This window comes from Lactuca sativa, chromosome 8 (assembly GCF_002870075.4).
Source record: "Lactuca sativa cultivar Salinas chromosome 8, Lsat_Salinas_v11, whole genome shotgun sequence".
In the NCBI taxonomy this organism is placed as follows: Eukaryota; Viridiplantae; Streptophyta; class Magnoliopsida; order Asterales; family Asteraceae; genus Lactuca; species Lactuca sativa.
This window is the reverse complement of record NC_056630.2, coordinates 176,399,260-176,471,348: the sequence shown is the minus strand read 5'-3', so window position 1 is coordinate 176,471,348 and position 72,089 is coordinate 176,399,260. Positions and strand designations below refer to the sequence as shown.

The 72,089-nt window shown below is 36.6% G+C and overlaps 2 protein-coding genes across 4 annotated transcripts; one reads left to right on the top strand and one right to left on the bottom strand.

The window, feature by feature from the left end:
• Positions 1-20,520: 20,520 nt before the first annotated feature.
• LOC111881057 (uncharacterized) lies at positions 20,521-22,386 on the bottom strand. The gene is made up of 5 exons (XM_023877448.3): positions 21,565-22,386; positions 21,296-21,432; positions 20,999-21,150; positions 20,842-20,908; positions 20,521-20,765 (listed from the first exon to the last, which is right to left on the bottom strand). Exons 1-5 carry the CDS (start codon positions 22,295-22,297, stop codon positions 20,727-20,729), a joined length of 1,128 nt encoding a protein of 375 aa, XP_023733216.1. The 5' UTR covers positions 22,298-22,386; the 3' UTR covers positions 20,521-20,726.
• Positions 22,387-34,886: 12,500 nt separating this feature from the next.
• Positions 34,887-38,734, top strand: LOC111881050 (UDP-xylose transporter 2). 3 transcript variants are annotated; one of them, XM_023877441.3, is made up of 9 exons: positions 34,887-35,091; positions 35,363-35,391; positions 35,500-35,699; positions 36,182-36,366; positions 36,837-36,904; positions 37,034-37,166; positions 37,711-37,872; positions 38,000-38,272; positions 38,351-38,734. In XM_023877441.3, the coding sequence occupies exons 3-9, from the start codon at positions 35,579-35,581 to the stop codon at positions 38,459-38,461; spliced, it is 1,053 nt and encodes a 350-aa protein (XP_023733209.1). In that variant the 5' UTR covers positions 34,887-35,091; positions 35,363-35,391; positions 35,500-35,578; the 3' UTR covers positions 38,462-38,734. The 3 variants fall into 3 exon arrangements, with proteins under 3 accessions (XP_023733209.1, XP_023733208.1, XP_023733210.1); XM_023877440.3 differs by having other exon boundaries at positions 34,888-35,183; XM_023877442.3 differs by lacking the exons at positions 34,887-35,091; positions 35,363-35,391 and having other exon boundaries at positions 35,579-35,699; positions 38,000-38,734.
• Positions 38,735-72,089: the final 33,355 nt, after the last annotated feature.

The window sequence follows — 72,089 nt, the reverse complement described above, 5'->3', positions numbered from 1 at the left end:
GAGGGTTTGTCCTGATGAGCTTGATCATGCGATAACTCGGCGAGTTGGGGGTTAACTCGACGAGTTGAGATGGACTTTCTTGAGACTTCTAAGGAAACGAGGGGACTCAACGAGTCACAAGAGTGCACTCGATGAGTCGGGTCAAACATGGATTGTTGACTCGAGTTTGACTTATGTTGACTTTAGGGTTTGGTCAACATGAGTAATGGAGACCATGGAGGGATAAAATGGTCTTTTACCCAATTCAAGAGTCAGAGAGAGAAGAATAACATTTGGTTACTTAGATTCGAAAATCGAGTATTAATTAGAGATATTTACCCTATGTGTTAGGCGGTGGCTAGTTCGAGATTCGAGTTCGAGGATAATTGCTTGCTGGCTTGCAAGGTGAGTCTTCTCAGTATACTTCCCATGAGTTGTATCTTTGTGTGACTGAGATGTCTTAAGTGCTTATATTGAGTACTATGATATCCTGCATTATGTCTATGTGATTTATGCCGAGTATTATTCTATGCTTATTGAGTTAGGACCGGAGGGTCCACCCGAGTTATGGGACCAGAGGGTCCCACTGAGACACATTAACCGGAGGATCTTATTGTGTTATAGCCTCGAGTGGCTAAGGAGACATGTGTGGTATTTTGGGGAATTCACTAAGCTCCGTGCTTATTGTGTTATGTGTTATGTGTTTCAGGTTTTCTCAAGATTGCGGGAAGGCACCGGCTTGATTGTACACACCAGTAAAAGAGTTATGTTTTGAAGATCCTGGATTTTAAATCAAGCAATTATGGAGTTGCGATTTGTAAATTAAATAAATGAGATTTTTGCGAAATATGTTACGAGAATTATGCAATTTTAAATGAAAATTTTATTTGAAAATTTACAGTGTTACAAGTTGGTATCGGAGCCTTGGTTTGAGGGATTCGGATACACCTTCAGGTATGTCTAGACTCAAACTGGGGATTTGAGAAAAAAATTCGAGAGAAATGATTTTTATCTAAAACAAGCAAGAGTTTCCAAGAGAAAACGAGAAGGAGCAGTGTGTACAATCAGCCAGAGCCCGAACGGTGATTTCCCAAAATACCCTTACTTATTTGTGTTATAAATTATTATTGAGATATTAGTGATGCATGCTAGGAGATAGACTAGGTATTTCATATTTTAGGGATAGAGTTGCCTAATTTGTGATGCCTTAGCCTAGGAATTTTGCTATCTGTGATGTGCTTTGAGTATGTGCGATGTAAGAGTATCCAGTAGGAATATTTCAAAGATATAGTTTTGAGTAGAGGAGTAATCTAGGAGAAATACCTAGATGAGTATTAGAGGAGCCTATTGAGAAAGTAGTTAGATACTCGTGCGGGGTAGAGTTGCTTGAGTTCGTTGGCACCTTTTGAGTGTGAGTAGATCAAATAGAGTTGTAACCTAGAGTGGTTTTACGTGTTGGTGGAGATTATTCGATGCTCAAATGTAGCTTGCTTCGTGCTTTGTGGAACTCTCGATGATGGGAGTCGGCTACTAAGTGAATATGATGATATTCAGGAGGTAGATGGTTGGCATCATAAGGAGTTCTTCAGCAGCTGATGGTAGAGAAGTGTGAGAACCTAGGGAGAGCCTAGGGAGTGACCTTAGTCCGATGAGTACGCTGATAGATTAGAGTATTCGCTGGGGAGCAACCAGGTTTAATGGGATTGGTGATCGAGAAGGTTGAGCAGCTACCTAGGAAATCGGGGACGATCCGTGTGGAAAGTATGGGTAGATGTGGCAGGTAGTATGGGCATGTACTACTGAAAGTAGAGGACCCGTACTCGAAACAGGGAGAGTTCCAGAGGTTCTAAGTAGCAGATCGAGAGGAGATAACATGGTTTGGGTACCATGATTTATAGTAGATTGAGAGGAGATAACATGGTTCTAGTTTTACAAATTATCCCATTGTGATTGATTAGACTGAGATCAGATGTGATAGAGTGTGGGGCAAGAGGGCCATGTTGAACGAGTTTCAATGGAGAATACCTTGAGAGGAAAATCGAGTTAGTTTCTGAGAGATTTTTGGTGAGATCCCCGTTGGAGTTGCAAGACTCAGGGATGAATAAAGATGGTGCTTTATGGAGGATTACGGCCTGAGGTGAGTAATTGGCCGATAGTGAATATGTCACTTTCTGTGACCAAAGTTGTGCTATTTCCGTTTCCTGTGAGAAGCAGAATGGATATTGAGCTCCGGTTTCTAAGCTTGGAGGTAAACCCTGTGGGGTAGCATTGATTGCGATCTTTCACCAGAATATTTGGGCATTATGTCTGCCGCAAGGTAATATTATAGCATGAGAGGGTCAACAGTGGGAACTCAGATGGTCAAGGACAAGGATATACCCTATTTGAGTATAGTAGGGCATATGTTAGCAGCACTGTCGGGTGATCAAGAGGAGTATATTAGGGAGGTGGCTCTCATTTTCTATGATGGATATCGAGTGTGGGGGAGGTCTCTGCTCTCATGATAATTCTCATGATGGGACGTTGGTTGGGGAGTCGAAGATGAGGAGTGTGATAGTTCATTATTTTCAGACGGAGAGTCATGGCTACTACGGGACAGTTGAGATGTCTGTTAGTGTGTCAGTGAGAGATTTTGGATGACACGTTGGGAAGTTTTTCGAGGATTTTATCTGAGATTTGGGATGTTTGGAGTTGCTTGGTCTCTGTCGGGAAGGTCATCGAGTGTTATATGGTACTTTCCAAGAGTAAGTGTGATATACCTGGTGGAACAGTCTGTGGAATAGATTGTTGGTATGCCAAATGGTGATGGTTCGAGCCCTGAGTGGGGGAGAACCGAGTATTTTATTAAGAGTATCATAGATTTGTTTAAAAGCGGTTAGAGGACTGGATATACTGACCTACAATACAGATACATGAGACCAAGGTTATTGGTGGTCGAGGCGAGGTGCAGAGCGAGATAATGCATTTTGTACGTGTTTAGGAAAGGATGAGTGTCTCCACGGCCGGTGGCCATTGGTCGGAGACCTTGTGGTGGTTAGGAATTCTTCGAGGTTGTAATGGTAAATTCTAGGTGGTGTGCTCGTAAGTATAGTTTCGGCGGTTGAGAATTCCTGGTTCAGTGTATGGGTTGTTATATGCACTTGAGGAAGGGTAGAAGTTGATTGGGCAACCAACTTCAGGGCGGTATGTGTATTCTTGCATGGGTTTTGAGCATTAGAGGAGGGAGTTTCGGATTGTCGTCAACATGTTCTGAGTCATTGATGATTCCTCCGTGTTTCAATTAAGAGTTGGAATATTCTGAAGTTACGAGTTGTGTGAGAGGAAGATTAGTTGTGAGATTCTGAAAGGATGCATTATTGTATCTGAGTATGATGTCGTAAGTAGGAGATCAGTGGTTGAGGAAAGACATCGTGAGGTTTTGTGATGGTGTACCAAGGTATCCGAGTAGAATGCCCTGAATTTCAGATTATTTTGAGACTTGAGTTATGAGATGGCAACTGGAGTATCAAGTGACTATGGTTCCAGCGGGAGCCCTTCAGCTAATTGTCATCAAACGGGAGTATCCAAGAATGTGAATTGCAACGAGAAAAAAAATATTGGTCATGACGGTTGTCGTCAGGAGTGGTGATGCTTAACCTGGGTGGGTGTGTGTACCTATCTATGTTGAGTCATGGAGTATTCAATAGTGAACTCAGTGGGGTGATGAATCGAGGAGGAGAATATGGGGGAAAAGAGGGTGAGTGGATCCGAGTGAGAGTAATCACTACGGATTATCAGGGGAAAACCATGGAGTGAGCCCATGTTGAGTCAGTGAGAGAGAGTGTTGTGATACTACGGGGAGCCGTAGTGTTAACCAGTCTGCAAGAGAGTGTTGTGATACTACGGGGAGCCGTAGTGTTCTCCAGTCTACAAGAGAGTGTTGTGATACTGCGGGGAGCCGTAGTGTTCACCGGTCTGCGAGAAAGTGTCGTGATACTTGCGGGGAGCCGTAGTGTTCACCAGTCAGTGAGAGAGTGTTATGATACTGCGAGGAGTTGTAGTATTCATGAGTCAATGAGAGAGTGTCGTAAGCCTACAGAGAGCCATATTATTCGCTAGTCATAGCATGACGCAGAAGAGTTTTTAGGCTTGGGTAGCCTTATTCTTTGAGTTTCGTGAACCTGGTGGTCGGACCGGGGTCTCCATATTTGTTGGGAATCGTTATATTCTGAGTTAAGTTTTGGTTATCGCAATCGAAAGGAATTGGAGAAGTCATGTATGCGTGGGTTACGGGTCATGGGTCATGAATTGAGTGCTTTATTGGGACGAGTGGTTCCAATTATGCGTCGGACCCGACTCTCGAGTTTGAGTTTGGCTTTGGTGGTGTATTGAGTAGGCGAATGAGAATCCGGATTCATAGATGGTTTTCATTTTGAGGGATATTGTGTGTCATCTGATGTCTTAGAGCTGAGGGGGTCAGTTCGTTTGTATGGGAAGGACCGTGAGATGCATGGAACTAATGAGAAGTATACGACAGAGGTCGAGGGTGAGACGATTTCACTTGGATTATAGTATTCTCTTGGGGTAAAGCGAACTTCGTGACTTGTGTGTCACAATGGGTTGAGATAGTTGTTGTGAGAAGGAAGTCAGTGAGACGTTTTGGGGCATGCAATGGGTATCCTTTGGAGGTTCAACTATGGGGTCGGGAGTTGACATGGTGCTCAGTGTTGAAAGGGATATCTGAGAGGGAGCTGGGGCTTATGATTGTTAGATGTCAGAGGATACTTCTGAGCAAGCATGATCATTTTCTTGTGTCTGAGGAAAGGTTGTTGAGAGTTCTTTGTTCAGATGGGTTTCGATTACAGTACAGTGGATGGGTCTCTGGTGTAATGTGACCCTTTCGTTCCTTGGAGTATGATATGGATCATTTAGTATGTTTGGTATGAGTGATTGGTAGCCAATTTTTGGGCTTTCACTTGTTTCTATCAGTCACAATGAGAGAATCAGAGGGACAATGAGTTATCAGGGTCTGTTATTCGAGGAGCGAATAACATGGTGATAGCTTGAGAGGGCGATATGGCAGTGAGACGGGCCAATAGAGTTTCCAGATTCTGGAGAGTCAAAAGGGGTATCATAGCGGCAGAAGGGTATGTCCTCTTCCGGTTTTGGGAGTTGTTGTTTGGTTTCAGGTATCCATGGAGGAAGTTAGCTGTGTGGTATGAGATCCTTTCGGTGGTACTTTTCAGGTTTTTGAGTTCAATCTATGTGACATTGAGAAGCGATGTCGAGCGTGCAATCTAATTCAAGTGGGGAAGAATTGTAACATCTGGACTTTCGGGTATATTATTGTGTGTTTAATTTTTGAAATTTATGGAGTGACTCGACGAGTTGTGAGTCCAACTCGTCAAGTAGAGTCGAGTTGTCCACGTAGGATTAATGAATGGACTCGACGAGTCAGAGAGCCGACTCGACGAGTAGGTGATGGGCAGAGAAACCCTAATTTCCCAGGGTTGGGCCTATATTAGGGAACTTATGCGCCCATTTCAGCCTCACCAGCTGCCTAACCCTCCTATGTGAAACCCTAAACGAATGTAATGAGCTAAGAGAGTCTCCAAGCTAGCCTTGAGGGATTTTAGTGCATCTTTGAGGAGGAAGAGGAGTTTATGCAGCAAGGAACAAGAAGGAGCGGTTGGGGTTCAGGCCATTTTGTCCAGAGCTTCAAGAGGAAGGTAAAAAGCCTGAACCTTTCCCCTTTATCTGGTTATATCTCATTAGTTGAGAAGTTAGGTTTTTCATCACGTATTATTTGGGACTTCGAGAATACTAAGTTATCTTGAGGTTTAAACCTCAAATCTGGACCTTGTGAGGTCCCTAGATCCCAAAAGTCCCAACTTTATTCATCCATATGAGGAGTATGGTGTTTAACACCTTATGAGAACATGTATTGGTAGTTTGGAGCAAAACCACCATGCATGAGTGTAAAGATCGAAGCTTTACATGACAATCGAGCCTTAGGATGGTAGATCTAGTGTTTGGAGTGATATAACTTCCTTAAATCGTCTTAATGAGAAATCATATCGAAGGTACTCGTCGAGTCCATGGCCTGGCTCGACGAGTCAGTGAGGGTTTGTCCCGATGAACTTGATCATGCGATAACTCGTCGAGTTGGGGGTCAACTCTACGAGTTGAGCTACACTTATGGAGTTGCGATTTGTAAATTAAATAAATGAGATTTTGTGAAATGTGTTACGAGAATTATGCGATTTTAAATGAAAATTTTATTTGAAATTTACGGTGTTACAAGTCGGGCTGAAGGCTCGATTATGCATGTTGTGGTTTGATATGGTGTATGTGATGGTACTTGGGGGAACTCACTAAGCTTTGGCTTACTTTTTAGTTTGTTGTTTTAGGTACTTCTGATGATTGCGGGAAGGCGAGGGCATGACCATACACATCCTGGATTTTTATGTTGCTGATCTTGTGAGACTCTGATTTTAAATAATATTTTTGGAAACAATGGTTTTGTGAACACTTTATTAGAAAAAGGGTCATTTTAAAAAGTTCAAAATTTTTTGTGATTTTTGGGGATGTTACAAGTTGGTATCAGAGCCTTTGTTTGAGCGAATTGGAGGAACATCTGTGTGAATCCAGTGTCAAACTAAGGAACTACAAAGGCTTTAAAAATGATTTTCAAATTGTTTTCAAAAATAATCAAGAAAGGATGTGATATGTACGATCAGTCGGAGCCAGTAAGTAGACCCCAAGTTACCATACTATTATTTGATGTTATGTTATGTTAGAACAGCATGCTGGTTGTACGATATGGATCTTCAGGAATTGCATGATAAAATTTCCTGATATATGATGCCTTATTTCCTATGAGTTTTCTTACTGATTGTTGTATGACTCTTTCGGGTGTGAACTAACTGCTAATTGAATACGTTAAGTCACATGCTGCATGGGTTAAATAATTTTAGGGTAAAGGATTTGGTCCTATTGCGCAACTCTTGTCTGAATCCAACCGTGGTAGGGTTGAATATTTTAATCTAAGATTATTTAAGTTATGTTGCATTTGATTGTATTCATGTAGTAGTTAACTGGAACCAATGGGGGTCATTTGGCAATTGATGGAAGGTGAGGTATGGAACCTAAGATAGCCTAGAGGGTACGTAGTACTCATGATGTGCTTTTAGAAAGTGTTGGGAGTATCATTATGGATGAGCATGTGTGTGAGCGGTCGACCTGAGGTAGAATGCTTTAGCCACCCTCGAGAGAGTAAGGATATGATGTAGGTGTATTTCCGTTGTTGTATTAGTTTTTGGTGATTGTAAAGATCCTTCAGACAAATAGGGTAGGTTTGGAAGGTAGTATGGACCCATACTACTGAAAGCATATGACCCGTAGGCGTAGCAAGGAAGTTACAACCCCGAGGGATAATCTCGTCATGTGGTTGTGGAAATATGTATCGGGGAATTTCTAATGTTTTTGGTTCGTTTTCAGTATGGAGTTCACCAGGAGAACTAGTTCGGGATATGGAGCTGATGGCCAGGACAGGCTGGGGTGGACTGCCGATTAGATGCGAGAGATGATTTCCATTAAGATTTCACAGATATTACAGGAAGAATTGTCGGTTATCATGGATCGGATCACTAGTAGGTTGATTGCCAAGCTCGAGGAGTGAACTGCAGCCTTGCATCCTAAAATAGAGACTGCTGAGATGACTACTGGAGGAAATCTTGTCGTGAGGAAACGACTTGGAAAGAGAATGAGGGCGCTTTCAGCGATGGATGTAGAGTTCAAGGCTGCTAACTTGGGTACTAGTAGTCAAGGGGGTTATGATATCTGCAAGAAGTGTGGGGGAACCTGTGACAACCCGGAAATTTTTATCTTATAAACCTAGCCATTCACTTCAATCAAGGTCGGACTCGTTTCTGCTATCTTTTAGCATTGTTTACGACCTGTTTGAGGGTTCTAAGCATAGTGCATTCAAGATTTGAGTTTAGGGATGATTAAACTTGAGTACATTGTGTTGCATTCAAGCCAAACACACCATCAAAAGGTGTGTACGACCGCACACATGGGTGTACGGCCGTACACTCAAGGTGGCCGGAAACCATCTTCTATATATATAAGATCACCTCATTTTCTTCATTTAATTCTTCTTTGGGCCGCACACAACTCCATTCTCTCTCAACTAGCTTCGTCCAAGAACACTCCAAAGCCTCAAAAACGTAAGTGTTTCATCCTTAAAATTGTCTTACTTGAAAGACCACTTGATCCAAGCCCTAATTCTTCATGTTTCAATATGAACTTCATGATCTTGAAGGGTGTACGGCCGTGAACCTTCATAGGATCATTGGCCGTACACACCCTAAAGGACCTCCAATGTGAGAGTTATTCCCCTATCATCTAGTTAGACATGTTAAAGCCTTGATTCTATCCTTGAAACACCATAAGACTCATGATCATCAAGAGTGTACAGCCGTACACCCATGTTAGGGTGATAACCTTGAGCCTCAAACTCTTCTAGATGCTTATTACCCTTGAATCCTTGAATCCCCATGCATCAAACCCCAGATTTAACCATTCATGGAGTGTGTGGCCGTACACACTTGATATGGCCGTAAACACATTCTCTTGGCCATACACTCCCCCTTGATCAATCACATGTGATTCTACATTTCATTTCAAGTGTTCCTTATCCCCTTAGGTTGTTTCCTTGCATGTTAGTTGTTTAAAACACTAATTCCATACCTATATATGCCATTATATGTCATTTAGGACTCGTTTGTGTCTCGGGAATTCATTCATGGAACTTCTCATCCTTACACGAAACTATAGTTGAATCACCCACATAAGGTGAGTTCATACCCCCATAATCAATCTTTTAATTGTTTTAAATGCTTTTAAGGGGGGGAATACAAGTTGAACACAATAATAATTGTGTAAACGTTATTTGTGATAGCCATAATATTAAAAGATTTCTTATGCTTTTATAAGTTATCAAATCATTCTAAAAACTCTTTTAAAGTTATGTTATCTTGTTGTTTATAAAACTCTATTTTTGAAATACAATCATAAATCAGTAGATAATTGAGTCTTTTCTTTAAATCAGTAACAGTTCAAGTAAACATACTACTAAACTATAATAGATATAGTTTAGGAGTTCAGTTCATACTATAACTAGTATAGAGATGAGCATACTATAACTAGTACAGGGAGGAGTATACTATAACTAGTTCAAGGAAGAACATAATATAACAATAACAGAAGAACAAATCATGAATTACACACTTATACTATATATATTCCTAGTATTCTAGGAAGACATCGTAACCTCAACTCATTGTTTATAACAAATTAAGGTAATAACATATCATACCGGGTTTGCGTTGACTAAGGTACAAATACCACGTACTAAGGTTAGCAAACACGAGGTAATAACACATCATATCGGGTTTGCACTAACTAAGGTACGAATGCCACATACCAAGGTTAGCAAACATGAGGTAATAACACATCATATTGGGTTTCTAACTAAGGTACGAATACCACATACCAAGGTTAGCAAACACGAGGTAATAACACATCATACTGGGTTTGCACTAACAAAGGTACAAATACGACATACCAGGGTTAGCAAACATGAACTGATAACACATCATACCGGGTTTGAACTAACAAAGGTGCAAATACAACGTACCAGGGTTAGCAAACACAAAATAATAACATATCTTACTGGGTTTGCACTAAAAAAGGTACAAATACAACGTGCCAGGGCTAGCAAACACGAGGTGATATCATATCTTACCGGGTTTGCACTAACACGGGTACAAATACAACATGCCAGGGTTAGCAAACACGAGGTGATAACAATAAATCAAACCGGAGTTATTTATAAAGGGTACATCTACAAAGTACCGGACAATAATAAATAAAATACACAATTATATACAAGAACTCACGACAGTATCGACTGAGGCGTTAAGAGTACAGGATTTCATTGCTTCTAGTAGTCGTTCAAACAATAGAACATTCAGTAAACTAAACTAGAAACTTATCAGTAAATGGTTTAATCCATTTTATTAAACTAGTATAACTTAAAGGACCTTAAGTGGTTAATTCTATAATACCTTAGTTTATACGTGAGGGTTATATATAATAAATACCCGATAGGTAGTTGGATGTGTGATTTGCACCTTACTTCCTGTTCTTTGTTTGGTTGTGGGCTTAGGGAAGATTCACACAATTAATTATCCGTTCGATATTAGATTATATATAGCTAGCATAAACTAAGTGATTATAAGAGGAACTATTGTGGTTACCATTTTTACTAAAAGAAATAAGGGTTATTCTTAAAGAATGTTTTCTTCAAATATAAAGGAACTATTACAGTTAACTTCGTGAGTACCAAATGAACACGCCAGGGTTATATAAAACGAAGATCTAACAAACAATGGGATGTGTGACTTCTGCCTCATTTCCTGTTCCTTGTTTGGTTGTGGGCTTGAGGCAGATTCACACAACTGATTGTCTGTTTACTCTGGTTTTTATATAACTTGTATCCATTTAGTACTCATAGAAAGGGTTGTAGAGTTATTTTTACTTAACTTTCATCATATCAGAAGATATAGGATCTTTTATAGGAATAGGCGAACTTTTCGAAAAGAACTTTCAACTTACTTTACATCACTAAAATCTTATGAGCTCACCAGCTTAAGTGTTGATCTACTCTTTCAAAATAACTTGTATTCTCAGGAAACTAGTAGACAGGTACGCGCGCTGGGATTCAGAAGATGAAGTATAGTAGCTTCATGTCTTGTTTTGTTATTTACTTTTAGATTCAATCTTTTGTGAATCACTACTTTGTAAACACGTTAATATTAATACCATGGTTGTTTGTTACTATGATTGTTATGATACATGTTTTGTGATACTAAACATGACGTCCTCTGCCCCCAAACGTTTCCGCCGTTCCGGTTTGGGGGTGTGACAGAACCCATGGGTTTGCTTGTCACAAGTTCAAATGCTATAAGTGTGGAGAGAGAGGGCATGTCTTTTGCAACTGCAAGAAGGATCGATTGTGTTTCCACTATCACCAGAAGGGTCATCTCAAACTCAATTGTCCTATATGGGTAGCAGAGGGAGTGCAAACCCAGATGTCTACCATCCAGCAGGAGGTCAAGTTTGAATCGCAAGAAGTCGCATGTATGAAATTTTGATCCTCAGTTTAATTTTGGTTAGATAGTTATTTGTGTACTAGCTTGTTATAACTATTATGCTAGCATCTTTAGGCTGTAATGGGTCCGGGATTCAGCTTTCGAGGTGCTTTTTGAATCATAAGGTATGAGGACCATTCGTAAAGATTTTAAAATTGTAATGATGGAAAGGCTTCTGTAATACCCATATAGGGTTCGATATTTCCTCGCGATTTTGGTTATTATTCAGGAATTGCCATATTCCATTTTGTATGCCAAGAGTTGAAATGTCTGTTGCAGGTGCCTATCGTCAATGATCATGGGATTTATGCATCCTGAGTGTTTAAAGGTTGTGTATTGTAGATCTTTAGGGTGCCTTATTCGATTGATTTGATTCCCATCCCCATTGGGGATGTATGTGTGATAGTAGGGATGCATTGGTTGAGCAGGTTGGTGCTACGATGATGGACTGTGAGGGTCGGCGGGTAATAGTTTGGACCCTAAGTGGGGGAGAACTAGGTATTCTACTTGGAGGATCATCGACTTGTTCGAGTTGGTGGCGTGGAAGAATGGTTCATAGGGATCTACGGTGCGGGTATGCGGGATTTTGGTTTAAGACTTGGTAAAATTAGGGGTGTAGAGTAATTGGATATCGGATGCATGTGTCCTGGAATTGCACAAGATGTATCGTAGCAAGACGCAGTTGGTCAAGGAGCTCGTTGTAGCAATTGGTTCGTTTTTTGGGATGCCAATGAATAAATGAGAAGCCTCTAGGATGACTCAGGTTGAGTATCGGATCCTGAGAGAATTGCCAGCTCATCGTATGGATTGCTATTTATAGTCTAGCTTGAGCAGATTTCGATTAGGGGATCAATCTCAGAGTTGGGTATCTTCAGTTCCGGGTGGATTTTTGTTCTTTGGATTTAGTGGCAATGCGTCCTCGATCATTAGTCATTTCGTTCATCATTAAGCGAAGGTTCTCCTAAAAGTTTCAATTTGTGACAATTGAAGTCTAATGGATGTGTCAAGCTATCGTCAATATCTGTATCTTTTATGTTTCTTTGCTCTCTGGGTATGTTTACCCTCAATTATGGTGTAGAATTTTGGTTCACAGTAGGCTCAAGTCAGGCAATCGACCTTGGTTACTGGAAGTTTCGATGTTCGGGCAGTGTTGTTTATTTTTCCCAGGGGTAAGGATCATGAGGAAGAAGGAATGTAGTAGGTCAGGAAAAGTTATTTAGAATAGTATACTATGTTGTCCACCGGAAGTCACTTAATGAATGGAAGATATGGTGGACCCCGTCTTCTTGTGGGTTGTATGTTAGGAGTCTAGTTTCCAGTATGAGGAATTGGTCCAAAAATCTGGAGTGATTGTTGAGTAGAGGTACACCTGAGCTAATAAGGGTTGGATACAGCATGAAAATTTTTGGATTAACCATCCTAGTTTGTAGGAGTAGTGGGTTGGAATGACGTATCAGAGAATCAAGGGTGTATTTAAGGTTTTCGGTACAACTTCCGGTTTTGGGATTTGGTGAAATTCGCGATCAACGTGTCTTGAGTACTTTACTCCTTGTGTTTGGTGGTGTTCTTATTCAAAGATAAGGGGTAGGTCTAGCGAATGGATGAATATCAATCCTGGAGTTTGGGTTCAGAAGTTTAGGACCGATGGGTTCCCGGTCCCGGGAAGCAGACTAATGGATTTGTTTCGGTGGTTGTAGCTTTGAAAGTCCCCAACTCTGGGGTTCTCACTAGAAGTTCGGCTCTATAGCTGGGAAGTTGTGGAATATGTTGGCGTTGTATGTATTTGTTTTCAATGGTTATCTAATTGAGGCATTTATTAGAAGTCGCCTTGTTCTTGGATGAAGGGTGCAACAGCAGTGAATGGTCAAGAGTCATGAGTCCCAGTGGTATCGGCAAGGTAAGTCGGGGTCGAAAGGGTTCCTTTTGGTTCGGATTGTAAAGAGAAGTTGTAATAACTGCGTTTTGAGATAGTTTGGCTTGCTTAAGAGTCAGTCAAGGTATTAGATTTCCAAACTCTGGAAGAATTATGATGGTTTGTTCAAATGGTAAGAGTTAGCGGGCCAAGGATTCTTTATTGGTCAGGGTGCGTGATTCGTTAAGCTTGGATTAAGGATAGTATGGGAAGGCAGTCGCCTGAATGAGCTGACTTTTAGTTCGGATCGGGTTCCGGGGAGGACCGTCTGAGTGGCCCGAGATAGAGATGTGAGATCACTACCATGGGTAGTTGCAACAACGGACTTCGAGGATGAAGTCTGATTTAAATGGGTTAGAATTGTAACATCCCAATGGCAAGGTAATTTCAAATCTTGACCCTATTTTTGAATAATGTTGTATTTTAGCCCTTAGAATTGGAAAAGATTGCATGACTGGCCCTTAGTGGCATTATGGTAATTTGGGCTTTGGGTTAGTATGTTAAGCGTACGAAGCGTACGTTGAGCATACTAGGGTGGACCCCAGTATGTTGGGCGTACACCTCGTATGCACGGCATACGCGCAGGATGTCCAAACCCTAATTTTTAGGGTTTTAGCCCTATATAAATGTCATTATAACCTTCTTTCCCCTTCCTTCTTCAGCTCCCTCTGTGAGATCGACCCCAAGCAAACCCTAAATGAAAGAGTGCCTTTTAGAGCTCATTGGAGTGTTTAGAGTTCTTGAAGGTGAAGAGTGAAGTGTGAAGATTTTGGAGTTCGGAAGCACCTCGGATCTATGATTTCTACCTTGTTTGCAACCTCCAGGAGGTATAAAGCTTGCAACTTTACCACTCCATCTTGTAGATCTATACTTTATTCTTTTAAGACACTTTTTAGTCCTAAAATGGTGATTCTTGAGCATGGAATGCTCTTGGCCCATTAAGTCATCCTTTCAGACCTTAGGAAGGGTCTTGAGTCATAAAAATGGGCTCTTGATGGTTGGTTTTGCTCCATGCATTCTTTAGAAGGTCGTAATGTATTAAGATGTTGAGTTAACCACTTAATGGATAGAAAAGTCATAAAGTTGGAAACTTTATGACTCTTGAGGATGATTTAGCCTTGGATCTAAAAGTTAGACGTAAAAGCTTAAGGCATTAAGCTCTTAATGAAGTTTTGGGAAGTCTGGGTGTACGCCCTGCGTAACTTGAGTACGCAGCGCATACGAGGTCAACTGTCCCGTCTGCGGTCAAGGTTTAGGTACGCCCCGCATACCTTTGGAGTACACCCCGCATACACGTTCTGTGTCGACTCAGCTGGGTTGACTTGGTTGGGTTAAGTCAGTTGACTTATTGATTTTGACCAATTTTGACTTAAGGATATTTTGGGTAATTTAGATTTGGTTAAGAATTGGTCATTTGGATGAATAGGTAATGGTTAGAGCTGAGATTCATAGTCGAGACCTCATTAGCTATTTTTCAGAATGAGAGGTGAGTTTTGATCACTGTACTTACGGTTCGAATGCACCAAGGACGACCCTTTGGATTGATATCCTAGTTTACCGTATGTTGCTATGTTGTAGTGATATGTTACATATGTATCCTGGTATATAGGATGTTGTTATGTTATAGTGATATGTTAGATATGTATCCTGGTATATAGGATGTTGTTATGTTGTAGTGATATGTTAGATCGGTATCCTAGTATATGGGATGTTAGCATGTGATAGTGATTTGTAGATTTGTCTGTTTGTGTGTGTTGACTAGTTATATGTTTATCTGTTATGTATATGTCGACATGTTATGTATGGTTGGGTTGAGACGGTCCTGCTTTGTGCTAAAGGCCAAGATACCCAGGGCAGTCTGGATAGACTGTAGACCCTACAAGGTGGGCTAGTCAGGCCGAAGGCCCAACAAGCGGCCCAAATAGGTTGTAGGCGTTGTGAGGTAGTCTAGTCGTGCCGAAGGCTCGGGAGCGGTCCAGATAGGGTGTAGGCCCTATGAGGCAGTCCAGTCAAGCTGAAGGCTCGATTATGTATGATGTTGTTTGATATGATGTATGTGATGGTGTTTTGGGAGAACTCAGTAAGATTTGGCTTACGGTTTACAGGTACTTCTGATGATCGTGGGAAGGTGAGGGTGTGGCCGTACACATCCTGGATTTTTATGTTGTTGATCTTGGGAGACTCTTATTTTAAATAATATTTTTAGAAACAATGGTTTTGTAAACACTTTTATTAGCAAAAGGCTCATTTTAAAAAGTTATAAATTTTTTGTGATTTTGGGATGTTACAATTGAGCATGTCATAGTCCATAGTTTCAAGAACAATCATGGCTTTTGTCTTCCACATAGCAAAGTTATTTTCATCGAATAATGGAATTTTATTTGCTGCTAAGGATTTAGGATAGTCTTAAGATGAAGAAGACATGATATGTTGAATGTATCAGAAAACATGCTCTGATACCACTTGTACTTTCGCTTGATCGAATTAAAACAAGAAAGAAATAAGAACAAAGTTACCACAAAGGTGTTTTCGCTAAGGAGTGATCCTCATAAAGAGAATCGAGATAAAGCAGCTATTAGGGTTACAATTAGCACAATCTGATTACACAAATATATAGCAACACTAGTAATAATCAATCTTGACATTTATGGGATTGATTCTAATCTAAGTAAACAGACTGATCCTAATCACTGAGATTAAGGAATAGTTAAACGACAGCTACTATTACTATAATTACATAACACAAAGTAAATACACTACTACTAGAGATCACACATTAACGCTGGTGAGGTTCATAAGTTGACACAGGCGCTGGAGCTAATGGTCAGCGTGTATTTGTGTAACACCCAATTCTAAGTAAACATCATTATGGAATTTTTGCTTTAAATTCTTAAGTTTAGATCCAGATCACGACGCGAGCATTAAGGTGTCACGACGTGACCCCATTTGGAAGAATGTGCATTTCCTTGAGGCTCATGACATGAGCCCTTATGGGTCACGATGTGAGAACTGTCTTCGATGCAAACCCTAATTTTTGGGGTTTACACATATTTAAAGGAAGTGAAGGCTAGGGTTATCTCACCCTTAGCCTTCATCACCTCCTAATACCCCCCCCCCCCCCCGGTAAAACCTTAGCACCCTGTTGTTGATTTGAGCTCATTTATGGTGATTTATAGCAAAAAGAAGAAGAAGTAGAAGAAGAAGAAGAAGAAGAAGAAGAAGAAGGAAAAGAAGAAGAACAAGAAGAACAAGAGCATCTAGTTCATCATTTCTACATTCAAGCCTCGCCATCATTCATCTTCACACGTTCTAGACCCTAGTGAGTTTCCAAGTTCCGTGCTTTTGATTCTATAAGCTTAGATATGGGTTTTTTATGCATTATCTTTCATGTGTAGAATGATACAGTGTTTGAAATCCATAAAGTTGCCAATTTTATGGATCATATCTCAAATGTCCCTTTGATGAAAATTGTAGGATCTGAAGTATGTTTGGTCTTTGAGACTCTTTCATGAGTTTCTAATGCCATTTCTTCCTTTTGTGCCCTAGTTCGTGTTTGGGACATGCATTTGACATGCATGTCCAAAAAACCATGATCTTTATGATGTTCTGGAGTAGATAAGACATTCTAGAAGTTTTGGTTTCATGTCTAAAAGGATTAAGAGCTTATTGTATCAAGTTGTTCTGAGCGTATCTCGCGACGTGAGGCCTTGTGGCTCGTGACTTAAGAATGGAATATCTCGACTATGTGTCTTACTAGCTCACGATGTGACCACTAGTTGTTCACGGCGTAACGGATGGTTATGTGGCTTCTGAATGTGGATTTTGACCATTGAGCAAGTTTGACTTTAGGTTAAATAGAGTATTTTAAGTAGTAGATTGAGGTTGGGTCCCTGTTTATTGTATAGGTGACCAGTAGAGTCAGTATTCAGAGCAGTGATCAGTTCAACTATCTTTCAAACTATGAGGTGAGTTTTCCTCACTGTACTTGTGGGTCGAAGGCACCAATGTCAGCCCACTAGGTTATGTATTCTGGTATATAGGACTTTGTTATGTTGTAGTGATATGTCAGATCTGCATGATTATTTTTTTGTTGGTTATATGTTTATCTGGTGCATATGTCGACATAGTGTGGTTGGGTTGAGGCAATACTGCGTTATGCGAAAACCAACAAACCTATGAGCAATTCAGACACAAGTTGTGTCGGGAGGGCAATCCATACATATGATGTGGGCTTAGGAGCAATCCAGACATAAGCTGTGGGCTCGGGATTTTCAGTATTATTGTTTCTATAACATTTTGAATATGTAATGTGGGATTTTGACTTCCACAATATGTTTTTGAAATATCTTTTATGTAAATCTAATATTATGTCTTGGAAAGTTTAAATGGGATGATATCACGATTACTTTATTTTACAAATGGTTTTTATTTAATGTTGGAAGTTATAGTTTTTCTATATTAATTGCTTTAAAAAAAAAAAGAACGTTACATGAGGGTATTGTTGACTAAGAGTGGCACCACTAAGAACCTTATAGGATTCTTGCAAATCAAGGCCTTTAAAATGTAAATGAGTAATGAAACGAACATAGACCATTATGGGCATTTTCGGTATCCAAAATTCGAAATCGACCATGTCAAGAACCTAGTCATTAACTTCAGGTCATAAAACAAAGTAATTACAAGCAAAGTACTAACCGATTTTCATTATTTTCAAAAAATTTCAAATCATACTTTTGGAAACGAAACATAGTGTACTTTGTTCACATCTTCTTATTTTTACAACCAAGAATTACCACTTGACTAACTAAATCATAATAGAAACAATACACATGCACACTACACCATGATAAATAGTTGTTATACAAAAGAACTAGCAAGTAAAGATCTCTTAGACTTCCAAAAGACGATCTTGTTTCTTATCATAACATCTTACTTCCTAACGATACATGAATCACATGGTAAACATACTTCATGAGATATTATTATCTCGTAAGTGAATTGATGAACATATATGGTAATTTTCATGTAGAGTAAATTACATGAATGATCTCTATGGTTTGGGGTAATTTGCACGTTTGGTCCCTAACTTATTTTTTTAACTCTGAAGGTCCCTACCGTTTGTTTTTTGTTGCATACTTGGTCCCTATTTTACTTAAAAAGACTATTTCGCTCTTGATTTTTTAATTTATTTAAATAACGTGGGTAGGTAAGGTAAGGTAAGGTGATGTGGAAATGAGGTTGAGGGTGTGTTTATTTTAATAAATTAAAAAATCAAGAGCAAAATTGTATTTTTAGGTAAAACAGGGACCAAGCACGCAACAAAAACAAACAGTATGGACCTTCCGAGTTAAAAAAAATAAGTTAGGGACCAAACGTGCAAATTACTCCAAACCATAGGGACCATTTATGTAATTTACTCTTCCATGTATAATAAAGTGTAAAAAATGTATAGTTCACAATATTCAAAACATTAGGTTTCTAATATAAATCATTACTTAATCATACACAAATTCATTATCTCCATGATTAACACTTTTACATGTATGTAATCATTTAGGTTATCTCCCAACAAGTGTGAATCCAATACATATGACTATACAATTCATCTCCTAATGAGTGGGGATCCGATTTATATGACTATACAAGTCATCTCCTAATGAGTGGAACCCAATTTATATGGCTATACAAGTCATTTTCCAGTGAGTGGGAATCCAATTTATATAACTATAAAATTCATCTCCTATTGAGTGGGAATCTAATTTATATGACTACAAGCCACATCCAAATAAGCGGGAATCCAATGCATATGCTTACTAATACATATTCATATTACAAGTAATACTCTTGAGTTGTTAGAAACTAAATTTTAAGTCAAACACTTACCTTTCAAGGACTGAGATCCCAAGTCGAGTTGTGGTTTCTCTTGAGGCTTCTTACCTCTTAAACCAATGGATTATCATCTACATATACATAGGGATGAGCAACGGGCCGGACCCGGACCGGACCGGCCCGAAGACCGAAAACCCGAAGACAGAAGATCATGAATTAACTAACCCAAAAACCGGACCGATTTAGAGTGTATAGGGTCCGGGTTCGGTCCGGTCCGGTTCCGGGTACCAAACCGGGTTTCGGGTTTTGGACCGAATTAGACTTTGACAGTGTTGTTTACAGTTTCGGTCCGATCAAGTTCTGGGTTACAAAATGGGTTTCCTATCTTTGTTGTTTACATCAAAACACGTGAAATCATTCAACTTTTCTATTGAACATCAATACTTGTATTTTTTACGCATGTCCGGAGATCATGTGACAAAAGATGCATTTTTGTTGAACACGTTTGTAGATGTTGATCAACATCTATAATTTTCCATAAAACAGTTTGTACCAACGGTTTTCACAAAACCGGCAAAACCTACGTTTTTGTTTAGAACTTTTCAAAGAATATTAAAACCTCTTCTATCACTGCAAAATCATACGTTGCAGGACTCTTCTTAAATTTCATCACTGCAAAATCATACATTGCAGGACTCTACTTAAATCACGTGCAAATGAGGTGTCTACATAAAAAATTACAAACGTTATTTAAAAAAACTACATTACTAATAAAAAAAAAACTGCATTATTTATTAAAAATCTTTATTTAACAGCTTTTACTTATAAAAAAACAGTCTCTTTTATAAAAACTGCACTATTTATTGAAAAAACTGCACAAGTTATTAAAAAAACTGCATTTAGCAGCTTTATTTATAAAAAACAGTAAAAAAACAGCTCATTTTATAAAAAAACTGCACTATTTTTTGAAAAAAAAAAAACTGCATTATTTGTTAAAAAACTGCATTTTTAACAAGAAAAAAACATTTTTAATAAAAAAAAACTGCAGCTTTTTTTTATAAAAAACAATACTTTAAAAAGAAAAAATAATTTGAGCTATATGACCAGTATACTGGGTATAACCGGTCACAAGGACTGCATTTTTACAAAAAATAAAGTATAAGGGTTTATTTTACAAGAAAAAAGAATAAAGACTAAATATATACATTTCAAAAAATATCTTACCCTATCAAATCATTATCCTATTAAATAACAAGTTGTTGGTGGGCTTTTGAAGAAGCCTTTTCTTTGTAACCAAATTTAGTGTCCAATCCATTAATTGTTTCCTTGACTAATTTAAGTCTTTTAATTAAACAAGCTCTTTTATTTACTTTATAATAAATAAACCCATTTATTTATTTAGCTCGATATTGATTAACTATTAATTATTTATTTTAGTTGGTAAATAAAAATTTTGCCTTGTATAAATATATTATTTATTTCATTCTCTTGTGATGATCTTTAATCGGTGACCTATAATTAGCAGTAAAACATATGCCTTATTTGTTGCACATTTACAAGAGGTATTTAACTACTTAGTAATATCATGATGCTACAAGAAACTTTAACTTTAAAAGAATTGATTCTTAACTTTGTATCAACCATGAAAATTGTTAAAAAAAATGTAATCCTTAAGCATGAGAATAATATACAATCATAACCAACTTTTACCTAACAATCATAGCCAAAAATATACAATCATAAAACACTTCTTCACTAAACAAAATCTCCAAAACTTGGAAAGGAATCTAATGGATTGTTTTGACTTGTCAACGTGTCAAATTTCTCCATTTGTCCTTCAAATCAACCTGAAACCATTCGCCTACAAATTGTAAGTTTTGTCCTTGTTAACAAATGCAACTTATAAAAATAATGATGCATTACCTCTGTTCTATCTACAAATATGTCACGATATATATTTAACATCAGCTTCCAATTTCCTTTACCATACCTTCAAAAAAGAATACAAATTATATGAGCTATAAAACTGCAAATAAAAAAAAAAAGTGAAATAAAGAAAGATTTTATAAGTTTGTCTTACTTTAGCACTCCTGTTCGCAGAGTGTCCTCCTCTGTGATACTCCATCTCATTTTCTTTCTTGTTTGTGGGAGTTTCTTGTTTTTGTACTTGAGAGGTGTAATGGGTTGCTTTTTTGGTGAATCTTTGTTGGAATTATCAATGGAGTCACTCCACTACAAAGAGATTTTAATTAATTATACTTAATGCATCTATAACAATTTATCATATGATAAAAAAGATATCTGTTTGTAGTTGGGAAATATCAAAAACATTAAAAGTTCAAATTAAGATACATGCACAAAAGCCAAAAGGCATTACCTCAAAGACATGGGCAGTGCTATTTTGTTCCATTAGGCTAACATTAGGCTCCTTTTGATCATCTCCATTAGCATTTAGGGCTTCACCATGATCACACGAGGGACTGGGATCATCTACAACAACCTTATTATGGGCACCTACAAATACAATACAGTCACAATGAAGTAACTAACATTCTGATACATTCTCACATGCATTATGATCATTAACACTGATACAAAACCAAAGACAAAATGTCTTTCTATTAACAAGTTTCAGATTGAAATTACCTTTATCCTCTCTATTGAGATTGGCATTAACACATTGAACATCATTTGAAGCACCATCTGCAGCTACTTCTTTAATCTGATCATGATGTTCTTCCTCTTTACCCAAATCCAAAACCTTCCTTGGCATATCATCACCCAGTGTCCCAGCCACTGATTCAAGAAACGTAGGACCCATCTTTTCTTTAGCCTCCTTGACATAACAACAAACGGCATCCACTGCATCCAATCCCTTATACTTCACCAAGACTTTTTCAAAATAATTTGGAACCCAAACGCCAGCCTCAAGATCATTCATCCAACCCAACAAATCATCAGAAACCAAGCTCACTCCGTTTGCCACATCAAATTTCTCCATTTTTTCAATCCTACCCCTCCATATCCTACTCACAGCACAAAAATACTTGTATGTATCATCATCCCCACTCTCTTCAATCAACTTTACTGTACAATGCACCGCAACAGCGCAATACGCTGCTTTCATGGCTTCAGAAACCTTAGTATTTCCTTCTCTATGATCCAATTCTTCAATTTGTTCTAAGAATTCGAGAGTACGTTCGGAGATTGTACCTTTTTTGATATCAGACTCCAGTTTTCGCAAGAGCAGACTCTTTGTAATGCTTGGGTCGTTGTTTGGCAAAGGAAGAACGCGAATTAGAACGTTTAATAAGCGATCGTCGAGTGAGTGTTGTCGTATGAGGAACTCGAGAATCCACCTACCTATATCAACGTCCATTTAATGAAATTACGCATATACAATGATGAAATCTTACACTTTTCCTCAGGTTAGTCGACTGGGTTTTTGAATTAGGGTTTTCAATGAATAGATGGTGGGAAATGGGAATGATCCTGTTTAAAATTGGGGTATTCTTATTTTTATTCAAACCCCCTGAAGTTTTCAAATGTTTCAAAACCTACCTCGTAAAATGCATATTTTCTAAAATGTCACTTAACTTAAGCAATTTCGGTATTGCGCTTTTTGACAATGACATTTGTTTTCTACTTTTTTCCTAAGAATTTAGGCAGATGTTTGATAAAAGTGTCAAACTTCTAGTACCAAGTTATTAGTTTAGTAATGTACTAGTTGTGAAACCCGTATGTTACATGGGTTTGGTAAAATAAAAAATATATATAAATGTTTAAACAAAAATTTATTTAAATTTAAAATTTTAGATTTGAAATTTAAAATTTGAATTTAAAAGGAAACATATTAAATACAATATATAAGTACTAATATTGTAATTTATTGACTATTTTTAATTAAGGCAATTAGTAATTGGTGTGTAAATTTGATTGTTAATTAAGAAAAGATAAAAAATGAGAAAATGACAAATGGAAAAAAAATTTATTCAAAAATACCAAAAAATGACATGTATCCAAATTAATGTAAGAGTGACAAGTGGCAAAAAAAAACCTTCATTTATTAGAGAAGATTATACTCCATTATTGTTACTAAATTTTATTAGCATCTCCACTTATAAGAAAAGTGCCTCCAACAAAATTTTGGAACATACTTGCAAATACTAATCTAAAAGTCGATAGGCACAAATTCGACGAACTTCGGCAGAAAGATAATGACTATTAGGCTAAGAGGTGTGGTGTGTTTTTTACTAATAGTGAAAAGGTGTCACGTAGACGTCACGTCAATTTTTACAGTGTTTACAATTTTCACTTATGGATTAGGGTGTGGTTTTTCCTAGGTATGAGCATATGATCCGTGGGACCGGGCCGGACCGGAAAAAAAAACGGGACCGAACCGGATTATCATATTAATGGGCCGGTTTCGGGTTTGGTTTTTATCAATAATCGGGTTTCGGGTTTGGACCGGACCGTACCCGAATTAAAGGATTTAACCCGAACCGGACCGGACCGGAAAACCAAAAATTATTTTCTTTTTTTGATCGACAAACAGTAAGCGAGAATTACCAAAATAAAAAAAATGTTGTCCGATTGAATTAATTCGGCCTCTCCTGTGGATCACATTATAATGTCATTTTTTTTTTGTTTCGGCTTCTTCTCTTGATCGTATTATGGTGTCGATTTTTTTTTCTCGAAAAACCAAAAGTTATTTCCTACTACATTTTTTTTAATAAAAATAGTGCAGTTTTTTTTTAAAATAATGCAGTATTTTGTAATAAAAATAACTAGATTATGACTCGCGTTAAACGCGGGGAACATAAATTAAATACATATCACATTAATAGGTGGCATTGTCTTAGGTGAAATTTTAATAAAAAAATGTTAGTTAGATTCATTTTTAGAGTTTTGAACCAAACTTGTTAAATAAAAATATTAAATATTTATATTAGAACAATTTGGTTTTTTAATACAGTAATTTTTAACATAAATGATCCACATGATCCTTTGTTTTATCACGACATGATGTGACTCCTTGATTAAAATATGTTGTGTAGTAGCTTTATAAATTGACTATGTTCGGTGTACCAATCCCCATGGAGGCTCGCATGGCTCTTTTCATATTGGTCATGTAAAACCAAAAGCAACAATAAGTTGTTATATGTACCAGCAACCTGCAAACAAATTCGATAAACATTACAATTAAAGTGCATTGTCATAACCATAAACATCAAATTCAGACATGTAATTTGGTCAATTTCTAAAGTATTTTTTCCTTATAAGACCGGAGGGTGTGGGCGGGATGTTTCCCTCACTTTTTGTGGGCCACACCACTCTTTCCCTCACTTTTCTTTCCCTCACCTAAAACCCAAGGAATGGGTGGGAAGCTTCCCTCGCTATTTTTTTATATTTTTTTTAAAATATATTTCATACATATATTATACTCATTTTTGTAGGGAATTAAAAACCATGAATTTTAATATATTTTTTATATTTTTTTGATAGGTATATAATTTTATAAATATTAAAAATGATTAAAAAAAAAAAAAAACAAAAAAAAAAAACAAAAAAAAACCATGTCTAATAGCATGAAGAGAGAGAGAGAGTGCAGCACTCCCTCCCCCCACCTCTTTCCCACGGGATGTTTCCCTCACCCAAGGAGTGGTATTCAAGAGTGAGGGAAGCTTCCCTCACCTCCTTTCCCGCTCCCACTCCGTCCAACCTAAGAATTAAAATATGATTTTTCAGTCAACGCCTAATCACGTATGCATATCTTTCGCTTAAAGAAATTATTACAAAAAATAGCATGCTATGAACAAAAAATAATATTAGTTTCATAATTTGCCAAAGGTTAACATTAATAAATTATAATGAACTTTCACAAATCTTGCATTCTGATCACCACATTCAACTAACAAATAAAATTCAGTTTAGTGGATTGATTCAAGAAATACATTCATGACTTCTTGTAGTTGAATTTGGGAAAATGCTAAGACCTACTGAGATATGAGGGAGCGGTCTGTGAGGCTACGGTTGGTTTCTAGAGTGCATTATAAATTCAAAATTGTTGGCACGTATCTTTCATACATGCTTCAATTATGAAATTTAGAGCTAACTTGTCAAAATCAAATTACAAAAAAAAAAAAAAAACAAAAAAAAACAAAAAAAAACAAACAGATATGTAACCTAGAAATCAAACAACATATTTTTCATAGAAATAAATATCACAAATCTACATTTTACACTTTATATAATATTCTCCAATTATATATTATATTTTCATCTTTAATGGTCACTAACACCTCTTTCAACCATATTATTGTGTCATGAAAGAACTATAGAGTACACACATGCGTAATCGTACTGACAACAATTAATATTCTTTTATGATAAATATTGATATAAGTTTTGTTAACGATAAAAGATAGATTATCTTTTATCTATTTAAGTTAATTTGTTTCCTTTGTAAATCCTTTATTTGTGTGTGTATATATATATATATATATATATATATATATATATATATATATATATATATATATATATATATATATATATATGTAATACTTTGTACAAATTAATAATAAGAATCGGCAATATATTTCTCATATGGTATCAGCCTAACATAACAGATCCCTCTTTTTCACAACCCTCCCCACGTCTCTCTTCTTCTTCTTCTTCTTCTTCTTCTTCTTCTTTAATCAAGATCCATTACAACCATCACTCATCTGAACGTACAGAAAACTTGTGTGATTCTTTGCGCCAATTAAAGAAAGGTACCTCATATGTCTTTGTTTTTGCCAAAAAATTTAAATCTCTTTGTGATCAATTGACAGCTACTGGACATCCGGTCGATTCTATGGACAAAACTCACTGGTTTTTATGCGGTCTTGGTCCCGCTTTCGAGACGTTTTCTACTGCACAACGGGTTGTCCAACCACCGCCATCCTTTGTTGGTCTTGTCTCTCAGGATGAAGGGCACGAGCTTTTCTTGGTTTATCTTCATGGATCTGCCCCACCTGTTGCCGCCTTTTATGCTCAACATCAGCCTTCTCGAGGCTGTGGTTCTGGTTCTGGCTCTCGAGGTGGCCGAGGCCATGGTTCCGGTTTCTCTGGTGGCCGCGGATGTGGGAAACATCCTCCACACTGTCAATTGTGGAGGATAATAAAAAAAGTAAAATGAAATATGAGGGTAAGAATAATCCAAAAACTATTTAACATAATGTATATTTCATAAATGGAAGTTAAGTATATACACCTCATCTACTTGTTGGAGATCAGCAATAACATGAAAATCAAACTTATGAAGGAAATCGTTATTTGCAGACTAGAGGATGGAGGACAAAGCGTTGCTACAATTAGCATATGTGCTTTCTGGATTGGCTTTGGCAAGAAATCTTAACAATAAAGAAGATGTTATTTTTGTTGCTTTAAAATAGGATCATTGATAAAGATCCTAGTCGTGGTGAAGCAATTTGTGACGGAGAACCGTTCTAACACGATGCATAATGAAGTTAGTATAAATGTATATTCATTTATAGTAAAAGGAATAATCATATTTTGAAATTTTTTTAAGGTTTAATTTGTGAATCAGAGTAATGAACAAACCTCTATAATAAGATATTTTTCCGTATTGAATAACAACTAACATAGGAGGTTGTTTGTTATTTTCCAAATAGTTAGCAAACTGTTGTGCATACCCATCCCAGAGTGTTACATTTATTTGTTTGCTTCTATAAAAATCAAAAAATAAATAAATATACAATATAAAATGACATTATAAAGTAAAATTTGACACAAAATTTTGAAAAGTAAACATACTCTAGATCTTCCAAGCTCAAATTTACTCTCTTTGATAATTTATTTTTCTTGTTCACAAGGGTTCCATTGGGAAACATCTCACAACATCTCCAATAACATATATTATATAAGATAAAAAAATGGAAGATTAATATAAAAGTTTCGGTATGGTGAGTGATGGTAAATAACATAATATTGTTGCATAAATCGTTATATTGTAACATATAAACTAACCAACATGTGTGTTCTCAACAAAGGCACCATCCAAAATGGTGCTAAAGTTTGCAAAAGAGAATCCATAAAGTGATCCAGTCTACTCATTGAATGGTGTAACTTTGGTTGTGATATAAATATTGATTTTGTTTTCATTATAAAAAAAACTATTTTGTTTTGATTAAGACCAAGTTGTGGATTTTAGATGTAGTAATGGTCATCCTCATGTAGCAAACTTTTAAATCTTTCAACCCATCTATTAGTAACATTTGCCTCGACCTTCCTTCCCTAAATGCACAAAAAACCAGTTTATATATTGTTATATGTGGTTAGAATGAACTTGTAAGAAAAATTCATAAATAAAAAAATTATTATTACCTGTTCATCAATGAGAATCATATCAATTTTTAAAGTCTTTGTTGAATATCCATAAGCAAGATGTTTTGTGAGACATATTATTCTTACTCTCATGGTAAATTGACTTTTTGAAGCATCAAGTTGGTATATAAATGTAATGTTGCTTTGAATCGTGTTTCTGTTTATGAAAATACTAATCATTGTTAAACACATGTGACTCAACCAAGTAATATGGACCAGGTAAAATAGGCAAAACAGGAACAATTCAAAATTATAGGGTCAGAGTGAAAATATAGTTTTAAGGATGATATTTATAACTTTTGACATAACTCAAGGACGCTGAATGTAATTTAGTCTAAAACATATAATGTAGAAAGTCTTTTGTATGTAATCAAAATCAAATTATAAATATAAAATAAAATAAAATTCTTATCATCCAAATATTAAGAGTAAATTACTGAAATCGTCCCTATGGTTTGGCCAAAATTACATGTATCGTCCCTAACTTTTTTTTTGCACTCGGATCATCCCTATGGTTTGATTTTGTTGCATTTTTCGTCCCTATGTTTTGGTTAAAATTTCACGTTTGGTCCCTACCTTTATGTATGTAAGGGACGAAAAACGCAACAAAATCAAACCACAGGGACGATCCGAGTGCAAAAATAAAAGTTAGGGACCAAACGTGCAATTTTGACAAAACCATAGAGACGATTTTAGTAATTTACTCAAATATTAATGATGTTATATAATTTTTAAAAAACCTCATAATGCAAACCTGACAATAAAGTTAGTATAAAGAGTTTTTTCTGATGCTCATCGGAAAACATATCAAGCAGTAGAAGGGGCAGCAGTGGCAGGGGTAGGGATATTTCAGGTAAAGAGAACGTATACATAGATATTGTTCTACCCTCATTCATCATGCAAATAGTATTCAATATAGAGGAGTATTTTTTATGTGGTGTATAGAAATATACCAGTTCCATTCATTGATATATATCATTGTATTTGATTCATGATTACATTTGATTACATAAGTTTCAGGAATGTTGCAAATAGAGGATATAACGTTGATTATACACAGACTCACAAACAAACATAGGTCTAACACATTAAAAAAATTGATATAAAGGATATACTTTTGCTTTTGTAAATGAATGAAACAAATATGCTTAAAGTAGACTGATTAATTTTTTTCATGACCTCTCAACATGAATACAATAATAACAGGTAATAAGAACAGAGTAAATGCAAGAAATTGGAGAAGAAGAAGGAGAACAAATTAAAGAAAGAACTTGAAAAAAAGAATTGGAGAAGAAGATTGCTGAAGAAGAACACTGTAAATCGTAGGGCTCAATCCAAAATCCTAAGAATAACAACTTCAATGTAATTGTATATAGGATGTTTTTGAATAAAAACAAGCATTATCTCCAAAAAAAATTGGGATCCAAAGATATTATCTTTGAGATTTTCGGCTATTCATTTGGAAAAAAAATTAAGATATCAGTTATATTGATTCAAAATTTTAAATTAATTGACTTGCTTATTTAATGAGTTTTAAAATTCAAACCAATATCTGAAACTGATTCATTTTATATGGGATGTACTGCTAGATAAATTATAAATAATATTGATTTTAATTTTAACTCTCACATAGATTTAATTAGATTAGATTAGATTTTATATGTTAATAACCAAATTATTGATATGCTTATTTAATGAGTTTTTCAAAAAGAAAAAAAAAAGCTAAAAGGATTTGAATTTTGAAACCAAAAATTATAAATAAGGAAGTTAAATTATGAACAATATTAATTAGAGAAACTGATATCTAGTATACAAATAGAATTATATGCTTTAATTGATAACATAATTGCTGAATTTAAATATTCTATAATTATTAAAGATTCTATAATTAAATGTAATTGTATTTGAATTCTATTTGAGGAAGATAATGTCAGCAATTTGATCTAATGGTGAAAAATAAAGGATTGAAATACAATTAAAGGCCCTGATTGCTTCATTGATTATTAAGGGTTCTCTTTTAATAATATTAGAGATGTTGTTAAGTGTAATTTTTTTTATAAAAATAGTACAGTTTTTTTTATATAAAAATAGTGATGTTAAGTGCATATTTTTTATATATAAATAGTGTAGTTTTTTTTTTTTATAAAATAGCTTTTTACTAACGTTTTTATTTGTTTGCATACACCTCATTTGCATGTATTCTAATTAGTGTCTCGCAACGTACCATTGTATTCATCATCTTTTATATATTTTTTTAGTTGAACTGTGAAAACAATAAAGATATGAATGATGGATGTTATGTAATAATATTATAATTTGAAATACTATATTAGAGAGTGACATGACAAACAAAACTTGAAACCGTAAACAACAAACATACGAAACCTAGGTTGGTACAAGATTGGACCGAAATCGTAAACAACACTACTATAGTCTAATTCGATCCAAAATCCGAAACCCGGTTTAGTACCCGAAACCGGACCGAACCCGGACCCGCTACACCCAAAAACGGTCCAGTTTTTGGGTAAGGTAATTCACGATTGTCAGTCTTTGGGTTTTCGGTCTTCGGGTCGGGCCGGTCCGGGTTCGGCCCGTTGCTCATCCCTAGTTTTTCCTATGAGTTTTTTTTCTTTTCTTTTTTCATTTCCAAAAAAATAAGAACCTTTTTAAAAACCATATTAAAATTAAAAATAACATTTTAGAAATCCTAAAAGTAAAAAATAACATGAAATTAAAAATTACATTAAAAAAAATAATAAAAAAAACTAGAAAAAAAAAACACAACATTGAAACTTCATTTTGTGGTTTAGCTTATATTTTTCGCGAATCGACTGCTTCACCACTTTAGCCACCTCTTGATTTTCAGGGTCGAGGTGTCTCGCATCTTGCATTAACAACGAATACTCTGTAAGTCGGACGCTTTCCATTTTCCTTTTGCTCGAGCTTTTGTTTTGTCCCTTCCCATTGGAGGAGGAGGCAGGTGTATTTCTTCAATGTCTTCGTTATCATCATTAAGATTAACGCATACCTGACCATTTGATGAGACTTGTTGTGAGCTCGAATATGAAGATGTCTAGCTTCTTTTTGGTGGATTAACAATTTCTTCATGTGTTGCAAGTTCCCTCCACCTAATGTTTCTTTTGACAACTTCTCACACATGAATAAACTTAAAAGGCTTCAGCATATCATCTTGAAATATAACGTGTGTTTTTTTCAACAAATTCGCTTCACTTTCTCCGCTAGCCTGTTTCTTTTCATACTTTGTGTAAATTACATTCCAATGTGTGACGACTTTGTTCATAAGATTTCATTTGGAGTTACATTGATCGGAGGTCTGATAATCCGGATTTCGACCCATTCCCTTACAAAATCACTCTATGATACGTAACCAAAACTGATCACGATTTTGACAATTTCTCGTGCCACCATCTTCAGATATGTCGACCCATGTCTTTGCTAACTCAACTTTTTTTTTGTCCATCTTCTCGGATCACTTTTCCTTTTCTTTTGTTGTTGAGGTTCTTGTTGTTCTTCCCCTATATATATATATATATACATATATATATATATATATATATATATATATATATATATATATATAGAGAGAGAGAGAGAGAGAGTTATGTTCAAATGTTTCTAGCAAATATTGTGTTCCTAAATGCACCAATCACGATTTAGCAAATAATTAAATAATTAATTAAATCAAAAGGGTATTTCTAGGTTTTTGACACATTCAATTAATGTGATCATTTAATTAAATCCCTTCGATTAAGGAAACAAAATAATTAGGTTTGACCTAATCTCTCTCTTTTATCTCACGTCTTTTTCACCAAAATCTGTTATTCTTCAGTCGCAATACCGTATATACCGTCGATCCCCTTTGCTGGACCCTTCACCGTGTTCATCACAATCACCGACAACATCCACCATCGTCCATTACCACTCCACGAAACAAATCAGACCTGCAAATAATAAAATACGTGGAAGGAAGGGCATTTGTTTCTTACTCTCAAAAGTTTTTGAAATGGAGAGTAACAGCAAGAGTGGTGGTGTCGTCGCCGCTGGTGGTGGTCGGTTGCTGGTGAACGAATCTTCTTTCGATGTACAGAATGACAGGAAGCGATTTCAGATAGAATTAAAACCTGATGAAACAACGATTCTTTCATGGGTTAAGCTGCTTAAAGAATCCGACATTCCAGCTGATCAGTCTCCTCCTACATCACCTGAGCCTCCGGTAAGAATTCTCTTTGTTGGTTTTATGTATATAATATTTTGATGATCATGTTGTTGAATTTTTGTTTTTCTCCACTATTAGGGTTAAATGATTGTTAGATTTGTGCAAATTTTGTAAATTTTGTTTGATTTGGACACAATTCGGCATGCTCTTGTACAAAGGAAGCCTCAATGTAAAAGAATTCAACAGGGGAGCCCAAAATTTCTCGAATGGGAGGCAAATTTTACAAACTGATTACAACTTTTACTTAAGGGTGGAAAATTGTTTAACTTGTATATTATTATGCATTAAAATATGATACATGATGATGCAGGAAATGTCTTTAAGGACTTGTTTCCTGAAATGAACAAGTTTTCAAGCACAATGTACACATTTGATAAATGCCAAAATGATCTCACTGTTGGATATCAAATTAATATTATGTTAGAACGTTTAAGGAATTGAAGTTTAAGCGACAAACAAAAAATGAAATATTCTTTTAGAAGTGAAGTTAATATGTGTAGTTATGTTATTTTGGTGTATTCAAACCTGCAAGTTCTTTCATAATGAGAAAACACATTATTCTTTTAGAATGAGGTTAGTAACACTCATTAATTTGATGCCTATTATTCCTAAAAGAATTCACAAAAGAATGTTTTTTAAGTGCATTATGTAATGTATTATATCAGAATTTATTTATATAAATGCATTCTGTTAGAATGTCTTTGAGAATGTTTGTTAACAAGTATAAATGTATCTTATTCTTTCAGAATTGCATGGAGAAGTAATTCAATATTGATCATACAAGATAAATATTTGGAATCGCGTTCAACAACAGGTATATATGCGAAGATCAAGTGGATATTCTATTAGAATATGTTAGAATATGTATAACTATATTAAAATGTATAAGGATATTAGTATGTAAGAATATGTATTAATTTGTATTTTATTTCGGATGTGTATTAAGAATAAAATCATAGACCCAACTTAGATGTATATGAATAATATCTAGAATTATTAAATTAGGTTAATTATCAAAAATATCTGCATTGGAAATATATTATGCAAGAATGAAATCGAAAATATATTTACTAGTTTTTGGTTGGCATTTTTTTAAATTTAAAATAATTTAAAATATTAAGATTTTTAAAAATAATGAATTAATTATCCCTAAAAATCTAAAAATTCCCTTTTTAATATAGGTTAATTGACTAAAATATCATTATGCTGAAATTTGTGTGATTATATGGTACATGTTACCCTATTGTAATATCATAGACCCTTAGATCATGACATTTGATTATATTTCATCCGATGGTCAGATTTGTGCATTCCGACACACAATAATTAGTAAAAACAAAATAACCTAAGCATATATATATATATATATATATATATATATATATATATATATATATATATATATATATAACCTTTAAAAAACTAGATATATTTAACTATTATTGAAATTTGATTTCCTTCCGTATTCGTATCATTGTATTCTTATCGTATTCGTATGTGGCTAGCCTGCGTTTGCGGTGCCCTAATAAAAAAAACATATGTCGTCATTTTTAGATATTCACGAGTCACGAACGAAGAACATATCCATTGTATATAAATGTTTTCATTTTTCAATTTTATTTGGATATTAATGATTATTAATTTATGTTGAAAGCCTTTTTTATGTTAATTACTTTAATCATTTTATGAGTTTATACTGAAAAAACCTCATTTTACAATGTGTTACTCATTATTAAATGAGTTATATATGTTGGGTTTGACCAACTACTTGTGAACCCGCAAACTCATATACTTAAATGGGTTATATGAGCTGGGTTGGTTTGGGTTGAGGTTTCCATCCCATCAATCTGTGATCCATCAACCCACTAACCCATAAATAATATGTGTCGGGTTGAGTTTACGTTTCCTAACCCGTCAATCCGAACTTAACCCGATTGTCAGGCCTAGCTTGAACGAAAGTCATATTTCGCTCTAACCAGAAAACCAATTGGTTTCAAAGCTGATTCTTATTTTGTGGTTCCTTTTAAAAAAAAGCTTATATATTAATTATTAAAATTAAAATTGCATACTACCTATAATAATTATTAAAAATTTAACGAATTTTAGGTATGTATCCATTAGTTATCAAGTTGTTTTCTGCCGCTTATTTCAACGAACGTTATTTATTTTGCCTCTTGATCCTATATGTCCATTATAATAAAAGCCGTGTTGCATCCATGATATACTTTTAATCATTAAATGTTCACTTGCCAATCACCACTAACCAAATATATATACAACTCATAATTCCTTTATATTATTATTATTATTATTATTATTATTATTATTATTATGTTTGGATAAAGGTTTTCAATATTGAGATATTAAGTGTATTTAGCAAAAAATTTAATATTGAGATATTAAGTATATTTAGCAAAACTAATTGTTAGTTAAAATCTAAAAAAATTATTTGTATAAAAATAGTCGTAAACTTTTAAAGATGTAACATTATATAAAAACTAAAAAATGAAAACTCTTTAAACCTATTTAAAATGGTTTTTGGATTATGAAATTTTTGTTTAAAATAAAATCTTTAAGTTCGTATCCTTATACTAGAGTTGTTATTCAAGATTAAAAAAGATAACTATAAAAATAAAAAATAAAAATAACAATCTAAAATAGCCAATTTCCTTAATGATTTGTCAAAAATAGCCCAAAATTTCATTTGTTCGCAATGTAACCATATATTTCGCAGTAGACCCACTAAAAAATAGTGTAGCCCCTGTAAAATGCTTTTTTTTTTTGCCCCCAATACGATATCGCTTTGTCCAATTTCCTTAATGATTTGTCAAAAATAGCCCAAAATTTCATCTATTCGCAATGTAACCACACATTTCGCAGTAGACCCACTATAAAATAGTGTAGCCCCTGTAAAATGCTTTCGCTTCACCATATGCACTTCAAAATGGGTAATGTAGAACATGGAGGGTAATCATTATTTTTATGTAAGTACATTACCTATATGAGTAATGTATGATAAGACAATGCCTATGTTGCTTTTGATAAAAGTATATTACCTAGATGAGTAAAGTAGAACATGGAAAGTAATCATGCATAGGTGAGTACATGTTATAATGATAACATTGAAAAGTAACAATTGGCAAACTTAAATGCTTCCACATACATATATTGTGAAAGTATGATGTATAAATAAGTAGTATGATGTATAAATAAGTAGTTTGGCATTTAGGAGCCTCAATGATGAGATTCTAAAGTAAGAAGCATTTGCATTGGCTTTCGTTTACATGATCTAAGTTTGGGTAGGTAGATACAAAATCTTTAAAGATTTGAAACACCAACAACCAAAACTGAAATGAATAAGATAAACCCCATGAAAATCCATTTTCGTGATTCCATTGAAGCATTTAAACTCATGATCCGCCGGCGTGAAACCTGCCGGAAAATCACATTTTAAAAACAAGTCAACTTTTGGTGGCATTAACTTCCTCCACCTTTCCGCCCCCATTAAAAAGGAAATTGGGATTTGGGGGTTTAGATCAATTTGGGTAATATTTTAATTTAATCTCATACTATATTTACACATATTTCGATCCGATACTCATTGTCAGTTTCACAGTCATATCAGCTTCAGTTTCAGGTGAGCATTCGCATTCGTATTCGCATTCGCATTCGCTTTTGCGTTTTTCTTTCTTTCTAAATTTGAAAGGTTTCCACGTACCCAAATCTACAGTTGCAGATCTAGGGTTTTGATTTTTTAAATGCGGAATTTCACAGGTGTTTATTTGTACTTACGTTTTTAATTTCCGTGCCTTGCAGTTTGTCTGTTCGTAATTCACTTGAGCGAGGTAAAATTCGACTTCTGATGCTTTCTACGTTTGGATTTACTTTGATTTAACAAAAAGTAACTGTGATGTTGAAATTGTACCTATAATAATACCTTGTTTATTACGTAGGTTTTGAAATCAAGATCTACATTTGAAGCGATAAACGAAACGTATCACTCAGCACCATTATTGTCGGTGAGCAAAGAAGATGAGTGAAGGACAGCGGTTTCAGCTGGGAACAATCGGGGCGTTAGGTTTGTCTGTGGTTTCTTCGGTTTCGATTGTAATTTGCAACAAAGCGCTCATCAGCACCCTTGGTTTTACGTTCGGTAAGCCATTGATCTTTTGCACCAAGTTTAATTACTCTTTTATTTCTTTCTGTGGATCACCGAAGCTTCATAATTCAGAGATATGATCCTATCTTCCATAAGTGAGGTCTTAGGTTTAAGCTTGAACAACTACCCACACATCATTTGGTATATGTAATATGTTGTTCAAATCTCTCTTAACTATCTTCCTTCATGTTCATGTGGCCCTATTCCTATCCTAAAGCCCTGATGCTTTCCCATGGCTGGAAAAGATTAACTAATAACTGATGATCCACCTACACACATCTTGCTTTGTTTTGAATCTTGATGTGCTGATCCACCTACAGTTAACCAACATGTTAACTCATCTATTATGATAGGAATTTGGAGTTTTTCTTATACCTTGATTTGACATGAGTTTCTTTCTGCATAGTTAAAACCATTTAATGGATGTTCCTATTTCATACTTGTGTTGGTTTTGACTTGATTCCTTGTTCTCTCAGCTACAACTTTGACAAGCTGGCATCTTTTAGTCACATTTTGTTCACTACATGTGGCATTATGGATGAAATTTTTCGAGCACAAGCCTTTTGATCCTAAAGCTGTAATGGGCTTTGGCATATTGAATGGGACCTCTATTGGGCTTTTAAACCTTAGCCTCGGTTTCAATTCTGTTGGCTTTTACCAGGTAAAGTTTTTTATAACTTCCAGTGTTTGGTATGATGGAATCAGAGAAGGAATGAAATGGTTCTTTCAATTGGAATGAAAAAGAGTTAGTGTTTGTTTTGTCTGATGGAATAGAATGGACCATTTTTTAAGGAATGTGATTCCTTTCATTTGCTAACTAGAGATTCTTTTTCCTTGTTCCATTATGGAGTGCTATAAAATATGATCATGGAATGGTAATGACTAATTCCATTACCTTGCTTATTCCATTCCATTCCGTCTAACCAAACAGATAGTGATTCTTCCCTGTAGTTATGGAAGATCATAATTGAGACAACTCATGCAAATGCAGCTAAAGATGACAAAAAAAATTAATAATCATTACCTATTGTGTTAAAATCTTTCAAAATTGTATAAAATGTTCGTTTACACTTAATATTTTCATTAGTTTTAGGGAAATGTAATGTTTGTTTTTTCATGGTTTCTTTTCAGATGACCAAATTAGCAATCATCCCATGCACTGTTCTTTTAGAGACTCTTTTCTTCAGCAAACAATTCAGGTTAACCTTTTTTAACCTTTCTTTTTCTTACCATTTTCTCTTCAAGATTTACTTTTCAGAAATTTCTTGTCCATTCGGACAATTTTACCCTCATGACTCATATTTGAGGTGACTTATCACTTTTTACAGCAAGAAGATCCGTTTCTCACTTACTGTTCTTCTCATGGGAGTTGGTATTGCAACTGTAACTGACCTGCAACTCAACATGTTGGGCAGTGTTTTATCCCTGCTAGCAGTCCTTACAACTTGTGTTGCTCAGATTGTATCCTTGCTTTAAATGTTTTGAATCACAAGGGTATTTACGTCTTTTTCACATATGAGACATCCCATCAAATCCTTGTCCCACCTTTTTGACAAAAGATTGCAATTTTGTCCCGTTGACAAGCTTTCTATGGTTTTTTTCTTAACGTTGAGAATCACAAGGGTATTTACGTCTTTTTCACATATGAGACATCCAAATCAAATCCTTGTCCCATCTTTTTTGGGTGAGGCAAAATATTGCAATTTTGTCCCGTTGACAAGCTTTCTAGGGCTTTTTTTAATGGTGAGAATCACAAGGGTATTTACGTCTTTTTCACATGAGAGATCCAAATCAAATCCTTGTCCCACCTTTTTCTGGTGAAGCAAAAGATTGCAATTTTGTCCCATTGACAAGCATTCTATGGCTTTTTTCTTAACGTTGAAAATCACAAGGGTATTTACGTCATTTTGTGTAGGACAAAAAATTAGAATATTTTTTCACATTGACATTTGCTATGTTATGTCATGTGGGGCCTATATGTTGAATCTTAACAGATCCATCTCAGATGACAAATACAATCCAGAAGAAATACAAGGTTTCATCAACTCAACTTCTATACCAATCTTGCCCTTATCAAGCTCTTACATTGTTCATCGTGGGCCCATTTTTAGACGCCCTTTTGACAAATAAGAACGTTTTTGCCTTCAAATATACTCCTCTAGTCCTGGTTAGTACCAAAAATGCCCTTTTTTTTAATCTCTTGAAGTTCAATGCAAGAAACATCAACACACTTTTAACAATAGAAAGAAGTGAAATCATATTGCTATTTTTAACCATCTAATCCAAAATTGCAGGGGTTTATTGTCCTTTCTTGCATGATATCAGTATCAGTAAACTTCAGTACTTTCTTAGTGATTGGAAAAACATCTCCTGTAACTTATCAAGTATTAGGTCATTTAAAAACATGCCTAGTTTTGGCTTTTGGATATGTTTTATTACATGATCCATTTAGTTGGAGAAACATTCTTGGAATCCTCATTGCTGTTGTTGGCATGGTGCTCTATTCTTATTTCTGTACTCGTGATGCTCAACCAAAAGTCATTGAACCATTAACACAGTTATCTCAGGTAATCATCAATTCCATTCCATTCCTTTGTTGTTTCATGTATTTTTGTTGTTGTCTGATTTGTTTTATGTTATTGAAGGAGAGCGAGAGTGATCCTTTGATAAATGTGGAAAACGGAGTGAACACTGTAAGCGAAAGTAGTCCTCAGAAGTTAGGTGTGTGGAGTTCAGATAAAGATTTGCATGCGTGAAGAGGTTGAATTTTGGGTGTTTAGATAAAATTATTATAATGGAAATGGAAATGAGAAGTTTTCAATCCGGTAATGAAGATGTTACTGTGATGGGAATGGAATGGGTGAGAGAGAATATTGATGAGTTGTTATTGTATTATTTGACAAAATTTACAAGTGAGAAATATTGGGTTTGTTTGTTTGTATGAGTAGAAGAGTATCTTGGCATTTAGTTATAATATTGTATTTTGATAGAACAAGTTAAGAAGAACGAAGAAGAGAATATCTTGTTTATTGTTGGTTTTGTAGGATGGGTATGGATTGGATGCAAATAGCTATGTTACACAAGGTTCATTATAAAATTGCAAAATGTTTCATTAGAGGACTATGTGTTGATTTTTAAAGCAAAAATAATAACCAACTTTGTACATGTTATCTTACAAGCTCGTGTTCAAGACAACTTATTGTGTTTTGGAGACCAAATAAAGGCCCATCTAAGAGTAGCTATTGATGAATATGGAGTAAATTACGAATGGACCTATGGTTTAGAGTAATTTACGTGTTTGGTCCCTAATTTATTTTTTTAACTCTGAAGGTCCCTACTGTTTGTTTTTGTTATACGCGTGGTCCCTTTCTTACCTAAAAAAAACTATTTTGCCCTTGATTTTTTAAAATTTTCAAATAAACACACCTGAACCCCAACCTCCCTCGTCTTACCTTATATATCCCACAATTTTTTCCTATTTAAATAATAGTATTTTTAGGTAAGAGAGGGACCAATCGTGTAACAAAAACAAACAGTAGGGACCAAGCGCGTAACAAAAACAAACAATAGGGACTTTCCGAGTTAAAAAAATAAGTTAGGGACCAAACGTGCAAATTATCCCAAACCATAGGTACCAATCGTGTAATTTACTCATGAATATGCAATATCTATGTATTTTGACCCTAAGTTCAACGAACTAGGGACCAATTCGGTGTATTTCGGACACAATTATCGTATTCTAGACAAAAAAAATTACTCCAATGATTTTACACTATCTAAATTAATAAAATGTTCACAAAACATATAAGCAGACAAAGAACATATCGATGATGCAAACTCTTCATCTTCTGAAACTATTTTTGTTAACAAGCAAAGAGGATGTGTACCATTAATATGAAAACAAGCTAAAAACAGGGAGACCACTAAATCAGGTCGGGTGCCCCAACCCATATCGAGTCTGGAGGACATATTATTAAAAAGATTATCATTCTGGAGAACACCTATTTTTGATTTTTTTTAGGAAATCTACTGAAAAATCTTTATATTTAGGTCTCGTAAACGACTTAGTCATTATCTTTTTTTTATTCAATTTAGTCCCAAAAACTGAAAAATATATTCATTTAAACCCCTGTCATGTCAACAAGTCACCCAACTATCAAAAAATACACTTTTGGCCTAGATTTTAATTTTATTACAAATTTGGTTCAGAATTTACAATTTTGGCCTAGATTTCAAATTTTAATAAAAATTTGGTCCAAAACTTACACTTTTTGCCTAGATTTACAAAACTTGTTAAAATTCATCCTAAATTTAGTTTTTTTTACATCTTTTCTATTTAAAATTTTGTTTCAAATATGTTTCTTTTGCTTTATAAAATCATATTTATACAAAAAAAAACATATTCATGTAAAAAAACTTTTTTTCTATATAATTTTTTTAAACATTTTTGTATGGGACATACCTATTTATAAAATTAGGTATTTATTATGCGTGTGTGTGTGTGTGAATATATATATATATATATATATATATATATATATATATATATATATATATATATATATATATATATATATATATATATATATTTGTTTTTAAAAAAATATATACAAGAACGTATTTTATAGAAACGAAATATACAAACACTTATTTCATAATAAATACATTTGTATACAAACACGTTTTTATATATAAAAAAATCAATACAAACACATTTTATAAACTAATGTATATAGACACATATTTCATAGTAAATGTATTTGCATATATTTATGTTTTATATGCACAAAAATAGGCTTTTGTATATATATTTTTTTATAAAAACATATTTGTATACATTTTATTTATAAGCACTAATTTTATAATAAATACATTTGTATATACAAACATAATTTTATACAAAAATATGTATAAAACATGTGATTTAAAAAAATATATACAAACACATTTATATATATATATATATATATATATATATATATATATATATATATATATATATATATATATATATATATATATATATATATATATATATATAACATCTATTTGTGTCATAGGCGAAGCTAGAAATTTTGATATGGAGATACAAACATTGTTAATACATAGTTTATATAGTTGGTATATCCCGTACATTAAAACCCATGGTACAATCCGTTTATCTGGGGGTGCAATAACATAGAACATGTTTACAAATAATTTTTTTATATATATAAAATATTTTTTTGGGGATGTAATACCCCCACCGCCACATGTAGCTCCGCCATAAAATACGGTTACTATGAAATATGTGTTTGTATATACTTTTTTTTTTATAAAAGCATGTTTGTATATAGTTTTTTAAAATTCCGTATTTGTATACATTTAAAAAAAAACGGATATATATATATATATATATATATATATATATATATATATATATATATATACACTAAGTTTTATAAATAAGTATTTCATATATAAAAATGTTTTTAAAAAAAGTTTTTATATAGAAAAAAGAATGTTTTTATATAAAATATGTTTTTTTGAATCAATATTATTTAATAAAGCAAAAAAACATATTTGAAACAATATTTTGAAAAAAAAAAGATGTAAAAAAATAAATTTAGGATGAGTTTGTAACAAAATTTTGTAATCAAGGCCAAAAGTGTAAATTTGGGACCAAATTTGTAATAAAATTTAAAAACTGGACCAAAAGTATAATTTTTTAAAACTAGATGACCTATTGATTGGGGAAAATGATCAAAATGAATGCAAATTCTGGTTTTTGTGATTTAATTGACTATAAAAGATAAGAACTAAATCGATTATTAAGCCTAAACATAAGATTTTTCAGTAGATTTCCTTATTTTCTTTAACATTAAATTTAAATAGTACTATTATTTTTGTTATAGAAAATGACAGATAACACTAATCTTATTTACCATTTCCCAGGATTTAACCAAAAATCAAATAGTCTATTAATTTTGTAGGTCTTACATAGAGTTGTCAAATATATACAACGGAGAACCAACTTGTAACGCTCGTTTTAGGTATTAAATTTTTTTTCTTCAGAATTTTAGGGTTTTACATTGGAACTCGACGAGTTGGGGAGCTCCAACTCGTCGAGTAGAGGTCATTGTGGGACGCGGGATGGAGGACCTACTCGACGAGTTGGAAGGCCCAACTCGACGAGTAGGCACTGTAAAGGAAAACCCTAAATTTTAGGGTTTTCACCCTATATAATCTCTTTAAAACCTTGAAGCTGACCTTCCATCAGGCTCCAAACCCTATGAACGCCAGTGCTAAACCCTAATCTCCATTTTCTCTCATATTGTGAGCTAGAGTGACTTTTGGAGCTTAAGAAGAAGAAGATAGTGAGAAGAAGGAGAAGATCCAACAAACAAATCCCTCACTCTTGATCTTGACCATCTTGTGGACTATTGTAAGCACTCAAGATTCAATTTTTATCTTAGAATATGACTAGATCTTGAGTATAATCTTCATTTCCTATCATTCTTGTTGATTTCATGCATGGGGTTCATAAAGTTTGCAACTTTAGGAATCTCCAGGGCAAAATGGTCCCATGGTGGGCTAGATCTAGCTTTTAGTCAAGCATGGATGCCATGCATGGATTTTAGGGCATATTTTCCCTCTTTGGCCCTTTTGACTTCAAGATGCATTGGGATGCATGTCCATAAAGTCTCCATCTTTAGAACGTTTTGAGGATTAGAACCTCTTCTGGAAAGAAAGGATTCTAGATCCTTAGAGTCTTGAACCACATGGCTAAGCTTTTGAGCTTTCCAACCTTTTTTATTGGCTTTAGAGCATTCAGAGTGGTTCTAGAGGATAAAGTTGGAAAATTTATCCTTCTAGACACCTTTAGGTTTTAGATCTAAGCCCTAGAGTCCCTACAATCAACGTATCATCCAAATAAGCAAACAGGGGGAAATCTTGTTTATAGGTTCATAATAACAATAATGAACTTAAACATAAGTTATACTTAAATTAGGGTAAGCATAACTCACTTACAAGGGGGTTTAGCGAGGAACCGGACTCTGCTCGGCAGAACTTCTGGGCCGAAAGCTCTTCTACTCGGAGCCTTCTGGTGCTCCGGGACTCTCCTATAACACTTAGGAAGTGTTAGATAATGGAAGAGGGGGTTTGGGGGTATTGGGAGAGATTGGTAAGAAAAGGTGTGAAGAAAATGAGAGATTTGCACCTCTATTTATAGGTTGGGAAAATGCATTACGCGGGGTGTAATTTCGAAGTACGTTGGGCATACACGGTATGCTGGGCGTACCAAGCCTTACGCTAGGTATACGTAGGCCACGTGTCAGCACCGTGTGCAAAGCCGTGGGGAAGAAGGTGGGACTGAGATCTTTCCACGTGTCAGCTCCAGAACTTAACCCATAAATTAATTATCTTCTAAATTTTGTAACTTTCGCATACAAGCTTCGTTTCTGACGTGCTTTATATCCACGCATAGGTAGCGAAGTGATCTACGACTTTCGTTTAGAATCCGTCGGCTAATTTTGAATTTATTTTTAAATTTATATTTTAACATGCTTAGACAGTTAAAGTCCGTTAAAAATTCATAACTTTGTCATCCGACGTCCGATTTCGACTGTCTTTATATCGTTGAGCTCCTATTAACAAGATCTTCGATTCTCGTTTAGATTGTATCGGCTAAAAATTGATTGTTCTAAAATGTGATTTCCGGGTTGCATACTGTTATGCCAAATCTTAGAAAAATCATAACTTCCTCTAACGAAGTAAGATTTGGACATTCTCTATATTCACACTCTCGGTTTAACGTATACTATGACTTTCGTTTAGATTGCTAAGGCTAAAAAGTATTTGATCGCAAACTCACTTTTTATGATACAAATGTCGTACCGATTTTGTCGCAAAACTTCGACGGGTCATAACTTCTTCGTGATAATTTGGATTTTGTGACAACCCATTATTTTCAAGTATGTAAAAGTCAACCCCAATCAACAAAAGTCAAAAACTTGTTAAATAAAAGTCAAATTATTGATTTATTAATTATTTAGAAGCTTATCTAATGTTTTAATTGATAAGTGTTACAAAATGATGATCAAGGACCGAAAACCCTCGCATAAGGCAAAACCCTCGGACCGAAAACTGATGGGTTTTATGCATAAGAACAATCCTATGTGCTCATACAAAACCTAATGCTTGGATCTAGGTTTCTCTATTGTACATACTTTGAATCCAAGACTTGCAACCCTAGATCTATCATATATATTTCGAAATTAGCATCATAAGAACAAATCTAAGTGATTTACCTCTTTCAAAAAGCTTGAAATCCTTGTAGTCTTCTTGATCTTGAGCTTAGAGTCACAATTGTAACTCCTCCAATGGTTCACAAACCCCACAAGCAAGAAGGCAATATGAGAGAGGGTGAGAGATGCTAAAATCGGCCCTAGGGTTCTCTTGGAATCAAGTGTAGCCGATTTCCATAGCCTAGGGGTCATATTTATACTGCAGGTTGCTAGGGTTTCAGTCTAAACCCTAATGGACGGCTTAGCCACCAAGCAGCCCAAGGAACCTTCTGGAATAAGGCCTTGGACGAAAATATGATGGATCCCCATCATAATTTCGTTCCCCCTTAAGTCCATTAGGTTTCCCATCCCAAAACTCAACTATCATACATTTGACAGTTTATGCCCCTTTATTTAATTTATCTCTTTTAATCACTAAATTAATTCCTAATTAATTTATGACCAATACTAATTAAATAAATGTGATTTCTCCTTTAATATATTATTCTTATAATATATTAATAAACCATAATATTCTCTCTCTCTCCTTAAATTACCTTGTCAAGTTTCTTTGGTGAAGGCAAGCCAAAAGGACCATGCACAAACGGGTCAAGTACATACCAAATATAGTTACGGGCTTAGACACTAATCCAACAGTCTCCCACTTGGATAATTCTAGTAACTATATCTCACATATGACCTCAGGATCCGATTAGCAATCGTAGCTCTTATACTTCGTTGTCAACTCTAATCAGTAACTTGTCCTTCAGATAAGGGATCGTATAATTCTCTGTTCTAGATACCATGCTGACAATGCTTATTGTCCAGCATTTGTTCCTCGATCTATGATTTGTTTGACATAGAATTTAGTTGAACACATCAACTTCATTCTAACCGGGCCCGACACATAAGTCAAACTAAATCATCGAGTGGCCAAGATATCACTTTTATTCTCATAGAATAAAAGGAACATATCAACTTCGACTCATATGCATCTATTATTTACTAATTGAATCATACACAACAATGTGTTTTATAACATCAAGTTACTAATGTGTTTACACAACATCAATGCATAACCAACCAGTAAACAACAATCATATCTCTAAGTTTTAAGACTATATGATATTATCGCTTTGCTATCACTTAAGGCAAAACACCATGAAGTGATACCAACAAACGTGGGTTTATTCCAATGCTCAAATAATATTCATAAGCACTCATGAACTTTGCAGCAAACCTTTTCTATGCCCAAAACCTTTTAGACAATCTACAAACAATTCACGATAGTCTTCATTCACATTTACTTCCAAAATATGAACGACTGTGGATTGTTCGAATAATCTTATCATTCAGGAAGTCAAAACATGCAAATTGAAACAATAGATAAATAACCAACACAAGACAATAGCTTTACTCATAAATAACACAACTTTATTTATTCATCAAATGTTAAGTACAAAATATCTATTACAAGTTTGCTATCTAATCCAAACTTATATTATCCTTCAGCCCAATGCTCCTAGCGTGCTGCAAGTGTTTGACCCTACTCAGTCCCTTCGTAAGGGGATATGCTGGGTTTTATTTTGATGATACCCTCTTCACAACGAGGAGTCCCTCTTCTACCCGATGTCTGATAAAATGGTATTTTCTGTCGATATGTCGAGATCTGCCATGATCTCTTGGTTCCTTGGTTAAGGCAACCGCTCCTTCATTATCACAAAAAATTTCCATTGGCTCCTTTATGGATGACATAACTTCAAGGTCTCCAATGAAGTTCTTCAACCATATAGCCTCCTTTGACGTTTCGCTCGCCGCAATGTACTCTGATTCGCACGTTGAATCAGCTACGGTCTCCTGCTTGGAACTTTTCCATGTCACTGCTCCTCCATTTAGGGTAAAGACCTAACCCGACTGCGATCGGTAATTATCCCGATCCGTCTGAAAACTAGCATCACTATACCCTCGTGCCCTTAAGTCATCACTCCCACTGAGGACTAGAAACCATTCCTTGGTCCTTCGCATGTACTTAAGAATATTCTTAACTGCAATCCAATGAGCTCTATCGGATGCCTTGAGTGTGCCCTGTTTACAAAGTCTTCCCACAAAGGATCATTAATTCCTGGTTGTCCTGTACCCTTACCAGGTATCAAACCAGTTGCAACATCTGAGGTTAGAGGGACAACTACAACCTCGGAATGCTTGGGGTTTGGAACAGGGTTCCAGAGTGTGCGCGTGTAGAAGAAGTTGGGATAGCAAAAGTGATACGTGGGTTTGTTCCAGGGGGCAAGGAACTATGCTCAACACTGGCATCACCTTTTTGAGAAGGTGAGGGTGGATTATGTGCATACTCCCCGTGAGTATGTGCATGTGTTTTTGAAACATTGAGGGGTACCTTAGATGAGTGGATGGGAGGGGTGTCTGAATGTTTGATGTTCGGAACCTCTCCCATAAATGTCAAATTTTGCAATTCCTTCAAGGGACGGGCAATTGGTTTCGGAAACTCGCTTCCAAGACCAGGAGCTTTTGACCATGGATGACGAAAGTTATGAGTCATTTATAGATTTGATTCAAGTATGTCAATAGAATTGTGCAAAACATCTATCTTAGCATTGAGGCGTTTGTTATCAGAAATCAAGACATTTCTTTCGGAATAGGTGATTTCACATTTGTCTTTTAAAATGATACATTCCTCATTTGAAATTACAAGCTCGTGCTCTAAAGACTCGATTTTCAACTTTTTATCCTTAAAACATAACCTAAGACGATTTAATTCACACTCCTTCTCACTGGCTTCTATGGCTGACTCATAGGCTTTATAGATGGTGCTCATATATATATATTTGGATATGGGTTAGGTAAGGCTTACAAAGAGACAAATCAAAATTATTATCAGTAATAATAAGTTTTACCTGTTGAATAATGCTTCGACCAGGTGGATCGTTGGTGGCTATGTAGCACTAGTGTGGCTCAACAACATCATCTTCATCCTCAGACCCAGAGGACCAATAGCTTTCATCACATTCAACAGTTTGTCTAGCCATCAAGCACATGTTTCTTCCAGTCACCATGTCATCATCATCTCCGGATGACCAGTATCCTTCTACATCCCTTGATATAGTTGTTACAAAGGCTTTTTCACTTTCTTCCATCTCTTGAGCTTTTCGGGCGTAGTATGCACTGTCCTTGATCTTTGGCTTTTGCGGAGCTTCAGCCAAGCAATCTTTTATGTAACACCCAAGATTTCGAAAGCCAAGAAAGTAAGGAAACCCTAAATTTAGGAAGGACTCGGCGAGTCCAAGGAGAAACTCGGCGAGTCCGAGCGAGATCCGAGTCGAGGAGTAAGTGACCAACTCAGCGAGTCAGCCTAGGCGACTCAGCGAGTAGGGTCTGTGCGAGGAAAACCCTAAATCCGGGGCTTGGAGCCTATTTAAACGTCTCATTCTTCTTCCTAGGGCTCCTTTACTGCCTCTCCAACCCAGAATATGAACCTTAAACTGTCATTGTTGCTTATTCAAGCTCTTTTCCATTTTGTGGGTGATTTGAAGGAAGAAGGAGGGAAGGAATCATTGAGGCTTCAAGGAACTGCAGCAAATCCGAAGTTTGGGGAACATTTCTGAGCATTTGAAGGTATTAAGTCGTTCCTCTCCTTTAGATCTTCTTTGGTTATGAGTTTTGGGGCTTTTAAGCTATGTCTAAGATCAATCTCGAGCTTGAGGTCCAGATCTGAGGTTGCTACCTCAGATCCATGCTTGTTTTGGTTTAGAATCCTGTAAAGTATCAGCCATTGAATGGATTTTGGAGCCCCTTGGCCTTAAACCCTAGTTTATGGTGCATTTTGCCTAGATCTCCATTTTACACGTAAAGTTTGCAACTTTACGTGGGGGATAGGCTTGGGAAGGGTAGATCTACAGTTTGGAGTCCATGCATGACTCGAAAGTCCTCTGCATGTATGTAGATCTGAACGGACTCGGCGAGTCCTTCGAGTGGACTCGACGAGTGGCTTGAAGATGAGGAGGAACTCGACGAGTGTGATGAACAGCTCGTCGAGTCGGATGAAGATGGGCATGAACTCGGCGAGTTGGATGAACAACTCGGCGAGTTGGTTGGAGATTGCCTTATGCTCGGCGAGTCTGTTATTGGACTCGACGAGTCAGGTCGCGTGGTCCCAAACCCTTCGAGTTAAGACTCGAGTTAGCGAGTCGAGCAAGGACTTAGTGAGTTGGTCAGGACAGGATTCAGGAATCTGTAGACTCGGCGAGTCAGGGGCTGACTCGGCGAGTCAAGTCGCGATTGGAAGGACTTTGAGCATAAGAACTCGGCGAGTCAGTAAGTGGACTCGGCGAGTAGGGTTGACCTGGAAGGTTGACTTTGACCAGGACTTTGACTTTGGCAAGGGTTGACTTGGTTGACCTTTGAAGGTCAGTTAGACTAAGTAATGTGTTGATATTGGTAGCTCGGGGAGCTAGTGGAGCAGCAGTTCGGAGTCAGTGGTCGGGTAGCGGTCAAAGGGATTAGCAGCAGCAGTTCAGCAGTATTAGGTGAGTTTCCCTTTGTATGGATGGGTCTACGGCCACAATGCCGGCCCATGTAGTTATGAATAGAAGACCCGGGGGTTAGCCCTAGGCACAATATGCTAGTATGGTATTCGGACGAGGTCCAATGATAGAGGGCGGGTGCCCAAGGAGTGGTTTATGTAATAGTTTATACTTGTTGTCTGTGTGATACTTGTATGTGCCTGGTAGGGAGGTGAGTGGGGGCGAGGTCCCGTATCTCACCAATAGCAGAGTGTGGATGGTGTTCCACATCTCAGTAGCAGCAGTCCAGGGGCGAGGCCCAAGTTAGGAAAGGAGTGAGGACGAGCGGGGCCCGTATCTCACTATCAGCAGGAGTATGGACGAGGTTCCATGACTCATCAGTAGCAGGACACGGGCGGGGCCCGGAGATAGGCGAGGCCTTAGAGCAAAAGCCGTTAGTATATGTCTAGCTTATGTGATGTTATGTGATATATGTATGTGTTATTATATGTTAGTGGGCGGGGACCTGTGACAAGCGAGGCCTAAGTGAAACAGATCTGTATCCGAGCGGGGCTCGAAGCCAGGCGGGGCCTGGAGCGGCGGGGCCGTTGTAGCGGGCGAGGCCCGAAGTAGGGGGCGAGGCCCCGGATAGCGGGCGTGACCCAGTATGTGCAAAATGTGGTTATGCATGGTATGTGGTAAGGTGGGGAACTCACTAAGCTTCGTGCTTACGGTTCTCAGTGTTGTTTTCAGGTACTTCTGGTAGCGGAGGGAGGAGCTCGGGGTGATCGCATGGCACACACCATAGATTAGTCAGCCTGGGAATGTTTACTCTGATAATGAATATGTGTTTTGAAAACTTATACTCAAACTATGCTTTGGAATGATGACTTTGTTTAAAGTAATGTTTTATTAAAAGAAATTTTTGGGTCTTGAATTTTAGGTCGTTACATTTTACAAAGTGGTTTGCATGTCCACACTTGTGACACACAATTTTTGGCTTGTCTGATTTTGGATTTTGCAGTGGTTCCGAAGCAGAGTTTGGTTTTGAGATGTTCGGTTTATATGAGGAAGGATTTTCTGAAGGTGGTTGAGATTCCGGAGGAGAGTAGGGTTGAGGATTATTTTGGTGAGGAGCATGGAATCGATTTTGGTATGGTTTGAAAGAAGGATTTAAGGGACGTTTGTATTTCATGGAGAGTAGAGCAAATTCTTGTTGGAAACGGAGTTCATAATCTATAGCTTCGGAGTCATCAATAGGATATCTTTATGTGGGTAAAACAGGTAAGGAAGATTGAACTGATGGAATAGTGGGTTTGAAAGGATCCGAGGTGGAAAGGTTCGGAATGGTTGGTTCATAGGAGTTGACAAGAGCAAGAGGACCTACGGAGAGTTCCCTTATGGTCTGAGCAACATTGGATTCATGTCCTTGAAGTTCATCAAAAGGTTGATAGAGCTATAACTTTTTCAAGGAGCCATTACTTTGAAGACAAGATTTCACATTTCCCCATCCTTTACCGAGGTTGTTAATGAACTTGAGATTGTACTCCAAGGGAGTTCGAACAATCCCATGTGCCGTCATGTTGTTGACTACTATTCGGTAACGGTTAGAAGCTGAGGCCACTGATTCACCATGAGTGGCAGTGAAGGTGTCAAAGTCATTGACAACCGAAGTGAGACGCTTATATTTCATGTTTTCCGAACCTTCAATCAGGTCTTGGAGAGTGTCTCGAATTTCTTTTGTTGGTTTACACAACTTAATGTATTCAAAGAGCGAAGGAGGAAAACCAAACACCATTTTAGAGAAGGCGACTTGATCAACATGCAACTTCTCAATATCATCAACTGTTAGAGGAGCTGGACGAGTCTCGTCTTGACCCATAAGCTGAGCAGCAACATCTCTTACAACTGTTATTACAGGAACATGAGGGCCTTCTTTGACGAATCTCCAAATAGCTTCACCTTTCTCTTAGGCTAATAAAAATCTTTCCATTCTAGCTTTCCAGTGATCATATTCTTCCACAACTAGCAATGGGGCACGTGTAGGGCTACCCACGCTATTTGCGATTTGTATTGAAATCAATTGTCGAGGATTAGAAGCAGTCATTGAAATTAAGATATCTTCATGCAAAAGTGGTATATAGAAGAACTTTTATCCTTAACACAGAAATGGTTGAAACACCAAGGTAATTTCAAAACAACTATAATCTGATCTTATGGATTCAAAGGACAACCACTCAAGCTCTGATATCAATTGTGAGAACAAGAACGATCTGATGCGTAGGGAGAAGGTTTGAAAACTCAAACCTTGAGTGAATGCTTAAGATCAATGTCTGCTTGCTAATAAATGTTCCAGTCAAGTCTGGATAGACCAGTCAAATTTGAGTTAAAGTATTCAACAAATGTGCAAGCCATAAATGAAGAATGAGAATAAAGATCAAGGTTGTGACATCCCCAAAATCACGGCCAGAAAAGACCGATTTTGTTTATGCTTTATGAAAATTAGAGTACTTCGTTTTAATAAAAGGTTGCGGAATTTGTTCCCAGAAAAAAACATGGTAAATACGTTATTAAAACATTTTCGAAGAAACGTATTTATTTCATTTTAAAATGTTTGGAATGTCATCGTTAATACCGAAACATAAGCATAAACAGAGCTTACAATGATTTACACTAGTGATCTACATCTCTTTTAAATCTCTCAGTGTAATGTCACTTCACTTCGTCACCTGTGATATACATAAACTGAGTGGGTCAGGTTGGGAAACCTGGTGAGTACATAGGGTTTTCAACCCACAATAATATAATTATTATGTTCAAACAATCAAACAATCAACCCAATTACCCATCCCCATTATCTTCTTTTAGTCTTCCCTAAAGATATTATCTCAAGGGTCATCTCCTATATCATATTTACTTCTCATCTCCTTACATCGTATTTCCTTATATGATTGTTCCTACGAATTTTATCTAAGGATCATCGCCTACATTGCATAGACAATACTAATCCGGGGATTACTCCCTCAATATGTGTCTAGCAAGAGTTAAGGTATCATCGCATGATTACGCAGCCACAACATCACCTGGACTTGTAAATCATGATAAGGATTAGTCTATCATCGCATGAATACGTAGCCACAACATCGCCTGGACTCGTAATTCATAATAAGGGTTAGACTATCATTGCATGAATACGTAGTTACAACATCGCCTGAACTCGTAATTCATCACCTACAGGTTACTAGCCTGTTGGTGTTTCCACGGGGTTGTCTATAATAGTCCGTGGTCGCCATCCATACTCTGGTAGATGACTACATCTCCAAATTGTCGGACAAGGTAGTAGTATCCTACATCACCGATTCATAATCACCTATCTATCATCACCTTCCTATCATCACCTATCTCTCATTATTTTATTTCATCACTCACCAACTATTTCATCTACCCATGTTTTATCCCAACATATTTGTAGATATAAAATAAATATACAGTTTAAATCATTTAAAACATGTATAAATCATTCATCCAGCATAGACAACAAGTATTCAAACAATTTGCACACATAGTACGTAATTTATATTAAAATACTTCATATCTATGTGTAAGATGAAAGGGACTATGCACTCACCTGAGTAGGTGGTGACTCAGCACTCGGACAGCGCTTCGATACTCTCAAAACGATATTCCTTCGATAAAACCTAGTATCGATACCACTAGGGTTTAGTTTAACGATAACCGCGACAAATTAATTAGTCAGAGTATTATTCAGCGTTAATAATACTCGATATAACTCATAATAATAGCCTAAATAATTATTTTAAGGACCTAATAACATTCCTATAATTATTTGAAAGCTATATTAAAAATTGCGTAAGCGTAGCACACTTACAGCGAATTTTATCGAAAATCGGAACTTAATTGGAGCAGCGTTTCGAAACCGAAAAACTCCTTTTTCTCGGGACTCCGGGAGCCTCGGGGCTTCCCTAGGGTGCTAGGGGTTTAACTAGGGCTTAGGGGGGTTTATAGCACTTAGAGAGAGAAAATATGTAGAGAGAGAAGTGAAAAATGGTGTGAAGAATGAAGAAATCTCGGCCCCTTTTTATAGCCCTGCGAGGCCTCGGTACGCTGGGCGTACCTCGGACCTACGCGGGGCGTAACCATCGGATAAGGGTGCCACCTCGGACCAGCTGGCTTGCACTCCGGAAGAGATAAGGGCGAGGGTACGCGGTGCGTACTGGCTTCGGACGCGGGGCGTAAGCGAGGGCGACGTGTTCTTCATCCGAAGCGAGATCTGATCAGCGATGGACGGCCCACAAAGCGCCACGTCATCAGTTCTTTATCAACCTTCGCAAATTGGATTCTCGACTTCTAAAAATCATAACTTTCGCATACGAGCTCCGTTTTTGACGTTCTTTATATCCACGCGAAGGCGGGAACGTACTCTACAACTTTCGTTTAGAATCTGTCGGCTAATTTTGGCTCGATTTTAAATTTTATATTATTAACGGGCCGAGACAGGATTGGTCCGTTAAATCCTCATAACTTCTTCATCCGACATCCGTTTTTGCCCATCTTTTTCTCGTTACGCTACTCTTAACGAGATCTTCGATTCTCGTTCAGGTCGTGTCGGCTAAAACCCGCTCGATCTAATATTCGAATTTTGGGCTGTACACTACTAGTCCGAAACTTCGAAAAATCATAACTTCTTCATACGAAGTCAGATTTGGGCGTTCTTTTTATCGATGTTCTTAGTTTAACATATTCTACGACTTTTGTTTAGATCGCTAAGGCTAAATCTCGCTCTATCGTAAATTGACTATTTACGCTTCCCGGTGTCGTGCCGGTTTTGCCGTAAAACTTCGACGGGCCATAACTTCTTCGTTATAACTCGGATTTCGGCGTTCCTTATATGTACGGAAACCTTGTGACATATTCCACAACTTGGTTAAGATTATTTATTCTAAATAATCTTTTGTCGAAAAGTCGTTTTCGACCCCTATTGCCTCTAAATTGACTAGCCCGGATTTGCGGGCGTTACAATTATCTCCCCCTTAGGATGATTACGTCCCAGAATCATCAACGAAACATGGTCGTATAATGACTCCATACGTCGTCTCTTCGTCCTAGGTAATAATTATAACTTCTACATTCCTTCAAGTCTATCTCTCAGACTTATTGACTTTATGCAGTACTCGATCGTGCACCTGCTCTCTACCTCAGGCTAGACTCCAAATTATGACCTTCAAGTCAAAATCTCGATCCTTACTGGATACGAACTTGAGATGACTTCTTTTATTACTACTATGGATCGATGTGTCATATTCTAATGACCTATCATCGTATGTTGCAACACTTAGACTTAGGTCTCTTAGAGTTAAATTCTAAAACAGACTATGCCTTCCTTCATGTTCTAATGTGATATAATCACACTTTAACATTAGGCATTTCTAGCTACCAACTTCTTTAACAACGAGCGCGATATTTCTATTGATCGCTTTGATTTCAATCGTTTGGTTTAAGTCGGACGCTACATCAAACTTGGTTCTCTGAACCACACAACATACTCATCGTAGTCGGACTCGATTCGATATGGCCACTAGGGTCGGAATATCAACAATCTTCTTAGTCATTACCGAAACGATGGTAACAACACACTTGAATAAAACGAAATCAATTACTAGCTTCTTGGTAACCTTGTGACTTTCCCTGATCCAAGTGTGAGTCATGTGCTTCCGGTAGTATAGGCCTCTACTACCATTCACACCTACTCATACTCGTCCCAAGTATTGTCTCGCAGTTTCCCAAGTCACCATGCAGCGAATCAACTTAACACATCAGATAACAAAACAAAGGTTTTATATTATTTCTTGAAATGATTACATAGGTGTTCAAGTTCACCCTAGGCTATGCCTCTAATAGGCCACATCATACAATACTATGGCTACTGCATAACTTGATCTTCGGATATGAAGTCCTCATCCTTGATTCCTCGCACGGTTTTCTGCTTCGTCGAGGATCATGTGAAACGCCCTTGGCCTTGGTGGCGTTTCTGGTCTTGCTGCTTTATTTTTTCTTTGGGCAGTTCTTTGAAATATGCCCATCATTTCCACATTCGTAGCACTTCTTGTTGTCGAATGTACAATCTCTGGAATAGTGACCGGTCCTACCACACTTATAGCACGTCACTTCACCATCGCATCTTCCGAAGTGCTTCTTCTTGCACTTCTCACACCACTTGGCTTCATTCCTTCGGTCGTCCAGGTTAGACTTCGAGAACTTTCCCTTATTATCAGGTCTTGAGGATCCTTCCAACTTCCTCTTCTCACCAACTCCAACTTTCTCCAGACCCTTTTCTCTTATTTGGGTCTCAACATTCTTGGCTGCCCAGATGGCGGCTTTCAAAGTGGTTGCTTGTTTGACCATTGGACCAAAGTCTGCTGGTAATCCATGGGCAAACTTATTGACCTTGGAGAGTTCAGTTGGAACTAGATAAGGAACAAGCTTCATTTTCTCCGTAAAACTTGCAGCATACTCGATGACACTCATCTTTCCCTTCTTTAGATTCTGAAACTCGTTGTTGATCTCTAGTAGATCCTGCTAAGAGCAGTACTGCATTTTTAGCTGCACCAGAAAATCCTCCCATGACATCTTGCTCGCTTCTCCTTTGGGCATCGAATCAGCTAGTAGCTTCCACCAGCTTAGTACTCCAGATTTCAACAGAGGAACCGCGAGAGAGGTCTTTTGCCTGTTGCTACACTCACAACTCTCAAACATCGTCTCCATCTCGGAGATCCAGTTTATGACTTCCACCGGTGTCGGGCTTCCAGATAGACTCGGTGGTTTGGACGCCATGAAGTCCTTGTATTTGCATCCACGTCCATCATTTCCTCCATCCTGGTGGTTTTGCCTAACTATCGGTGGGTTGGCTTGACCAACAGTCCCACTGTAGTTTCCCTCCTCAGTCGGCCCTTCGTTCAACTCGGGCTGTTCAATCTGTATGGTCGCTTCCTCTCGATTTTGCTGGAGCAAACGTCTGGTTTCCTCCATTTGACGATCCAACATCGCCTGGATCATTGCTTGCACACCGGCCATCGTTATTGGCTCAGCAGCGGCTACCACAACCGGTATTTGCTCAATCACTGGGGGCTGATCTCGGTTCCCATTTGCATTCACGTTTCCGCTACGTGTTCTTACCATCTTGATCTATACACCGAATAAGGTGAATTTAGACCTTTACTTGACGTTTAAATCATCCTTATCACTCCGAAACGTTTACATGCTAGTTCTAATACCGTAGTCGTACGTTTAGAATCCTAAACACATAAGGTTTCCAGATCCGGTCGGCAACAGACCATAGATCCGAACAAATAACAGCATATCATGCACAAAGCATTTAGCACATAAAAGCAATTTAGGCACAATTCCTAAAATAAGCTAGTGCTCACACCTCACAATCATCGCTTAGCATTCTAAGTTTAAGTCTAGAAATAAATCCATATTCCTAGTTCGCTTAAACTAATGCTCTGATACCAACTGTGACATCCCCAAAATCACGGCCAGAAAAGACCGATTTTGTTTATGCTTTATGAAAATCAGAGTACTTCGTTTTAATAAAAGGTTGCGGAATTTGTTCCCAGAAAAAAACATGGTAAATACGTTATTAAAACATTTTCGAAGAAACGTATTTATTTCATTTTAAAATGTTTGGGATGTCATCGTTAATACCGAAACATAAGCATAAACAGAACTTACAATGATTTACACTAGTGATCTACATCTCTTTTAAATCTCTCAGTGTAATGTCACTTCACTTCGTCACCTGTGATATACATAAACTGAGTGGGTCAGGTTGGGAAACCTGGTGAGTACATAGGGTTTTCAACCCACAATAATATAATTATTATGTTCAAACAATCAAACAATCAACCCAATTACCCATCCCCATTATCTTCTTTTAGTCTTCCCTAAAGATATTATCTCAAGGGTCATCTCCTATATCATATTTACTTCTCATCTCCTTACATCGTATTTCCTTATATGATTGTTCCTACGAATTTTATCTAAGGATCATCGCCTACATTGCATAGACAATACTAATCCGGGGATTACTCCCTCAATATGTGTCTAGCAAGAGTTAAGGTATCATCGCATGATTACGCAGCCACAACATCACCTGGACTTGTAAATCATGATAAGGATTAGTCTATCATCGCATGAATACGTAGCCACAACATCGCCTGGACTCGTAATTCATAATAAGGGTTAGACTATCATTGCATGAATACGTAGTTACAACATCGCCTGAACTCGTAATTCATCACCTACAGGTTACTAGCCTGCTGGTGTTTCCACGGGGTTGTCTATAATAGTCCGTGGTCGCCATCCATACTCTGGTAGATGACTACATCTCCAAATTGTCGGACAAGGTAGTAGTATCCTACATCACCGATTCATAATCACCTATCTATCATCACCTTCCTATCATCACCTATCTCTCATTATTTTATTTCATCACTCACCAACTATTTCATCTACCCATGTTTTATCCCAACATATTTGTAGATATAAAATAAATATACAGTTTAAATCATTTAAAACATGTATAAATCATTCATCCAGCATAGACAACAAGTATTCAAACAATATGCACACATAGCACGTAATTTATATTAAAATACTTCATATCTATGTGTAAGATGAAAGGGACTATGCACTCACCTGAGTAGGTGGTGACTCAGCACTCGGACAGCGCTTCGATACTCTCAAAACGATATTCCTTCGATAAAACCTAGTATCGATACCACTAGGGTTTAGTTTAACGATAACCGCGACAAATTAATTAGTCAGAGTATTATTCAGCGTTAATAATACTCGATATAACTCATAATAATAGCCTAAATAATTATTTTAAGGACCTAAGAACATTCCTATAATTATTTGAAAGCTATATTAAAAATTACGTAAGCGTAGCACACTTACAGCGAATTTTATCGAAAACCGGAACTTAATTGGAGCAGCGTTTCGAAACCGAAAAACTCCTTTTTCTCGGGACTCCGGGAGCCTCGGGGCTTCCCTAGGGTGCTAGGGGTTTAACTAGGGCTTAGGGGGGTTTATAGCACTTAGAGAGAGAAAATATGTAGAGAGAGAAGTGAAAAATGGTGTGAAGAATGAAGAAATCTCGGCCCCTTTTTATAGCCCTGCGAGGCCTCGGTACGCTGGGCGTACCTCGGACCTACGCGGGGCGTAACCATCGGATAAGGGCGCCACCTCGGACCAGCTGGCTTGCACTCCGGAAGAGATAAGGGCGAGGGTACGCGGTGCGTACTGGCTTCGGACGCGGGGCGTAAGCGAGGGCGACGTGTTCTTCATCCGAAGCGAGATCTGATCAGCGATGGACGGCCCACAAAGCGCCACGTCATCAGTTCTTTATCAACCTTCGCAAATTGGATTCTCGACTTCTAAAAATCATAACTTTCGCATACGAGCTCCGTTTTTGACGTTCTTTATATCCACGCGAAGGCGGGAACGTACTCTACAACTTTCGTTTAGAATCTGTCGGCTAATTTTGGCTCGATTTTAAATTTTATATTATTAACGGGCCGAGACAGGATTGGTCCGTTAAATCCTCATAACTTCTTCATCCGACATCCGTTTTTGCCCATCTTTTTCTCGTTACGCTACTCTTAACGAGATCTTCGATTCTCGTTCAGGTCGTGTCGGCTAAAACCCGCTCGATCTAATATTCGAATTTTGGGCTGTACACTACTAGTCCGAAACTTCGAAAAATCATAACTTCTTCATACGAAGTCAGATTTGGGCGTTCTTTTTATCGATGTTCTTAGTTTAACATATTCTACGACTTTTGTTTAGATCGCTAAGGCTAAATCTCGCTCTATCGTAAATTGACTATTTACGCTTCCCGGTGTCGTGCCGGTTTTGCCGTAAAACTTCGACGGGCCATAACTTCTTCGTTATAACTCGGATTTCGGCGTTCCTTATATGTACGGAAACCTTGTGACATATTCCACAACTTGGTTAAGATTATTTATTCTAAATAATCTTTTGTCGAAAAGTCGTTTTCGACCCCTATTGCCTCTAAATTGACTAGCCCGGATTTGCGGGCGTTACAATTATCTCCCCCTTAGGATGATTACGTCCCAGAATCATCAACGAAACATGGTCGTATAATGACTCCATACGTCGTCTCTTCGTCCTAGGTAATAATTATAACTTCTACATTCCTTCAAGTCTATCTCTCAGACTTATTGACTTTATGCAGTACTCGATCGTGCACCTGCTCTCTACCTCAGGCTAGACTCCAAATTATGACCTTCAAGTCAAAATCTCGATCCTTACTGGATACGAACTTGAGATGACTTCTTTTATTACTACTATGGATCGATGTGTCATATTCTAATGACCTATCATCGTATGTTGCAACACTTAGACTTAGGTCTCTTAGAGTTAAATTCTAAAACAGACTATGCCTTCCTTCATGTTCTAATGTGATATAATCACACTTTAACATTAGGCATTTCTAGCTACCAACTTCTTTAACAACGAGCGCGATATTTCTATTGATCGCTTTGATTTCAATCGTTTGGTTTAAGTCGGACGCTACATCAAACTTGGTTCTCTGAACCACACAACATACTCATCGTAGTCGGACTCGATTCGATATGGCCACTAGGGTCGGAATATCAACAATCTTCTTAGTCATTACCGAAACGATGGTAACAACACACTTGAATAAAACGAAATCAATTACTAGCTTCTTGGTAACCTTGTGACTTTCCCTGATCCAAGTGTGAGTCATGTGCTTCCGGTAGTATAGGCCTCTACTACCATTCACACCTACTCATACTCGTCCCAAGTATTGTCTCGCAGTTTCCCAAGTCACCATGCAGCGAATCAACTTAACACATCAGATAACAAAACAAAGGTTTTATATTATTTCTTGAAATGATTACATAGGTGTTCAAGTTCACCCTAGGCTATGCCTCTAATAGGCCACATCATACAATACTATGGCTACTGCATAACTTGATCTTCGGATATGAAGTCCTCATCCTTGATTCCTCGCACGGTTTTCTGCTTCGTCGAGGATCATGTGAAACGCCCTTGGCCTTGGTGGCGTTTCTGGTCTTGCTGCTTTATTTTTTCTTTGGGCAGTTCTTTGAAATATGCCCATCATTTCCACATTCGTAGCACTTCTTGTTGTCGAATGTACAATCTCTGGAATAGTGACCGGTCCTACCACACTTATAGCACGTCACTTCACCATCGCATCTTCCGAAGTGCTTCTTCTTGCACTTCTCACACCACTTGGCTTCATTCCTTCGGTCGTCCAGGTTAGACTTCGAGAACTTTCCCTTATTATCAGGTCTTGAGGATCCTTCCAACTTCCTCTTCTCACCAACTCCAACTTTCTCCAGACCCTTTTCTCTTATTTGGGTCTCAACATTCTTGGCTGCCCAGATGGCGGCTTTCAAAGTGGTTGCTTGTTTGACCATTGGACCAAAGTCTGCTGGTAATCCATGGGCAAACTTATTGACCTTGGAGAGTTCAGTTGGAACTAGATAAGGAACAAGCTTCATTTTCTCCGTAAAACTTGCAGCATACTCGATGACACTCATCTTTCCCTTCTTTAGATTCTGAAACTCGTTGTTGATCTCTAGTAGATCCTGCTAAGAGCAGTACTGCATTTTTAGCTGCACCAGAAAATCCTCCCATGACATCTTGCTCGCTTCTCCTTTGGGCATCGAATCAGCTAGTAGCTTCCACCAGCTTAGTACTCCAGATTTCAACAGAGGAACCGCGAGAGAGGTCTTTTGCCTGTTGCTACACTCACAACTCTCAAACATCGTCTCCATCTCGGAGATCCAGTTTATGACTTCCACCGGTGTCGGGCTTCCAGATAGACTCGGTGGTTTGGACGCCATGAAGTCCTTGTATTTGCATCCACGTCCATCATTTCCTCCATCCTGGTGGTTTTGCCTAACTATCGGTGGGTTGGCTTGACCAACAGTCCCACTGTAGTTTCCCTCCTCAGTCGGCCCTTCGTTCAACTCGGGCTGTTCAATCTGTATGGTCGCTTCCTCTCGATTTTGCTGGAGCAAACGTCTGGTTTCCTCCATTTGACGATCCAACATCGCCTGGATCATTGCTTGCACACCGGCCATCGTTATTGGCTCAGCAGCGGCTACCACAACCGGTATTTGCTCAATCACTGGGGGCTGATCTCGGTTCCCATTTGCATTCACGTTTCCGCTACGTGTTCTTACCATCTTGATCTATACACCGAATAAGGTGAATTTAGACCTTTACTTGACGTTTAAATCATCCTTATCACTCCGAAACGTTTACATGCTAGTTCTAATACCGTAGTCGTACGTTTAGAATCCTAAACACATAAGGTTTCCAGATCCGGTCGGCAACAGACCATAGATCCGAACAAATAACAGCATATCATGCACAAAGCATTTAGCACATAAAAGCAATTTAGGCACAATTCCTAAAATAAGCTAGTGCTCACACCTCACAATCATCGCTTAGCATTCTAAGTTTAAGTCTAGAAATAAATCCATATTCCTAGTTCGCTTAAACTAATGCTCTGATACCAACTGTGACATCCCCAAAATCACGGCCAGAAAAGACCGATTTTGTTTATGCTTTATGAAAATCAGAGTACTTCGTTTTAATAAAAGGTTGCGGAATTTGTTCCCAGAAAAAAACATGGTAAATACGTTATTAAAACATTTTCGAAGAAACGTATTTATTTCATTTTAAAATGTTTGGGATGTCATCGTTAATACCGAAACATAAGCATAAACAGAACTTACAATGATTTACACTAGTGATCTACATCTCTTTTAAATCTCTCAGTGTAATGTCACTTCACTTCGTCACCTGTGATATACATAAACTGAGTGGGTCAGGTTGGGAAACCTGGTGAGTACATAGGGTTTTCAACCCACAATAATATAATTATTATGTTCAAACAATCAAACAATCAACCCAATTACCCATCCCCATTATCTTCTTTTAGTCTTCCCTAAAGATATTATCTCAAGGGTCATCTCCTATATCATATTTACTTCTCATCTCCTTACATCGTATTTCCTTATATGATTGTTCCTACGAATTTTATCTAAGGATCATCGCCTACATTGCATAGACAATACTAATCCGGGGATTACTCCCTCAATATGTGTCTAGCAAGAGTTAAGGTATCATCGCATGATTACGCAGCCACAACATCACCTGGACTTGTAAATCATGATAAGGATTAGTCTATCATCGCATGAATACGTAGCCACAACATCGCCTGGACTCGTAATTCATAATAAGGGTTAGACTATCATCGCATGAATACGTAGTTACAACATCGCCTGAACTCGTAATTCATCACCTACAGGTTACTAGCCTGCTGGTGTTTCCACGGGGTTGTCTATAATAGTCCGTGGTCGCCATCCATACTCTGGTAGATGACTACATCTCCAAATTGTCGGACAAGGTAGTAGTATCCTACATCACCGATTCATAATCACCTATCTATCATCACCTTCCTATCATCACCTATCTCTCATTATTTTATTTCATCACTCACCAACTATTTCATCTACCCATGTTTTATCCCAACATATTTGTAGATATAAAATAAATATACAGTTTAAATCATTTAAAACATGTATAAATCATTCATCCAGCATAGACAACAAGTATTCAAACAATATGCACACATAGCACGTAATTTATATTAAAATACTTCATATCTATGTGTAAGATGAAAGGGACTATGCACTCACCTGAGTAGGTGGTGACTCAGCACTCGGACAGCGCTTCGATACTCTCAAAACGATATTCCTTCGATAAAACCTAGTATCGATACCACTAGGGTTTAGTTTAACGATAACCGCGACAAATTAATTAGTCAGAGTATTATTCAGCGTTAATAATACTCGATATAACTCATAATAATAGCCTAAATAATTATTTTAAGGACCTAAGAACATTCCTATAATTATTTGAAAGCTATATTAAAAATTACGTAAGCGTAGCACACTTACAGCGAATTTTATCGAAAACCGGAACTTAATTGGAGCAGCGTTTCGAAACCGAAAAACTCCTTTTTCTCGGGACTCCGGGAGCCTCGGGGCTTCCCTAGGGTGCTAGGGGTTTAACTAGGGCTTAGGGGGGTTTATAGCACTTAGAGAGAGAAAATATGTAGAGAGAGAAGTGAAAAATGGTGTGAAGAATGAAGAAATCTCGGCCCCTTTTTATAGCCCTGCGAGGCCTCGGTACGCTGGGCGTACCTCGGACCTACGCGGGGCGTAACCATCGGATAAGGGCGCCACCTCGGACCAGCTGGCTTGCACTCCGGAAGAGATAAGGGCGAGGGTACGCGGTGCGTACTGGCTTCGGACGCGGGGCGTAAGCGAGGGCGACGTGTTCTTCATCCGAAGCGAGATCTGATCAGCGATGGACGGCCCACAAAGCGCCACGTCATCAGTTCTTTATCAACCTTCGCAAATTGGATTCTCGACTTCTAAAAATCATAACTTTCGGATACGAGCTCCGTTTTTGACGTTCTTTATATCCACGCGAAGGCGGGAACGTACTCTACAACTTTCGTTTAGAATCTGTCGGCTAATTTTGGCTCGATTTTAAATTTTATATTATTAACGGGCCGAGACAGGATTGGTCCGTTAAATCCTCATAACTTCTTCATCCGACATCCGTTTTTGCCCATCTTTTTCTCGTTACGCTACTCTTAACGAGATCTTCGATTCTCGTTCAGGTCGTGTCGGCTAAAACCCGCTCGATCTAATATTCGAATTTTGGGCTGTACACTACTAGTCCGAAACTTCGAAAAATCATAACTTCTTCATACGAAGTCAGATTTGGGCGTTCTTTTTATCGATGTTCTTAGTTTAACATATTCTACGACTTTTGTTTAGATCGCTAAGGCTAAATCTCGCTCTATCGTAAATTGACTATTTACGCTTCCGGTGTCGTGCCGGTTTTGCCGTAAAACTTCGACGGGCCATAACTTCTTCGTTATAACTCGGATTTCGGCGTTCCTTATATGTACGGAAACCCTGTGACATATTCCACAACTTGGTTAAGATTATTTATTCTAAATAATCTTTTGTCGAAAAGTCGTTTTCGACCCCTATTGCCTCTAAATTGACTAGCCCGGATTTGCGGGCGTTACAAAGGTAAAGATAATAAATGAAGAACAAGAAGAATGTTTAAGAGAATATTCAGAAAGATGAAGTAACTTGGATATTGCTCAAAGGTTTGAATAATCCATCAATTTATTCAACATTGAATGAGTACATGAAACATGGTACTAACCTATTACAATCAAAGGATTGGATAAAAGAGTTACATCTGACACTGTAACGCCCGGGTTTCAGGGCTAAGCATTGTTGACAATGTAATAGTCTAGGTCAACTATTGTAACTCTTTTTGAAGTAATAAAGATGAAATATTTGAGTATTATGTGAATTATGTGTATTTATGTGCTTATTATTTAATTATAAATGTATAATTAATAAAGAATAAAAATAAGCGTCAAAATTAAAGTGTGAGATAAACTTGATATCTTTATATAAAGTTGTAGTGGTCAAAACAAGGATTCTGGGGATATAAAGAACGCCGAAATCCGAGTTATAATGAAGAAGTTATGGCCCGTCGAAGTTTTACGGCAAAACCGGCACGGCACCGGGAGACGTAAGAAGTGAATTTATGATAGAAGACTTTTTAGCCTTAGTGATATAAACCAAAGTTGTAGAGTATGTTAAACCGAGAAAATCCGTAAAAAGGACGCCCAAATCTGACTTCGTATGAGGAAGTTATGATTTTTCGAAGTTTCGGCTTAGTAGTGTACAGCCCGAAACTCGAATTTTAGTTCGAGCGGTTTTTGGCTTACGCGACCTAAATGAAAGTTGTAGTACTTGTAAATAACAATGTGTGGATATAAAGAACATCGATAATAGAGCTCGTATGCGAAAGTTATAGATGAAGCTTAGTCCCTACTTTTCGAGCGCGACGAATTCAATATAGTTTTGTAAATCCGAGATAGAATGAGAATTAGCCAACGAGGTCTAAATGAGAGTTAAAGATCTCATTAATAGGAACTCAACGGTAAAAAGACAGACAAAAACGGAGCTCGTATGCGAAAGTTATGGACGAAGCTTAGTCTCTACTTTTCGAGCGCGGCGAATTCGATACAGTTTTGTAAATCCGAGATAGAATGAGAATTAGCCAACGAGGTCTAAATGAAAGTTGAAGATCTCATTAATAGGAACTCAACGGTAAAAAGACAGACAAAAACGGAGCTCGTATGCAAAATTTACGGACGAAGCTTGGAGACTACTTTACTATACACTTCCTATAAATAAGAGATGAACTCTTCATAATTTACTCACACCTTCAAACCTTTCTTTCTCTCTCTAACTTCTCTCTAACCTCCCTAAACCCCTCCCAAGTCTAGGGAACCTCCCTATCACGAGAAGAAGGCCCTGGAGCGCCCGACGACTCCGAGAAGAAAAGCTTTCAGCTCGGAAACACTGCTCCAGCGAAGCCCAGTTTTTAATAAAAACCCGCTGTAAGTGAGTTACGCCTATACTATATTTAATATAGCTTTTATTTAATTATAATAACATTATTAGGACCTTAAAATAATTATTTGGGCTATTATTATGAGTTATATTGAGTGTTATTTAACGCTTATATAATAGTAATAATAGCTAGACTATTAATTAGTCGCGATTAACGTTAAAACTAAACTCTAGTGGTATTAATACTAGGTTTTGGTCAAGGAAAAATTGTTTTAAGAAGTAACGAAGTGTTGTCCGAGTGCCGAGTCACCACCTTACCAGGTGAGTGCATAGTTACTTTCAGCTTACACATAGATATGAAGTATTTTATATAAATTATGTGTTATATGTGCATATTATCTGAATACTTGCTATCTATGATGGATGAACATTGTTATACATGTTTTCAATGATTTAAACTGTATATGTATTTTATATCTACGAAAATGTTGGGGTAAAACATGGGTAGATGTAATAGGTGATGTGTGATAAAATGATGAGAGGCCTTGATGTTGATGTTGTTGATTATGTCATCTAGCGGAGTATGGATGACAACCACAGACTCTTCTAGACAGTCCAGTGGAACACTAGCAGGCTCGCAACCTGTAGGTGTTTGTGAACGATGTGTTCACCGGTGTACTCCATCCCCCACATGGTTGCCTTTAGGACATATATTGTTGAGGAATCCCCTTAGCAGTAGTGTCCATCCTGATGATGATCCTTAGGCTAGGTCCCTTATGATAGGTGTTTAGGGACGTAGAGTGAGGATAACGGGAATGGGTAATCGGGTTATTGTTGATTGATGAAATTAATAAACTTATTTATTATGGGTTGAAAACCCTATGTGCCCACCAGGCTCCCCAGCTTGACCCACTCAGTTTCTTGTATTACAGGTAGTGGCGCATGAGCATAGATGTGATGTTTTGGATGAGGGATTACGGATATAGGCCTATAGATACGAAATAATGTAGTAAGGCTTATGTTGTACTGTTTATGTTTTTAATCTGTATCGAACATGACATCCTAAGTCTTTTAATGAAATACATTTCCTTGGAAATGCTTTTGATAAATCTTTATCATATTTGTTTTGGGACAAATTCCGCAACACTTTTATTTAAAATGTTACTCTGATTTTCAAACAAAGCATAAACAAAATTGGTCTTTTCTGGCCGTGAAGATGGGAATGTCACAGACACTCTGAATATCCGTGTCATTATATACTTATAAAGCTAGCATTTTTCCTTTCACCACATTCATTTGAAACTCCCCTTCATTTTTCCATTCACCACATTCATTTGAAACTCTCATGACTTTTCAATTTCTTTCTAATAATAATTATAAATTGGTTAATATGGTTAAATAAATATAAAACCTAAAGTGTAATCATATATAAACAAAATTTCAATATTAAAATAACATATCTAATAATGATTATAAGTTGGTTAATAAGGTAAATAAATATAAAACCTAAAGTGTAATCATATAAAACCTAAATTTCAATATTAAAAGAATATATTTTCTTCTACTTATAAAGTTATGTTTTTAACATATAACATATTATACTTAAATTATTAGGTCTAATATGTTGTTGTATGTAAACCATTATCATTTTAAAGCTACAACTTTTGAACAATTTGTATAGAATACTTAAATTGTTAATTTAAATATAACCTTATAGGATCAACTTAAATATAAATTTTAGTTCAACTTAAACAACCTAAAAAATATTTTGTAAATAGTTAAAAGTGATAAATTGTAGTGTCTTTTTAATAATGATTATAAGTTGATTAATAAGGTTAAATAAGTATCAAACCTAAAGTGTAATCATAAATAAACTAAATTTCAATATTAAAATAATATTTTTACTTCTACTTATAAAGTTATGTCTTTAACTTTTAACATATTATACTTAATTTATTAGATTTAATATGTTGTTGTATGTAAACCATTATCAATTTAAAGCTACAACTTTTGAACAGTTTGGACAAAATACTTAAACTGTTAATTTAAATATAACATTACAAGGTCAACTTCATTATAAATTTCAGTTCCACTTAAAAAACCTAAAGAATATTTTGTGAATAGTTAAAAATGATAAATTGTAGTGCTAAATGCAAAAACTAAATTGTAATATCAATTTAACTAAAATATTTTCTAAATATATTTTTATAATCGTTAAAAGTTTTCAAATAATTAGCTTAAAATAACTTACAATAACAATAGTTAAAAATAACTCTATGTAAATGTTTATATTGTTACCTTTAAAAAAAATTGTTTGATGTTTTAAATAATTACAATGATAGAAATTAAAACGTTAAGCAAAAAGATTTTAAAAAATTAATTAATAATAACTATAGTTATAAACATTAAACTATATATTATATTTTATTTTATTCATGAGTAACCCGCGAGTAGAGGTCATTCAAAAGATTGAGATTATGCAGTTTTAATAGATGTATATATTATCATATAATTCAAAATAGAGTAAATTACATGAATGGTCCACATGGTTTAGAGTAATTTGCGTGTTTGGTCTCTGACTTATTTTTTTTAACTCAGAAGGTCCCTACTATTTGTTTTTGTTACGCACTTGGTCCCTGTCTTACCTAAAAAGACTATTTTTTTCCCTTGATTTTCTAATTTATTTAAATAAACACACCCCCAACCCCACCCATTCACCTTACCTTACCTACCCCATAATTTTTCCCTATTTAAATAATAGTCTTTTAGATAAGACAAAGACCAAACGTGTAACAAAACAAACATTAGGGACAAAGCGCGTAACAAAAACAAATAGTAGGAACCTTTCGAGTTAAAAAAATAAGTTAGGGACCAAGCGCACAAATCACTCCAAACCATAGGGACCATTCGTGTAATTTACTCTTCAAAATAATCAATATATGATGTCTCCTTGGTATACGAATTAGTATATCAAATTTAACAATAACATTATTCTTATATTTAAAAAAACATGTAAAGATTTCAGTTATATAGATGCTTCTGCGCAACGCGTGGACATTCGCCTAGTTTGACAAATAAAACTAAGTACTATGACAAGTTAAATCAAACAAAAGACAAATTACATTAAATGCATAAAGACAAAATATTGATTCCGGAACAACAAACATTCTAGACACAAGGTTCATTCCGGAATGCCTTCACTCAATCTTCACTTCACCATCTTGACAACAGATCTGGACACAAAAGAGTTTCGGGGCTGGCTTCACTTCGGAACTAGCTTGACTTCAGAATTGACAAATGGATTTCGGATTGCTAGAGGTTCACTTTCAGGTTCCAACAATTATAATCTCATTCACATTAAACATTAACTAACCACATCGGTTTACAAAACAAACATTTCTTCAGTGGTTTTATTTTAAGTAATAAGACTACCCACCATTATTTTCCAAGTACCAATACACTATGGAGTTTATACTAGTGCAATACACTATTTTCTATCAAAGAAACATACATTTATGGAAACACACACACTCACACTATTTCAGAGTACAATGACATACAAAACATTTTGATCTTAAGGCCTAAGACTGCTTTTCATTTAAATAGAGAAAATATGAGATTTTCTGGGGAACATACTATCATTTTCATGGAACAAGTACAAACATCAAATACTAAATTATTATGAACTTACCAACTTAAATGTTGATACTCTCTTTTCAAAATAACTTGTATTCTCAGGGAACTAGTAGACAGGTACACTCATGCAGGTTTTTGAGAAGATGGAGTTTACTCAAGGCTCTTCTTTTTATTGCTTTACATTTTTGGTGTCATACATTCAACTCAAAGAACACACATGTATTAACTATATTATTAATGCAATGAATGTTGTTGCTTGTTTTACTATTGTGCATTGTTATTATAGTATACATGACGTCCTCCGCCCCCGAACGTTTCTGTCGTTCTGGTTTAGGGGTGTGACAGTACAAGGCTAAAGAGTTTGTGTTCGGTGCATTTCTTCAAGAAACTTGGAGGTTTAGGAGCTTAGAACGAGAATAAGCTTATAGATCCGACGTCTACTCAATTGTAGCAATCTTTTGAAGGTAAAAAGTCATTACCTTGATCATTTTCTTGTTAGATCTCTCCATTCAAGAGTTTATGGTCTTTTAGCCCACTTTGGATCCATTCTTGGAAGTTGAGCATGATTTGAAGTTGTAACTTCAGATCTGGACTCCTCTAGGGCCCCATAGTCATAAAGTTATCGGTTTTATCTAGTCTTGGCCTTTCTCCATGCCCTAAACCTCTTCCCACAACTAGTTTTGGGTTTTTAGCCTCTTGAGGCCTTGTATGCATGTAAAGTTGGCAACTTTACGTGGTAACTACACCCTAGGAGGCTAGATCTATAGTTTGGAGCCTTAGTTTCACTTAAAAGCGTCTGAATGAGAAAAGGGCTGAAGGAACTCGACAAGTTGCATAACCAAATCGACAAGTTGCATAACCAACTCGACGAGTTGGTTAGGGTTTTCCAAATCTTCTAGACACTACGTGGACTCGGCGAGTTGACTCGGTTTTTTGCGATTTTCTGAGTTCTGAAGGAACTCGGCGAGTCTGTAAGTTGCACTCGACGAGTTGGGTCAACATGGACTGTTGACATTCACCGTTAACTTTACTTTGACCATGGTTGACCAAGTTTGACTTCTGGGGGTATTTTAGTAATTTAGGATTCTAATGGAATCAGTTATATGGGGATTTCTGTAACGCCCGGGTTTCAGGGCTAAGCATTTTTGTCAATGTAATAGTCCAGGTCAACTCTTTTAACTCTTTTTGAAGTAATAAAGATGAAATATTTGAGTATTATGTGAATTATATGTGTTTATTATTTAATTATAAATGTATAATTAATAAAGAATAAAAATGAGCGTCAAAATTAAAGTGTGAGATAATCCCGATATCTCTACATAAAGTTGTAGAATATGTCTCAAGGTTTCCGTGCATATAAGGAACGCCGAAATCCGAGTTATAACGAAGAAGTTATGACCCGTCGAAGTTTCACGACAGAACCGGCACGATACCGGGAAGCGTGAATAGTGAATTTACGATAGAGCGAGAGTTAGCCTTAGTGATCTAAACGAAAGTCGTAGAATATGTTAAACTAAGAACATCGATAAAAAGAACGCCCAAATCTGACTTCGTATGAAGAAGTTATGAGATTTTAAACAGACCAATCCTGTCCTGGCTTGTTAAAAATATAACTTTAAAAATAAAGTCAAAATTAGCCGACGGAGTCTAAACGAAAGTTGTAGAGTACGTCTTCACCTACGCGTGGATATAAAGAACGTCAAAAACGAAGTTCGTATGAACGAGTTACAAATTATAATAGCATATTTACGTATTAAAATAAAGTATAAATCATGTATACGTACACATATATATACATATGTATATATCATTAGAAAGGTATCGACGATGCGGTCATTATAAGACTAATGTTGAGTTCTTTCGACATTAGTTTAGTACAAATATCATTAAATCCATTTATAATAGTATTATAGAGGGGTGTTTAGTTGTTTATATAACTAAAAGGTCATTAAGTAATTATGGAGGGTAGTTTTTGAAAATTCAATTAGTATAAATAAGAGCCTTGGGCTCTCATATTTCTTGCACCATTCTCTTGATTCAAGAGTCTTTCTCTCCTTATCCCCCGAGCATTTCGGTCCCTCGTGATTCGACTTCTCTTTCTGTAGCTTAGTATAGTAAGGTGAGCGCTGAAACGCTGCACGAATCTTTCTTAGAAAGATTCAACGACGAAGTTCTGCCCCTGCAGAGCCCGACTCCTAGCTAAAACCCCCTTGTAAGTAAGTTATGCTTACCTTATTTTAATATAGCTTATATTTAAAATTAGTATTGTTATTATGAACTTATAATAAATATTTGAGCTATTATTATAACTTATATAAGTGTCGTTATAATATTTTTTTTAACTACTCGCGGTACGGGAAATCTGGTTTAAAGGGCCGCATAGGGTTGTTGGATTTCAGAAGTGCTATATGCCAAAATGGTCCTGCCCTCCGGTGTTTTATGTCTGGCCCCTGTCTGTACATAGTGGTTGGAAAATATTGTTTAACACTTATATAATAATAATAATAATACTAAGACTAATAGTTGGTCACGGTAAATATTAGACTAAAATTTAGCGATAATAATGCTAGGTTTCGTCGAAGGAAAATAGAATCGTTAGAAGCAAGCGCTGCCCGATTTTGGAATCATCACCTTAACAAGTGAGTGCATAGTTACTTTCAACTTACACATAGATATGAAGTATTTTATATAAATTACGTGCTATGTGTGCATATTATCTGAATACTTGCTATCTATGCTAGATGAACGTTGTTATACATGTTTTCAATGATTTAAACTGTATATGTATTTTATATCTACGAAAATGTTGGGGTAAAACATGGGTAGATGCAATAGGTGATGTGTGATAAAATGATGAGAGGCCTCGATGTTGATGTTGTTGGTTCTGTCATCTAGCGGAGTATGGATGACGACCACGGACTCTTCTAGACAGTCCAGTGGAACACTAGCAGGCTCGCAACCTGTAGGTGTTTGTGAACGATATGTTCACCGGTGTACTCCATCCCCCACATGGTTGCCTTTAGGACATTTATTGCTGAGGAATCCCCTTAGCAGTAGTGTCCGTCCCGATGATGATCCTTAGGCTAGGTCCCTTATGATAGGTGTTTAGGGACGTAAAGTGAGGATAACGGGAACGGGTAATCGGGTTATTGTTGATCGATGAAATTAATAAACTTATTTATTGTGGGTTGAAAACCCTATGTGCTCACCAGGCTCCCAAGCCTGACCCACTCAGTTTTATGTATTACAGGTAGTGGCGTATGAGCATAGGTGTGATGTTTTGGACGAGGGATTATGGATATAGGCCTGTAGATATGAAATAATGTAGTAAGGCTTATATTGTACTGTTTATGCTTTTGATCTGTACGAACATGACATCCCGAGTCTTTTAATGAA

Bases quoted from the DNA above. Each gene is read 5' to 3' on its own strand.
- LOC111881057 (XM_023877448.3), bottom strand. From the start codon at position 22,297: ATGGACGTTGATATAGGTAGGTGGATTCTCGAGTTCCTCATACGACAA. The intron at 21,433-21,564 runs GTAATTTCAATC...TTGTATTTGTAG, and splicing joins TCTCAATAGAGAGGATAAAG to GTGCCCATAATAAGGTTGTT. The intron at 20,766-20,841 runs GTAATGCATCAT...GAATGGTTTCAG, and splicing joins TATTTGTAGATAGAACAGAG to GTTGATTTGAAGGACAAATG.
- LOC111881050 (XM_023877442.3), top strand. From the start codon at position 35,579: ATGAGTGAAGGACAGCGGTTTCAGCTGGGAACAATCGGGGCGTTAGGT. The intron at 37,167-37,710 runs GTATCCTTGCTT...GATCCATCTCAG, and splicing joins CAACTTGTGTTGCTCAGATT to ATGACAAATACAATCCAGAA. The intron at 37,873-37,999 runs GTTAGTACCAAA...CCAAAATTGCAG, and splicing joins AATATACTCCTCTAGTCCTG to GGGTTTATTGTCCTTTCTTG.